General features: G+C 36.8%; 1 protein-coding gene across 1 annotated transcript; it reads right to left on the reverse strand.

The window, feature by feature from the left end:
* Positions 1–5523: 5523 nt before the first annotated feature.
* WDR36 (WD repeat domain 36) lies at positions 5524–54324 on the reverse strand. Its single transcript, XM_032403872.1, has 24 exons — positions 54194–54324; positions 40869–41292; positions 38473–38500; positions 36777–36877; positions 35223–35340; positions 33370–33502; positions 32520–32574; positions 30573–30705; positions 30116–30291; positions 29670–29790; positions 28898–28963; positions 27408–27494; positions 26173–26318; positions 22789–22903; positions 22150–22315; positions 21810–21918; positions 19713–19792; positions 13704–13811; positions 11751–11848; positions 11216–11361; positions 8717–8836; positions 8453–8534; positions 6867–7054; positions 5524–5711 (listed from the first exon to the last, which is right to left on the reverse strand). The coding sequence occupies exons 1-24, from the start codon at positions 54235–54237 to the stop codon at positions 5562–5564; spliced, it is 2994 nt and encodes a 997-aa protein (XP_032259763.1). The 5' UTR covers positions 54238–54324; the 3' UTR covers positions 5524–5561.
* Between the last annotated feature and the right edge of the window lie 17765 nt (positions 54325–72089).

Here is a 72089-nt window from a genome sequence, read left to right on the forward strand (position 1 = left end):
GGGGGGGAGGGGTACAAAATCAGCAAATAAGTCTCTGTCCCACCTTAGCTTAGGCTTTTCTGAACAGTGGTATTTTATGTTCAAATATTATTTGTTTCCTCTTAGTGCTTCAACCCACTCCCTTCTCCTTTCCAAGGTGGCATGTGGGTAAAGGGAAAGCCATCTGTGTTGCCAGATCCTCCCCTCCCCTTCTCTCCTCCCACCATCTTCACCCTACTTAGCCTGTGCCCTCAATCTCAGCCAGTCTTCCAACTGGGCCCTGAACTAGGATGGTGCTGCTACACTCTGCTATGGGGTCACAGCTTACTCTGTCACAGTGGCTCTACAGTGAGCCATGTGGCACCATACTCTCAACTCTGTGCCTCATTTCCCCTCAGGAAGCAGATGGAAACTTCCAGACCCTCCAGATGTCACCCAGTCATGGAAACCTGTGTGAGCTTTCACAAGTCTCTCCCTCTGCCTATGTCACTATACAGTCACCCCTTGACTATGGTTCAAAGTTTAAGTAGGCTATTTCAGGGTTCATATAATCACTTTAATTAGTTTAAGGGGAAAACATGTAAATTCACAGCTGTATTACCTCTAAGTTTTGATCACTTATATTCCTAGCACAAATAAAATTCTAGCACATAGTAGATCCTCAACAAGTATCTGATGAGTCAGGGGAATGAGTAGTGATCTTGACTATACAGTTGGCCAATAATGACAGCAAAATAGAGATCTAGAGAGACTGACCAATTCTTGAGAAATCTGTGGATATAGGAGTAGGTAAAGCCAATATTATCCCTGGACTTTGTAGACACTCATGTAGGAGTTGGATTTCTGTCATTTGCAACCAAACGATTAATAAAAAAGCATAACCCTAACATAACTTACACTAATAAATCTTAAAATATAGATTGAAGTCATGATTTGTAAGGAAAATATAATTTACCAATATTGGCTTGAGAAGAGATAGAAAATCTAATTAATTAATTCAGTAACCATAGAAAAAAACTAAATAGGAAAAAATCTCAATAAAGACTTTGTGCAAGACTTTTTTCTCCCTTCGATTAAGAAAGTTTTTGAAAAAATATCAAGGATAGAGGCACCTGGCTGGCTCAGTCAGTAGAGCATGCGACTCAATCTCGGGGTCATGAGTTTGAGCCTGATGGGTATAAAGACTAAAAAAAAAAAAAATATCAAGGATAGATAACTCTATGAAACAGAAAAAAATGCAGTTTCATCTTACTTATAAACAGTTCTATCCCAAGAATAAAAATGACTTAATATTACAAATCTTTGAATAAAATTCACTAAATTATACCAATTAAAGCAGATACCGATCCTCCAATATATGCTGAAAAATCACCTAATAAAATTTCATACTTTCTAGTTTAATTTTTCTAAGTATCTTTTTTTTTAAGATTTTATTTTTCAGAGAAAGAGAGAGCACAGCAGGGGAAGCAGTAGGCAGAGAAAGAAGCAGGCTCCCTGCTTAGCAAGGAGCCCAACGTGGGACCCGACCCCAGGACCCTGGGATCATGACCTGAGGTGAAGGCAAACGCTTAACTGACTGAGCCACCCAGGTGCCCCTCTAGTTTAATTTTTTTAAGTAGAAAATTAGTAAGATAGAATTTAACAAAGGATATCTACCAGAAATTCAGAGCATATGTTATCCTTAAAGGTGGAACATTAAAAGCATTTTCACTGAAGTCTGTAGCAAAGCAAATACTTGTTACACATTGCTAGTATTCAACATTCTGTGCCAGACCATAGCTAAAGCAGTCCTAAACAATTAAATAAAACATGAACATTGTATAGGAAATAAAGTCTCACCAACTGCCAAAGATGGGCTTCTTTTGGATTTTTTAAGTAAGAATATGTTAACAAACTTTTAAGTGTTCTACAGCATAACACATTAGCATATAAAAACCAAATTGCTTTTACCATGACAGCAATGACCAATTATAAAATACATTAGAAAAAAGGTATATTTCACTATATCAACAAAAATTAAATGCCCAGAAATAAATGTCAAAAAATGTATGATGATATAAAGAAATCTTATGAAACCAAGTCCACAAAAGCTCTGGTTTAATGAAGACATATATTGTTCTTGAAGAGAAATACCATTGTAAATCTCTCCAAATCCTATGAATTTAGCACAACCAAAAACATAACTTCAAGATATGTTCACCAATAGTCAAGAAATTTTGGGGGAAAACATTAGGAAGGCGTTACTTCCACCAAATCTGACAACACACCAGAAAACTAGAATCAAAGCAATATATTGTTTATTTGGGATATCAAATACCTCAATTAAAGAATTTAGCACGTAATAAAACAGCATTTCAAATCAGTGAGAAAAGAGTGGACTTCAATAAATGGTTTTTGAACTTTTCAATAAAAGTAGCTCTATACCTTACTCTTCACAAAAATCAATTCTCAATGAAGATCTGGCTGGATGCATACATGATAAATGTCTTAGAATAAGGAATATACTTCATATTTTGAAATGAGTCACAAAAATTTACCAACTTGAATACAGAAATATAAAATATTAAAAAAAAGACACCGTATGTCAAATTAAATACAAGTGACTGAGTAAACATTGGTAACAGACATAGAAGACTAGTATCTATATGAAAAACTCCTAACAAAAATGAAATAGACAAATCATTCAACAGAAAAATGAACCATTGGGAAAAGGCAATTCACACAAATATAAAAATGGTCTAAAATAAACATATGAAAAGATGCCCATTGTTACTAGTGCCAGTTTTTAATTAAAACAAAATAACATTTTTTCATTCATTAAAAAATCTAGTATCAAATGTCCTTAATGTTATGGGGAATGGGTACTCATTCATCACTGAGAAACTGTAAGTTGATAATAGCCATTTTGGAAGCCAACTGAACTATCTTTTTAAAACTGCCTAACTCTGGTCCAACAATTCAAAACCTAAGTATATACAACAGAGAAATCCTTATATGCACATAAAAAGAGTCATACAGGATGATGTTCTTTCAGCATTGTTTGTAATTGGGGGAAAAAAGGAAACTCCCTTAAGAGTCCATTTTAGGGTAAATGTTTAGATTATGGAATGATTTTTTTGTTTTGTTTTTTACAAAAGTAAAGAGATTAGGTGTAATTATACTGAAATAAGCCAAGTAGAAAAGCTGAGGAATGATATGCATATATTTATGTAAAAATTAGAACTATACATTTTATTTCCTCTGCTTATATATAATATGTATATGTATTCATGGACAAAGGTCTAGGTAGAAAGTTAACAATTGGTACTTATAGGGAGGGTATTAGGATTGAAGGTGATTGCCAAAAATAGGTTTATCTCTGATGTTTTTACAAGTAAAATGTAGTCATATACTAAATTTGTAATTTCAAATGTAAAGAAAAAGCAGTATGCAGAAAATGATACATTTTAAGAAAAATATACACACAAAATTATTCTTTGTATTTCTTTTTTTCTTCCTTCTGTGATGTAAACACACAGGAGAGGCTCTGGAAGATTACCTGCCAAATGATGCGAATACTATACAGGTATCTCCAATAGAAACAGTACATTCAACTCCTATATTCTCATCTGAGAGAGGAAAATTCAAGATTTATAAAAACAATACAGCATCAGTTTAGAGCTCTTATTATTTTGTTTAGTTATTTATTAACATTCACATGGTACATGATTAGATACTGAAATTTTGCCATATCTTTTTTTTTTTTTTTTTTTTTTTTTAAAGATTTTATTTATTTATTTGAGAGAGAGAGAATGAGAGGGAGGAGGGTCAGAGGGAGAAGCAGACTCCCCGCCGAGCAGGGAGCCCGATGCGGGACTCGATCCCGGGACTCCAGGATCATGACGTGAGCCGAAGGCAGTCGCTTAACCAACTGAGCCACCCAGGCGTCCCATTTTTGCCATATCTTTAGAATGTAGTATTTGGGGCAGAGGGGAATACAATTTTTAAAGTTAGACTTAAAGTCATTAGCATTTCAGTCAATAGTTAAGTTTATACACATTTCTAAAAGAAGACAAAACCAGATTGGCTATTTCTTTAGTAGTTTACTAATTCTACCTTACACCACTAAACAAAAATGCTTATTTAAAGTTATCTGAGGACTGTTCTTTCTGGAGATTATTCTGTAAAACCTTAATTCTAATGAGAATGATATTGGCATTCATACACAACCAGCTACATTTTATGAATAACACTACTTTTGAATGTATAAACTAAAAATTGTTTTTAGAGGACTGTGCTCTTAGAATTTTTTTTAACGTAGATTAAACTCTACAAATATTACCACACCCATTATCAATATGGCTTCCAATTATTAAATAAATTGCCTGTACCAATACAGTTTTTCACACCTCTACAGAGTAAAGAGAACACCAAAGCAGTCATATCACATTGTATCCTAAAGACCTATCACGTAAGTGACAATTATCCCCTTTTTTCTGCTCCTACTTAGGAAGGTATTTGCATTTGAGATAGCAGTAATCCCACCATAAAGTCCTCTATCAACCTCTCATATTGAGGGGTCTTCAGTTAACGCATACAAAGACTGGAAGTTCATTCACTCATTTGTGACCATAGCTACACCCTTGGAAGACTTTTTTTAGTAGCAAGGAAAGAGGACACAAACAGGAGGCAAAGTGGCTTCCATGATGACCTCCCAGCACTTTTCCAGGTAGCGGAATTGCTTACTTTGAATTCATGTATTGCTGAAGTCCCAAATCATGAAAACAATAAGAGAAACTGCCAGAGCTATCTGGTTTCACAGTGGTTAGGAGAGAAAAGTTTATAGGCAGTAGTTTCTTCCAAATAAAAAGGTCAGCAGTAACGAAGAAACACTTTGAAGGATATCTTCAATGGAATTTGGAATTTCCCTCCCCTATCCTAGGTACCTACTCAACTGTCTTCTATAGCAATTTGGCTTGTGAAAGTGCCTCTCACCTTCCTTATAAAAGAACAAGTTCCTTTAGAAAGGCTCCAACGGAGAGAACACTAGGGTGGTGTTATAAACCTCATCTGTCACTGAAATCCCAAAATGACCTTAGCAACTTACTCTTCTGCATTACAAGAGGGCTGCACTAATGTCTGAGTCAATGATCTAAGCTCTAAGAGTCAATGATCCATGTTTTCATCAGAGGCCACCAAGGAAGGAAACATACCTTTTTACTTCATATCATGAAGGCACTTTTATAATTCTATCACACATCAGTTTTGTCTTCAATTCAGCAATATTTTACATGAAACACCTAACATCTCTTACGTTTACAGGTATTCAAAAAATAGGAGCTGATGACAACAGTTCAATCATATACAAGTAACTGATGTGAAGAGACTCAGAAAATAAGTCATTTGAGTAGATTCTATAAATCTTTAAAACAAAAAGCAGGTATAATTTTATTTCAAGAAAATATTTAGCATTTAAAGTGAAGTATGACTACTAATTAGTAGCGCTGGCATTTATTTTCTTTTCACAGTGAAACTTGGAAAACAAGGTATGAGTTAAACTGAACCCATTTAATATAAAAGTCTTTAGTCACTTAAATTTATTTTTATAACAAAGCACTTTTTATATAATTTAAAATACATATGCTTTGATTGAAGAGTGACTGTAAATGGATCCAGTTTTCTTCCACCTGTGATGACAACTTTGTCATTTCTTCTAGAAGTACTGGCTCTGAAGGAAGCATTTTAAGGTGTAACTGAAAAGAAAAAATTATAATATTTAAGAAAATTAAAATTTTGTTTATTCTAGATTCAACCTTCTTACCAAGGGACATCATAAGATACTATTCTGAATATTTTTTCCTTAGATGCTGGTTTATTACCAGTTCCCATTTCCCTCTTCTCTATCAAACTTTCTTATGAGTTCCTTTATGGTACTGTCTGTCTCTCCCTTAGTAGAACTGAAGTTGTCATCACTCTCCTCCACCTAAGGATATCCCTGATACAAATCTCGAAACAAGGTCCTAGTTCTAACACTAACTCCATATTTCTGTGCTTTAGGTTTCTCCTTTCACTGGAACCCACTGGTAATGAATGACTGATGGCTCTCTGCTTTAACTCCTAAGGATTAAAGTAAATTTATATTCAGGAACTATAGTTGGTAAATTTGGGAAAGGATACAGAAAAAATTTGTAGCATTTCTATTTTTTTCATCCTACATGCTACCATCTAAATATCTACTTATAAAATAATTTTAAATAATTAGATCAAGTAAAAACTGATTGTATATATTAATGGGCTAGAGGAAATATCCTATCTGTTAACACTATAAGTCAGCATCATCTACTTCCTTCAATATAATATAATACTGAAATAAACATGAATTCTCCATTATGTTAGTCATAAAAACAACTGTTCTTGCTAAATCACTTGAAACCCCTTCAGCCAGAATAGAAGTATTTTGATTCCAGCAGCAGAAAAAAACAAAAGCAAAAAATAAACATGAAACCTAATTTTCTCTTCATGATCACTGCCAAAATATAATGACTTAAAAAAGTTAATAGTTTAGTATACTGAATCAAATGGATGATGCAGAAAAGTCAGGGGGATGAGTCAAAATTGTGCTGAGTAAAGGAAAAGACTACAAAGCTGTAGTGTTCAGCTGTCCAATACAATAATCACTAGGTAAAGAAGGCTATTTAAATTTAAATTAATTAAATTTCTGTAAAATAAGAAATCCAGTTTCTCAATCACATTAGCCACATTTCTCAGTGCTCAGTAGCCAAATGTTGTCAAGTGGCTACCACATTAGACAGTGCAGATAGAACACTGCCATCTTTGCAAAAATTCTATCAGACAGCACTACCCTAGGGGAAGGCAAGCTGAGAAGTATCATCTTACATTAGACTTACCTTTAGAAACAATGCAAGATATGCCTGGGCTAACTCAAAATCACGCTTCCTGTCCAACATCATCTCGATCATTTTTAAGAAGCTCTGCATAACTTCTACAGATCCACCACAATCAGGAGACAGGCTTTGCAGCTCTGTTTCAATTCCCGATGGGCCTAATTCTTTCAGAAGGTTAAGAGCAGCTTCATCTGCATTAAGTTTTAAGAAGAATCCAGTCATTACCTACAATCACTTCACTTAGGAAACTATAGTTTCATTTCATACCCAAGCAACATACATTTAAATTACACAGGAAATTCTTCCTGTGGCTTTATTTTTTCCTGTTAAGTAGTGAAATGAACCCAAATTAAGTAACAATCAGTACAAATTATGACAGCAATACAATAAAAAGTACTAAGAGCACTAAAATTTTTGCATTTAAGTTTTTTTTTTCCTGCTGCTGAAGCTGTTAAAATCTAATGCCTAGTGACAGACACTTCAAGATGGTCTTACATCAATCAGAACAAATCCAAATATAAGAAGGCTGTAAGGTACATAACAAATTATTAAGAGTAGTTGCATTGAGAACAGGATGAGGTGGAGGAATTTATTTTCCTTTCCTTTTTATTATAAAAATTTTTAAACTACCATATGATTATTAAGAAACACTAACAATACAGAAATATGTAAGAAGGGGAAAGATTCCACCTTATTCTTACCCATTCCAAATTTACTCCTTTTCTCTAGAAATAAGCATTTTTGTTTTATATGCATCCTACGAATACATATTCTATACACTTACAGCTATTCTATAACAAGTATTTGATATTACAGTGGTAATGACTATGCTTTTAGCTTTTAGAAAAGAAATAAGACCAATGACTAAACTCTAATAAATTTTCTTCTTTGTCCTTTAGTCTATACTAAATAAGAGTGCTTTTCTTCTTTGTCCCTCCAGAAATATAACAAGTTACTCCTTTATGATCTTGCTATTCTTTAGTCATCTACAATGGCCCGTCAGTACCATTATCTGACTTTTGCCAAGGTGGACTCAAGTGATGGCAGTATGAAAACAAAAGCATTTGGATCCAAAAAACAAGAGGATAAATCGAACAGGAGAGTGACTGTGATTTTATTAATTGCTTTTAGCTCTTATTGTTTATCATTATTAGCTGTAGACTGTAGCTTTCAAAATTTAAATCTATTAACAATAAATACATTTTAAAATTGCCTTAATGGGTAACTTGGGAATACCTAAAAATCACCAAAGACAAAAGTCTCTGCTCTATTATAAACTGTATATGTAAATAAAAACAAAAGAAAGGGATGGGGGGGGCGGGGCGGGACACACACTAATTTTCCATATAGAAAATGTGAAATGTTCTCAAAAGGTTATTATAATATTAATACTCATCCAAGTTCAGTGTCTCTCGTTTAACATAATACAAAAGCTAAAATTATTTCACATTAAAATCAAAATTTAATCCTAAAAGTTTTCTATCTTCTTTCAGCTACTGAAAAATCTGCTAATATTTCATTCAATTTCTCTTCATATAAAGTACAATATATTGATGATACTTGGTAAAAGATTTTATAATTTAACTTACACTTATTATTTACCAGTCCTTCTTCAAGTTTCAAGCAGAAATCTGATTTTTGAGCCAAAATTCCAAGATTTACCACTTTAGACTTAAACAAAAACAAATATACATTATTCTAAGAATACAAGTGTAACAAAAAAATTATAGCTTATAATTAAGAGCTGTCATTAATTTACTCTGTATCTGTAAAACTAGGTCTTGACAAAGAACTACAAATGCAGAACACAAAACACACCCTATATACTTAGAATGCTCCAATTTGATTTTTACCTGATGGGGATCATTATTTTGCTCAGGTGCAGCATATCTGGGTACAAGGCCAGGAACCGTTGGAATAAAAAATGGTGCTGATTTGGGTACTTTGGGTGGTTCCTTTGGTTTATTCTTTTTCTGATTAAGAGAAAATGAGAAAGGGAAAAAGACTAATAAGTAATTACCTTGCCAATAGCTTCTAATATTTAATTCCAAATCAATTTTAAAACAAAGTGCAAAAAGTAAAAAGGAACAAAACTCTCAAATTTGAATGCCAAAATAAAATGCCAACTGACGAATATTACAGTTATCTTTAAACTGGGCTTCTCAAGGCAGACCTCCAGTACCCTTGCTAATAAGGTAGAATAAAAATGACAAGGGTTCAGGAGAAGCTCTAAGAGCTGTCATTTTCCTCAAACATGATTTACATAATATTTAGGTAAAGAAGTAACAAGTAATTTTGAACTTTACAACCTTTTTCGCAAAATGGGCTAGAAAACAAAACTTATATAAATGCTCAACAGTTTCTTACATTTTTTTTTTTCCTCCAAAAAAAATTTGGAGCCAGAGGTAGACTTTGCCATTAGAAATAATTTGGTGAAATTTTCTTGTGAAGAATAGCCCTGATTCTTCTATTTCGTTGGAATTTCTATTGATTTTTCCTTAGTACTTTTTGTCTTTAAAAAGCAAGAGAACACTATTGCTCATTTATAAAATATTTCAAGGGTTAGTAAAATTCTATCAGGAAAACCTCCATTGGAATTCCTACTGACAGAATTTAGTTTTGGTGACCACAAGCTACATGTCACTACCTCAGGAGCATCTGATGAAAGAGCCTTTCTATGGTAAACTGCCTAATAAAGGAGTCTCACAATTTTACCTTACACTATTCCTCTTCCATTCTTTAGGAGCTATCCTACAAGAGAGATTCGTTTTTTGAAAGAAAACCAAGGATACTTGTGGCCTTGTGGAGGCACAGCAAAAAGAAAGTCCATGAAAGCAGGACAAGGCACTGCCAGCTGCAGCGTAGGCACAGCCCTTCGTGGGGAAGGGCGACTGCAGTAAGAGGCACAGTTACCCTTCTGACTCACTGTTCTTGAGTTAGAAGGGAGAGAGTCACTGGGTTGTAGATAAGGACAAAAGGCTTTTTGCAGGTGCTCCACAGGGCTCTGGAAATGGTCTAATCTCACAAGGAAAACCAAAAGGAGAAAAGTTACCCACAGGACAAATATAGAAATTCTAACTTCTCTCAGTAAGAAATAAAAATATTGGAGATGTTAGCATATTTCTTCCATAAAGATCATTCACTCAGGTTTCTAAATAAGTTTTCATGCAGAAGAAAACTGTATCTAAGCAAGGAATAGAGCAGTCCAAAACCTTAGCTCAATTAATTGGGCATTATTCTGACTGCTCCCTTCACACTGATCTACTTGGCCTTTTTAATGCATTGCTTTTAAAGCTATCCCATAAAGTATTGCCTTTATAGCTGACACACTGGACAACGTGATAGAGAGATTTCACAACTGTGTTCCTACACAACATACATTAAAGCTAACGTCTAATCTCTCAAAAAGTGAGCAAGTAAAAAGAAGCATATTTAACTTCTGAGAAGAAAATTAACACGTGAAAACTCTTTCCTTACCCAAGACACACGTATCTTTTCTGGTGCTAAGTAATCAGTTACAAAAACACCACATCTTGTCATAGTTATCTATGTCAATTCTTACACATTTTATGCCTGGCCTAGAATGTGACTTAGTATGCAAATAACCTTTAGTGAATGTGAATATACATATATCTAACCAATCAAGTTTCATAAAACAACACTTACCCTTATCATCAGAGGATAATCTTTGAAGTTTTCTACTCTATTCCTTTCAATTACTTTTGCTACTCACAAATGGGGGTCATAAAATATGCTTTGAAAAACACTAATTTATGCCATAAGTATCCATTTTTCATGTAAAATTGTAAATTCCTCAAGGACAAAGGAGCTAGTTTTTTTTTTCGCTGCTGTTGTCCTTGGGACATTACCTAGTACTTAGTTCATATTAATTTATGTGCCTGGACTCAGCACAGCAAGCGATAAAAATCTTCTTGGAGTTGACAAGAGTAAGGTATGGAATGGTAAAGGGTAGCTGAAGCTTAATTAAAAGACCAGAGAAAAGTCTTCTGGTCCCCAAATGCCTAGCAATAGAAATATCACACATCATGGCAGCAATTTTTTTCCCTCATTTTGTAAGTTAAAAAAAGTTTATTAGGTTAGATTTAAAACATCCAATTTTTAATGGTTCTGTAGTTGCAGGCGTACTGCTCAGTGCTCTCAAAGTCAATTTCTATAAAGAATATTGTGATAATCACACTGGATCAAACAGCCTTCAACTAATTGGTATTTTCTACTCCCTTGGCATCAACTGTTCCTTCTGAAACCCTCCAAGTAGAGGAAGCTACCTCTACTAAAGAAAATTCTTCTGGAATGTGTCTTTAGGGACCAATATTAAGTGACTACAGCATTACCTTAATAACATCAAGATTAAGAAGGTTTTTCCACCGTGATTCAGGGAGGAGTGATAGAGTCACCAATTGCTCATTCAACTGTTCTGGGGAATCATACTCTATCATTTCATCACTTGGTTCTATGGTTTCTTCCGATAATTCCACATCTTAAAACAAAAAATTTTCAGGTAAAACAAATTAATGCAGAATGATATTTTTATCATATAAAAAGGAACTTACTTTATTCCAAATCCATTAGTATTTTATAACATGTCCACTGAGTATTATAAATTCTATTGACTTTATTTCCTCATCTTCTCATATTGTCTACAACTCCCATCACCAGACCCAAAACATTTCTCCACTGGTATACTATTTAATTCCTTATCAATACAATATCAATTATATTTTTGCATTAATTCATGAAGTCGTTCAAAATATTTCCTATCAGTTAGAAAAATACTTTGATTGAATGCATTAAACTTTGCTTTCAGTAGTAATATCCCTCATGTTAGGTTTATGATATTACACTTCAAAACTACTATTTTATGCTTACCTTGGGTTTGACAAGTACCAGGAAGCGTCACTACTGAAGGAATATAATCTGTGGGAAGTGGCCGTAGTGAAACAACTGAATACAGGGAAATATTGGACCTGAGAAGTAAACATACAAACAATATTTTAAAACTTATAAAAACAGATTTTTTTCAGAGAAACTTCAATTACTGGTAATAATCACTACTATCTTGCACTCGGCTTCAGATTCCAGTCACTTATAAAAGTTAAAAAAAATCTCAAAGACAGTATTAACTTGAAAATGCCTTGATTCACGTCATAGGTGTCATCACAAGGAAGTTGTGCATAAACATTATAAATGGAGTCTTTATTTATTTATTTATTTTTTCCCAAAGATTCCATTTATTTATTTGAGAGAGAGAGAATGAGAGACAGAGAGCACGAGAGGGAGGAGGGTCAGAGGGAGAAGCAGACTCCCCGCCGAGCAGGGAGCCCGATGCGGAACTCGATCCCGGGACTCCAGGATCATGACCTGAGCTGAAGGCAGTTGCTTAACCAACTGAGCCACCCAGGTGCCCTGGAGTCTTTATTTTTAATGTAATACAAAAAAGTATTTATTTGAGAGATCAGTAGTGAATACTTTTATAAGATAACATAACCTCCATATATTTATATCATTTTGACAAATGGCAACCTCCATTTAAGGAAATCATAACTGAAGGGAAGATGGACTCAGAGAGTTAAGTCAGAGAGAGAATATGCTGATTAGATCCTTTGGGTTGCTGAAGTTATGGACTTTCCCTTCTCTAGAAGGGTCCTCTAAAGTAGTTATGTTTCTGCTACTTGACCCTGTACCATGGCCTTGGATGACTCATCAAGATGTAGATACCTCTCCCAAAGTGGGTTAATCAGATTCTCTTTCACATATATTATAAATCTGGAATGTAAAATAATAATTGGGAATATCTGGTTCTGAGTTATAGTAATAGTGGCACTATAAAATACTCCTTCTGAGGTCCCACAGGTACTCTACTATTCTTCTCTCGTCTGGATTGTTCAAGCTTCTTAAATTCCACGAGATACTCCATTTTGCATATTAAGGTGGCCAGAGTCTATTTCTATTATATATTTAATTTATTTTCCTATCCTAAAAATCTAATTATAAAATTTTAAAGGAATCAATTTTTTTCTCCTTAATAATAAGAGTTAAAGGAATTACACATGTGAACTCAGAAAATAGGTAAAATCTTTCTAGACCAAGATGATGGACCATTTATTTCGAACTCTTACATGTTCATCACCACCACCATTAATATCTTTACGTGGTTATGAAGAGTTATGTAACTAGAATGAATCTTAGAAAGCATTTTGCCCATACTTATAGCTTATTTTGTAGATAGACTAGGCTGAGTTGAAAAGTTGGCCAAAAGCATAAAGTGGTCCTGGAGCTGTGGCAGGAAGGCCAGGGCCTAGCTGGGGACTCCTCTTCCCTAACATTTCACAATTCAGTTAACCTTTCTGCAAATAAAAGCCAAATATGATAGGGGCGCCTGGGTAGCTCAGTTGGTTAAGTGGCCAGCTTTTGATTTTGACTCAAGTCATGATCTTGGGGTTCCTGGGATTAAGCTCTGCATCCAGATCTGTGCTCATCAGGCAGTCGGCATGAGAATTTTCTCTCACTACTCCTCCCCCCGCTTGCATTCTCTCTAAAATAAATAAATTTAAAAAAAAAAGCCAAATATGATAAATAAAAATCAGTCATGTGGTTTAGAATTTCACACTTGAGCAAAGATATCTAAATTATTAAGCAGATGCTGAATCAGTCATAAACTTATGGTGAATTAACTAACTATGGGAAATTGCTATTTTATAAATTTAAAAAAAAAACAAAACAAAAACAAAGCAACTAAATGGCAATGTTAGCAACTATAATTTTCTGACAATATCATCGTCCTCCTCCTTACCCAGAACAGAAATGTATGCAATAACTTACCAAAGATAAATTCCAAGGTGGTCCACGTGGGAAGTGGCTAGAAAGTCTCCAGTAGGGGACATAGTAACATTGAGAGGAGCAGAGTCCAACAAAAAGCTGTCTATAAGGCTATAAAATGAATTATAATGTTAAAGTATTTAAACTTGACCAAAAAAGGATATAACTCACAAAATATATTTTTGCTAAAAGAACAAGGGATGAGAGATGAAGAAAATACTCATTTTTGATTTTCACAAATCAACACGAGAAAGCCATCACTAACAAAGAGCTTTGTCAAGTAAGTTAATGTGTAAAAATAAGCTCTCTTAATGAGAAAGACTGAGAACACTAAATACTCCAATTAACTGAAGAAAGAGTTTCAACAGTAGGGAAAATACTAGAGGAAATGCTCTATTTTTCTGGAATGCCATTTTGGTAGACTGACTTGGGGACAAATTCTGAAGATGTAATACAGTTAAAATAAATTTGATTACCAGTACTCTCCTGTATTTTTGTTATTCCAGTGAAATTTTAAATAAGGCTTAGGCAACAAAAGTAATAAAATAAAATGACTGTAAATAAGAGTAAGAAAATAATGGAAAAAAATTTTGAGCACTTCTACCTATTTTTCAAATAGGTAACCATGCTATATGTGAAACATGAAAATTCAGTCTGTAGAGCATACCACAAAAAGCTTCTGGAAACAGTCTCACAACTTTAAAATGCTGGAGGAGTTGAAAAGTTGGGGAGGAAGGGGGAGGGATCACACCCAGGTAGGAGACACAAAAGAGAATTCTCAGAGAACAAAGTGATTGAGATAAGCCTTACAAAAGAACAGGATCTCAATGGATGTTGTTGGTAGAGAAAGTACTTCCTGGCTAAGGGAAATGTGGAGGGTAAAGTGAGGGGACAAGCGACTGGGTACAAGTGAGAAGTGGTTTGGTACATAAACAGGTGCATAAGCATAAGGTTGCATACAGCACCTTGAATACCAAACATTTGAGTTTGTTTTTATCTTTCAATCAGTAGAAAAGTCACTAAAGACTTCTGAGCAGATAGTAGTGTAATCTTCACTTTCATAAGGAAATCTGCCATCAGAATGTAAAATATATGTGAACAGAAGGTATAGTGAGATTATGGTAGTAGTCATCTAACCCAGCAATAAAGATCTGAACTAGAACGGTGGCGGCAGGAAGTGAAACAAGGTGGATTTAAAGAGCAAAAGAAAGGTCTAACCATTGGCATCTTGCAGAGGAGGCTTCTGACACTGCCTGAGTGAGGATACTTTGTATATTTTAAGAGAGGCATACTGGTTTTAATCACAGCAAACTAGGCATACTGGTTTTAATCACAGCAAACTAGGTTATTCGCTGAAGCCAATACATTATCCATAGGAAAGCACGGGAAAATGACTGAAGTTTAAAATCCACATTAAGGGGCACCTGGGTGGTTAAGCATCTGACTCTTGATTTGGCTCAGGTCATGATCTCAGGGTCGTGAGATGGAGTTCCGTGACAGGCTCCATGCTGATTCTCTCTCTCTCTCTCTCTCCCTCTCCCTCTGCCCCTCCCTCTGCTCTCCTTCTCTCAAATCTCTCTTAAAAAAAAAAAAAAAAATCCACATTAAATAAATTATTCCAAGAAAATAAAATAATAGCAGTTAACACTTTTTAGTGCTCCATGCTAGGAAGTACCCTGAGTACTTGAGTCTACTTAATTTAATCCTCGCAACCCTCTGAGGCAGATCTGTCCTTACTACACAGATCAGAAAAATGAGGTCCAGAAGATTTAAAAACTTGCTCAAGGTAAAAAGCAACTGAGCCAAGCATTGTCACCCAAGCAGTCTGAACTCTTAATCACTATAATTTCAGCAAAACCACTGCTGAAACTAAAGATACAATAAACAGCTCAATAGCATATACAGACCCAGAAGATGCCTACAGTGGTGATTCATGGAATACACTCTAAGCAGCTCAAATGTAAATGAAGACTGTCCAGTGGCAACATTAAGTGACTTGTTCATGATAAAATCTCTTTCTCAATTTGTTCAGAGTGATTAAAAATGTAACCTTTAAATAATGAATGCAAGATAAGAAAACAAGACTAAAATTAGAAGCACTGAAGAGACACAGCAAAGTGTGCTCAGAACAGTGACTGCTGTTTAATTCTTAGTTACAGGGAAACAAAGATGAATAATAACCTGTCTTATTTCTGCTCAACTTTGGAAGCTCACAAGAATGGCTTCTCTTAGGGATCAAGGGGATTTGGGAGGAAAGGAAACACTTGCCAAACACTTATTATATACCAAAGACAGTTAAATTATGTTAATTTACTTAATCCCATCAACCCAGAGCAGAAACATTATCTCAGCGTATACAGATGAAGATTAAACCTAAACACAACAATTTTAGATTTTACCATTTCTTGTGTCTTGATCAATATTCATTAAAAGTTATGTGAGGGTTGAAACTTCCTAACACATTTAGAATCTGTTAAAAAGAGAATCTAATGCCTGAGCAAATTTTTTTTACTTGATACTATAATTATTTTGTCAAATTCATTGTGCAACTTTATTTCCACAGCTGTTGTGTGTGGGCGGATTGGCTGTCCATTATGTAAAAGCATCAAACAGAGAAAGGTGGTTTCCACATTCACAGTGGATTTTACACTGCCACATTAGTTCATGAAGTGTAAGTGTACAGGCTTACTCCCAGACCTAACTACCACATAGTCTTTTGCCAATCCCACAAAATGAAAAGTCCTAGGTAAATTATATTTTTTTTGAGAGAACATTAATAAAATTCCCATTCTATGGGATCAGATTTTCAAGCACAGAGAACTGCATATACAGGTAACATTAAGTAATTTCTTTTTCTTTTTCTTTTTTTTAAAAAGATTTTTATTTATTTATTTGTCAGAGAAGAGAAAGCACAAAGCAGGGGTAGCAGCAGGCAGAGAGGGAGAAGCAGACTCCCCGCTGAGCAGGGAGCCCAACACAGGACTCGATCCCAGGACACTGGGATCGTGACCCGAGCCGAAGGCAGCCGCTTAACCGACTGAGCCACCCAGGCATCCCTCTTTTTCTTTTTAAAGATTTATTTTTAGAGAGAGAAAGAGAATGCGTACCCACGAGTACAGTGGGGGAGAGACAGAAGGTGAGAGATTCTTAAGCAGACTCTGCACTGCTCAATCTCATAACCCTGAGCCAAAACCAAGAGTCAGACGCTTAACTGAATGCACCACCCCAGGTACCCCTTAGTAATTTCTGACTATATTCTAAACAAATGCAGTGTCTAGATGTTCAATTTCGAAAGTGATAGAATTACCTTACATAGGTATCTTTAATGAAAAGAACAAAAGAGATGGCTTTGCCTCAGTGAGAAAGTCCAAAACAATGTTCTATTCCAACTATTTTCATGTAATGCTCCACAGAAAGCAGGGGTCAGAGGGTAAGAAAGAACAAAATGCAAAGTTCTACTAAACTATTTACTTTTCTATTTTTCTCACCCCAAAGGGGTTTAATTTGAACTTCTAATAGATTAAAAACAACCAGAAATAAGAGGTGGTAGTGGTAGGGGATGCCAGATAATTTCAGAGATAAAAATTTCAACTCTTGCTTCTCAGAGAATCCCACAAACACAAGAATATTTTCAGCACTTCAAAACACTTTACAGAAAACAGTTCAGAATCTACGCGATTTGTTTTAGATAGGTACTACAATAGATAGATAACACCTGTATGTTGCCACACTCAAAGGTTTGCTCAAAGATAGTTTCACTTTTCAGACTATGTAATAAGTAAATTCATTCTAAATATTTAACATGTTATGTAAATGATGAAACTGTTTACTGAAGAAAGAACTAGTACTATCCAAAGATTGCCCCAGTAATTATGTTTTTAAAAAGAGAGGGAATCAAAAAACCCAACAGTTACCTATGGTCATATGATGAAATACTAATCCTCACATCCTTATTATCCTCTACATCAACAAAATCAATTCATCCTTAGAATGTGACGTAACCAAGCAAAGTTGATTATTGCAACTATTGGGAAATCTGTTTCTTTCTCCTATGCTTATTACAGCAAAATTTCACTTACAAACTAAGCCACCTTGGGTAAATCGCTTCTCTCTGAGCCTCCATTTCCTCATTTGTAAAATAGGACTAGTAATAGTAGTAGTAACTACAGCTATTAGGATATGAAGAAAGATGAAAATAAAAGCATATAAAGTGCCTAGCACTCATGGTAAATGTAAGCTTAGTTGCAATTAGGCAGCAGCAGTTGTGTGATACTGCTTCCCAAGCTTTCTCATTCGCTCTGCCTCATGGCTGAACCAAATAAGCAATTATTTTCTTTATTAAAATATATTTTGGTTCAATCAATTGGTGTGGAAATTATTAATTTTCTTTTAACAATCCCTATGTGTCTCCCAGCATCCCTCTGTATTCACTTAATATTGTCTCAGTGCTCATCTAAAAATAAGATATTGGAGTAGAAAACCTGTCAGATTTAAATCTGTTCAACTTTTTATTGAAGTAAAAAATTTAGCAAAAAAGCTAAGGTTGAGTCAAAGACTGGTGGGCTTTGAATGCTACTTTCAGATCCTAATTCTTCCGTTCCAAAGATAAGTTTACCACTTTTAAAAAATATTTTACCAATTTAGTACTACTGAACATTAACTCATCTCTCCTATCTAATGTGAACTGAAACTAAAAAGGTAAGTGAAAATGGCATTATGCCAACTGTTACTTGTACAACTTCCCTACTGTAAAGAAATTCAATTATAATATTCATTTTTAGAATATAGTGAAAGTTCAAGAAGCAACAGACTACCAATATTTTCATGTAGCCTTCAAAAAAGTTTTTTTTTTTAAATTAAGGAAATACAAACTTTATGTGAAATTTTTAAAGCCAGAAGACACAGCCAACTAATTAGATTTTGTTTTACTATATTTTAAGTGAAAAAGAGATACACCTGTGGACAAAGGTCCCTAGTTATCAGAGCTGGACCCATTAGACACTGTTGCTGTGCATATTCCAAATCTTGCATGTATGCTGGATAGATAGCTGTGCCTCATTCCTATATGAAACTTAAAGGGAAATGAGTACATCAGGGTTTTTCCTTTCTAAAGGTCAAATTGCTTTCAGGTATGAACTTATCAATTCCTGAGAAAAGAGGAAGTACAATTGGACAGAGCTTAATTTAGGAATATTTCAGAGGCTTAAAAAGTGCCATCTTCCTTCTCATTTTCCCCACCTTTCTTTATAGTATGTACCTGTTAAAATGGACACTTCACTGTTCCCATTACTACTTTCATACCCATCTAAGAAATTCCGTTAAGTGATATGATTTTAAACTGTGTCTATTCCTACATAATTTTTAACAACACAGCTAGCTCCCTTGCTCTCTCTCTGTAGGTCTCCACTGTTCAAATTATTTAACAGAAGTAGATAATTTTTCTCTCTAAGTGCTGTTTTTATAACAAGTTCCACTATGAAACAGATTACTGAACACTGCTGAGTTTTACCCAAATCTTAAGAAACATATTTTCATTACTTTAAGGTATCTAAAACATCTTCTTTCAAGAATTATGTTAGACACAGAAAATACATAATATACACAAACGAAAGTTAAGAGTTTTCAGCCTTTTAACTAAATTCATATGAACAACAAAAAGACACTCAACAGAAGTTTGCAGTTCTAAAGTCTGAACTCTATTTTGTAGTATCAAAAACGTTAAATGAGCTTTCTTAAAGTTTACGCAACTCACTTCTTTATCTCAATTTTGCAGGAACAGAAAACCTAAGAGAGATTGGTTTTCCTTACTACTATCTTTTATAGCACGACTCCCTGCTGTTTAAGAGATCAAAAACACTCCAAGGACAAAATATAGTAAGGTCAGAAAAATCCCCAAATACATGCATATTCACAAGGCACACAACCATTAACTAACTGTAGGTAAAAGTTACAAGTAAAAACAATGACTGACAAATCATCTGACAGAGGTTAGGGATTTAAAAATAAACTCACCACCCAGATGGAAGGTCCCAAGTTCTAACAGAACAATCCATTGAAGCAGTTATTAACCAACGACCATCAGGACTAAAAGCCTTCAAATTAAAAAAAAAAAAAAAAAAAAGAATACATATATAATGTGTGTGTGCTTATTTACCTATATAAGCTTGTGTCTGTATATTTAACAGCTTAAAGAATTTAAGAAATGAAAATAAGATGCAAGCTTCATGAAAAATAAGTCTGAGTAAAATTTAGACTACCTTATGTTATAAAAAAGAAGGTATCACTTTTTACATACCACTGCTTGGATATAGATAAGAATTAAGTTTTTATACGAATTATAAAAAGCTCGAAAAGTTAACAGTATCATCCAATTTTCCATAGGAAAAGATTACTCCACAATCTTCTACACTTAAGAGACAGTTAACAAACTGTTTGACCATAAAACATTTTTAGCATAAAACTGCTATTCTGAGAACATTCCATTAGAAATATTTTGTTAGTCTAATTTCATTTATAAAGTTCTGTGAAAGAAACAAGTTATGTTTCACTGAAGAGTCTATATATTAAACTGACTTTCTAAGAATCCAAAATGATGTAAAGGAGAATGTAAATTCTCTTAAAATATTAAAGTTACTAAAGAATAACTTCTACTTTTACTTGTAGCTTCAGTTAAAAAAACTTTTATAATGATGTTTTATTTCCAAAATATAACTTAAAACTACAATAATCAGAATTTCAAAATAAATTTAAATAATAAACTACTATGCCACCTTAAAGAAGCTATATTTGTTGTCTTGATACAAATAGCTCTCACTTTCCTGTAGCACGTAAGTATTAGAGGCTTAGATCAGATCATATGTGAAAGAAGACCCAAAACAAAAAAATTTTAATTTTTATAATGGTAGATTATTTAGCCAGGAGTCTAAACACACCACAGGGATTATGACCATCCATATTAACAGACGATAATGGGATAAGTAGATTCCAATCTGTTCACTGGGTTGCAGTGATACAGGGGAAACTCAAATCTTATAGAGTGAATTCAATTTACAGAATAGTGCACAACTTTAACTAAGGATGGGGAAAAATGACTCTGATAGGTAAAGGCATGTTATAAATGCTCTAACTTTACTAAGTAGGAGATATTCCATACACACAAGGTCAAAGTCAGGTTTGAAAAGGAAAGAAATACAAAGAGCAAGCTGACATTGCTTTTAAGAACGCATCAAAAATTTCACCAAAACTACTCCACTCCTGCCCTCATTTCTATAGATGCTATCACAACAAATTCTGTCAACGGGTAGTTCTGTTAATCTCCTATCTGCAGAACAACACAATTTCCTGATCTTTTCCCATTTTTAAGGAAATGGGTAACCACTGCAAATTCTGATTTTTGGTATAAGAACAGATAAATAAATGTAGCTGTTGGAATTGCCAGTGAATAGCTCAGATTTTAATTTTTTCCTGTTTTCAAGTAAATCAAGGTTCTGTAATTGATGAAAAATAACAATATATACTTAATATAGTCCTTAATATACACTTTCCAAATGATCATATCCCACTATATCATATCACATCACATATCCCATTATAATAACACAATATTGTATTACACATCATATCACATATCCCACTATAAGAACATAATAGTAAGCTAAAATACATTTTTATTGATTAAACTCATTTAGAATTAAGAAATACAAACTAAAAATAACACTAAACTAGAATAAACCAGATACCAGATATACATGCAGAAAATCAGAAATGAGTTCTCTCAGCCTAGTTTAATATTAAGTTAAAAATGATACACTTATGTTTCAATAGGTCATTCATTCTCCAAAGTATACTTTAGCCTTATTTGGAGTTTAAGAGAAAAAGATGAACTCTGGGATTTATACTTTAACCTGATGGCAATAACTTCCTGAGAAATATGAAATTTCTTTAACTTCTAAATTTTCTTTAAAAATCTATTCTTTGAAAATTAGTTTCCAAATTATTTGAGTATCTCATATGATAAATTTAATGCTACTAAAAGATAACAGTTTTTTTAACCTAAAATAGAAACAGAAATTAGTCAAGTTTTATTTACACATCAAAAGTTCTTTTTACCAGGTCATTTATTTGGCCTTGGTGTCCAGAAAACTCTCTGACAATCTTCCTAGTTTCAATGTCCAGAACACTAATGGTGAAGTCATCCAAGGCAAGTCCCAGAATGCCACTAGTAAGATAAATACACCAGTTTTAATAAACCAACAAACCTTTAACTAAAATCTGAGTCATTTTAATTTTGCTAATAATCAAGTATACCTGTGGGGAAATTAAGCAAATTTCTGTTCTTTTACATTAAATATCTGATTTTCTCACTTGGTAAATTATGTACTACTCACATTAAGACTTTTACCAAAATCATCAAGAAGAAAATCCATAATCATTAAAGGAAAAACTTTACCTGTCTCTATGTAGCAGCATCATATTTGGAGGTGAATCAAGGCTCATAGAATGGATTAAAATTTTGTTTTTGAAGTTCCAAAACTTGAGTAATCCTTCACTACCAGTTGTAATCGTCAACTGGTTTAATCCATCCACTGCAACACCTCTAACAGATCCTTTATGAGCTTTGAAGCATATGTTAAAAGAAAAAAGAAATAAGAATTGGCACTGCCTCTTTGAACGCTACACAGAGTGATTCCTTTATTTAAATATCTAAGTTCCCACTCTTCAGTTCCCCTAAAATCTTGAAATTAAGCTGGATTCCTATATTGCTCTAGTTAAAAAAAACCCATCAGGTTGATGCCACAAAGGTTAAAATTTTGTTTAGTGCAAGGGGAAGAAAACAAAAATTTTAATTTGTATAATATCTACTTTTGCCTAATCTATCAATAATTTCATTCTCTTTAAGTATTTCAACATGGTGTTTATAGTAGTTGTAATGGCAGTAACTGCCAGATAGGGTTGACAATAACCCACCTACAACCTTAGCAAAAGGCCTGGCACTCAAGAATTTAATAAATGCCAGAGACAGTTATTAGCCTTGTATCTTTCTATATTATTATTTTTTAAGTAAGAAAAAGGAAAAAAAATTCAATACCTTGATCCTCGCCAAAACTTCCTCGATGTATACCAGACTGCATGTTATATACATCTACAGTTCCTGATGAGAGACCAATTACAGCAAAGTTTCCACAAGAAGTTATATCTACTGCCTTAGAAAAAAAAAATTTAAACACAATGATACAGAAAATAACAAGATTTTTACTGTACTTTAATGGTTTCCAAATACCTTTTATCTACTAATTATCTCATTAAAAATAAGAAGCATGCTAAATGAATTGCCTCGTTAATTTTCTTAAACACAATGTAATTATACTTGGGCGTATAAGAACTATCTGCTTGATTCTATTTCCATTCTCTAAGAAGTATAAAGAAATATTATCCAAGAAAATAAAACATTATCCAAAGTTAACTCAGTTGAAATGCACAAAGTTAGAAGAATTGTATCTCATCTGGCCTTCAATTTTTTAATTTATTCATAACAGTGCTGAAGTCAAAGTATTCCACTGCCTAATTTCTTTACCTTACCTTATATAATTGCTTCTACAGCTGATATAAAACTGAAAACATATGCATGTCCAAAGAAAAAGCCCAAAATATCTTGATTATACGTACTAGGAAGGGAATACATAAGATATTGCATAGAAAACATTTAGTCTGAAGGAGTTTCTGTAAAATAAACTCATATTTTAATATTAAAGTGTCAGTATTTTATTAAGATGTCTTTTTTCCTATGTTAAAAAGATGAGACTGGCTATGTACTGGGTGATGGCTAGAAAAATCCCTGACTGCAACTGTGTGTCAATCAGATGTCATTCCCTCAAGAGATAATAGAAAAGCCAGGTGAATTTATGCCTAAAGAAACAGATAACTTCTAACACTTGTAAGAAAATATTTAATAGAAGCTATTCAACTGTGCAAAGCAGCATACAACTGATACACCAAGTCAAGAGATATTAACATAGCATTCTCAGAAGTATGTTCCATCACATATATATTTTTCTAAGTAATTATAGCATATTCCTTAAAAAATAAAATATTTTAGGTAGGAAATTATGGACTAATCTTAAAAAGCATCTTATCTTCCTAAGTAGAACACATACACAATCTTACCTATTTTGAATAACTTATAAATATTTATGCTATGTTATGTAGCTATGCTCTCAGGAGCTAATGGAGATACTTGGCTGTACCCTTCAAAAAATAAAGGCCCCAAGAATTTGCATTTATTTTAATATGATTTATTATTGTTAATGGGCCTGCTTCTGGCTCCTTTTCTAATTTACTCATTATTACCAAAGATAGCTATTATCAAAAATGAGTAAGCTGAGATAATTACCTTGGAGTAACAAACTGTACTTTAATGCACAGATCTCCAATAAATACTTTTGTTTATTACTTATTGGTTACTGGCTTTGTTCCTAGTAGCTTTTGTTTGCCAAACGATTCGACACCAGTTAAGTATCACTGTATATACATACACTAGATGTTACATGAGTGATCACTATAAGCTGTGAGTTGTGTCCTAGAATGAGTGGTCGCAGGTTCAATTCCAGCTCTTCCATTTACTAGCTTTACTGACCTTAGGCATGTTCTCATTATTACATTAAGCCTCAATTTTATTGTCTATAAAAAGAGGCTAACAGACAATATCATAGGATTGTTGCAAGGATAATATAAAATAATACATGTGAGGCACAGAGCCTGGGAGAGAGTAAGCACACAAAACATGTTAGCTGTAATTATCATTACCACTAATATAATAGCTACTTAAAACTGTGCAGGTAAACTTAAGAAGCTTAAGATAAAATCTCTTACAATTTTGAAAATAGTACAAATGCTTAAAACTGGATTTTTGTACTGTGGAGAATAGAGCATACATACTTACAAAAAACTGTGTAAAAAATAGGATCAAATGTGGAATTATACTTTTAATAATGAGTTAACAGAGGTATTCACTAAGTAAGTATTAAAACTAGTAAGTTCAGCAAAGTTACATGATACAAGATAGGTCTGCAAAAATCAATTCTATTTCAATACGCTAGCAACGAACAATCCAAAACAAAATTAAGGAAAGTACTCCATTTACAATAGCATTAAAAAGAGTAAGATACCAGGAAAAACTTAACCAAAGAAGTATGAGACTTGTACACTGACAACTATAAAGTTATTATGGAATTTAAATTCTATAGAATTAAAGCTCTAAATGGAAAAACATCACAGAAATTAAAGCTCTAAATAAATGGAAAAACATCACATGTTCATTGATCAGAAGTAACATAAAGATGGTAACACTCCTCAAATTGATCTACAGAATCAACAAAACCTGTATCAAAATCCTAGCTGCTTTTATTTCAGAAATTGACAAGCAGATCCTAAAATTCGCATGGAAATGCAAGAGACCAGAATACTTAAAACAATCTTGAAAAAAGAACAAACTTGGGAGGATTCAATCTTTGATTTCAAAATTTAATACAAAGGTACCATAGTCAAGAATCAATGAACATGTGATGTTTTTCCAATTTTGCACATTGTAGTCACCTAGGTTAAGGAAATGGGAGAGGGGAACTGAGAGGATGGGGTTTCTTTTTGAGGTGGTAAGAATGTTTTAAAATTAGACTGATTAGATTTTAGTGTTGACTGCACAATCCTATGAATATATTAAAAATCACTGAACTGTACATTTTAAATGAGAGAATTTTATAGTGTGTGAATTATATCAATAAAACTGTGTTTAAAACAGGAGGAACAATTCTGCAAGCCAATTTTGACATTGCTACTTTACATCTTAAATCTGAACCCAAGAGAGGTACATTTACATATTTACAAAAGCAAACAAAAACAAAATTTCTTAACAGAAGTAAACTTTTAAGTAAATACTGGCATTTAAAAGCTGTATTTAAGAAAGGCTTAGAATTCAATCAGAATTTCTCTGTAAGGCACTTCTCAAGAGACAAACGTAAGAAAAGAAATAAAGGCTTTAAATAACTTCTAGAACATCTATAACTCATTAAAGAGTTAGCTAAATCTTATCCTGTAACAAAAGAAATCAAGAAAGAAAAAAAAAAGAAACCTTAAGATTCACATTCATTGAGTATAGTACTGAATACTCAACATAATTAAGGTAAGAAAGTTCATTGATACATGCTGAACTCATCTTCAAAGGGTATTATTCTGAGTAATCCTATATTAATTTGAAAACTAAAATAATATATACTACATCTGATTAAGCAAAGCTTAACTTATGCCTAAATTAATTCTCTACAGTTGCAAAACTTAACACTATTAGGGAATAATTTCAAAATGTTAAGTTATTTTCTTTCAACCAATATTATCATTAATAAACCTGAGTATAACAAGATTACCAGAGGACAGTTTTATAGAAGAAAATGCTCTTATCAACAAACTCAAGCTCACTTACTGTTGCAGTTATGTCATCCTTCTTCAGCTCTTTTGGCTTGAGAAAGTAAGCACCTATTGTAGATCTCTGATAGTTCCAGGTCGAACAAGATAATTTACCTTGATGGCAAGCAATGATACTATCCCAGTCACTTTCACGAGCTTCCTCTAAAATGTAATAAAAATCATGTATCAAATTATTTTTCATTCCTTCCTTCATTCATTCATTCACCTATTATTTATTAAGCATATAATATTCATGTTTTCATTAAGCACTTAGAGACATGACGGTTTACAGGTAATTCTGGATAGCACTGAGCTTCCAATCTAACAAGAGATTCTAATTAGAAAAAACTAAATAAAGAATACAGTGTCTTATAAAAGCAGTCAGGAAGAGTTTACTAAGAGATTTGAGGACAGAAATAACTGGCTCCCTGAAAGAAGCAGTAAAACAAATAGCAATTAATGGGGGGAGTGGGGAACAGGGGCATAAACAGGTCCAAGAGTAACTTGAACAAAATGAAGCACAGCAAGTATTTTCCTAAGAAAGCTGGGAAGCAGGCAAGGCACCTGGGGCCATATAGCACAAAGGATCTTGAAAGCCATGTTAAGGAGAGGAGATTGCATCCTGTAAGTAATAAGGGGCCTCTGAAAGATTTTTAAGCAGGTGAGTGACATGATTCAGATGTTTTAGGAAGATCACTCAGCTCTAAGATAAAAAATAGACAGGAGGGTAGTCAAAATTAAAGTTAAAAAAAAGGGGAAAAAAACATCATCTGGTTGATATAATAACCTTGAAATGGAAATGGTGCCTTATTTCTATGATAGCTTTCACACAACAATCCCATCACCTATCTACACTTTTCTTAAAATCACTTCTTTGAATCAAATACCACTCAAATGATGTAGCATACTAAGACCTCAGTGCATTTTGATTTTGATTAAATCCATTCTTACCCTTTTAACATTAGTGACTTTCATCATACCAGACATATAATAGAATAAGAAGGGTTACAAAATGAAATACCAAATACTGTTTATTAATAGGTCTTATAAAGACCAAACCCTGAAATTAAAAGGTAACAATTTCAAATTATAAGTAACTCTTTTTTAGTCTTCAATGAGATTTGCATGCACTTGGAGTTACTTCCAAATATTTGCAAAAACATTTTTTAAACTGAAAAAAAATTTAAAAATAGATATAGGAAAAATAAAAAACAAAGCAGAACTTCTCAAAACATGTATTAAGTTACTTACCAGCTGCAAACTTTGTGATGGGTGGAAGTCTTACTGACATGGCATTCTGAAGTCCTTTACGTTTGACTCTTTTTTTATTTATTAATCCTGGGGATGAGGGAGAGGGGAATACAGCTATGAACCTTTCTTAATGAAAAATGTACATAACAGAAAAGCTACTCCTCGTCACGTAACTATGAAGTTCAAGATATTCCTATTTAAGTCAGGAGCCAAATAAAGATGTTATTACAGTGGTAATTATTTGATCATTTATGAAACTTAATCTATATAATTACATAAAAAAACAAATAACTGAAAAATGAAGGTAAAAATAATCATTTTTTACAGATGATATGATGGTCATACAGTCATTTCAACCAAGAAAAACAATCATTATTCAAATAATCATTTATTGAACCAAATACAGAAACAAAAAAAAACCCGTGAGTTCCTATGATGCAGTAATACCTAGTATTATAATTATTTTGTAATTACAATATATTATGTATTCTTATATACTAATTATTAAATATTAAATATTGCAGAGTGGATATATAATGAACAAAGATCACATCCATAATACTAACAAAAAAATATTAGCAAATTATATTAAAATACATAAAATGCCACTGAATAATCTCAAATATGTAGGACCAACAGGAGGAAAGCTAAAAAAAACTTCACTAAGGAACATAAAACACAACTTGAATGAGGAATATAGTATCCCTAGATGTGAAGATAATCTTGAAGACACCAAATCTCTCCAATGAATTTCAAGTATCATTGATACTTGAATGGTGATACTTGGATGGTGATTAAAAAATGATCAAAAAAGGGGAACTTGGGTGGCTCAGTCGGTTAAGCCTTTGGCTGGGGTCATGATCCCAGTCCTGGGATCAAGCCCCACGTCGGGCTCCCTGCTCAGTGGGGAGCCTGCTTCTCCCTCTCCATCATGCTCTCTCTCTCTCTCAAATAAATAAAAATTAAAAAGATCCTAAAACTCATCTGGAAGTATATATATATATGCATGATTAGCCAGGAGAGTAGCTAAAAAGAAGAGTAATTATAAATAAAACTGAAAAACATTTTTGCTTAATATACAAAATGTTTCAAATGCTGGAAATGCTGGGCAAGGATAGAGAATAAAGCAAGCCCTTTTTCCAAAAAGATGGGACACTGCTAACTTTGATGCTTTCTCTAAGGTCCCTTCCATGTTTAAAGTCCTGCACTCTATACATGGCTCAAGTGAAATCATCAGTGTCTCCTGGGTGACAGCAGTATGTTTTTACCACCCAAGATGTCTAATTCCTTTCAATAACCTTATAGCAACACCTTATTCACTTCCATAGCAACACTGATCTTAAGAATCTTACTACACTCTACCATACAAGGGTTTTTTAATTTCATCCAAGAGGAAATTTATCAACAAAACTTCCTCTGGTTGTCTCACACTATCTTGAAATGTTTCTTTTGTGACCAGCAGCTTTATTTTCACCTTGCAAGTGACCTACCATGTCCCAAACTCTTGTTAAATTTTTCATGTATTGTGGAAAATGATTGAAGAGTTCCATCTTGACCTGTTGATATAGATAGAAAATACTCAACTTCATCACAACAGTGGAACATATGAATGACAGATCTTACAAAATTAAATTCTTAAAACCTGAAGTTACAATTTGGGACACTTTCAAAGGAGAGCTGAGGGGCACCTGGGTGGCTCAGTCGGTTAAGCAGCTGCCTTCAGTTCTGGTCATGATTGAGCCCCAGATCGGGCTCCTTGCTCAGCGGGGAGCCTGCTTCTCCCTCTGCCTGCCGCTCCCCCTGCTTGTGCTGGCTCTCTACCCCCACCCTCTATGTCAAATAAATAAATAAAATCTTTTAAAAAAAATTTAAAAAATAAAAAATAAATAAAAGGAGAGCTGGATTGCAACTACTTCATTACCATATTCACCTGCGCATAGAATGTCATTTAGTAAGAGCAAAGGATAAAATGAGGTACTAATAATCTTCAGCAGATTATTAGACTAGCCAAGGGCCACAATTTCAGAATCTGACCATCTGTCTCTGAGAATTAGTAAATAAAATAACACTCTAAATGAAAATAATATCATCTACAATGCTTCCTGAAGTATTCAAAAAGAATCCCTTCATTTCCCCAGATTTCTAAATCACTCTAAGGGATATCTGAATTCGAAAATTCATAAATACCAAACCTAATAAATATTAAACACCCTGCTCTCAATACTTGCTTGAATAAATGAAAAGTACAAAGCAGAAACTCACTTGCACTAAGAATTTGCTGTCCATTTTGTCCATAATATCTGATTTTGGTAAGAGGAGCGCTATGTCCCATTCTGAATCTCAAAAGCCGACCTTCACCCGTGGGACCATCAAATATCCATATCTGCCAAGAAATAAAAAGAGAAGGTTCTTTTGCAATGTGTTAAGTGATCTGCAAGCAGTCAGACCATCTTCTACATATATCAGGTGGCACCGGGTAGTGCTTGCCAGGCTGCTGACCCTAGAGAGGGGGCCGGGGGAGAGATAAACTGTAACTTTCTCACTTCACTGCAATCATGTAACTTGCTGTGTTCTTTGCTTCATCTATACGTTTACCTTATCCCATTTTTCCTTTCATCTTCTAGGTTCCAGGCTCATACATTAAAACAGGCTTGTAATAAACCCAAAGACAGAAGCCAGGAAAATGGTAACAACAATAATCATAATACCCTCAGAGCATTGTCAGCACCATTTGTGACAAGAAGTGGCTCTCTATGGAGAAACGTCAGCCCGGCAATTGCTGTAGAATGTGCATTTCTCATTTGATTGATTAATTTTTTGTCTTCCAGATCCCAGAGTCCAATATGGCCACATGGGCTTCCAGCTGCCATTATTGGATGACCATCTGTTATCAAAAATAAATTACATTTAAGAAAAACATGCACCATAAAACAACCAAACTTAACAATTCTTCTCTCTACCCTTTTAACCCATAAACATAAAGGTAGAAAAGACTATCCACCAATAATCTATTCATAATCCTTTGGCTATTTGCAATGCAGTATTTCACTCATTTTATTAACTACATTAAATTGTAAGAAAATATCCATTTGGAAAATTTCTGAGCTTCAAAGTAATGCATTTTAAATGTTCTTAACACTTTTCAATAAGTAAGTTAAAAGTTACCTGTGCGAAAAGAAATCGAAGTAATAGGTCCCCAGTCTTGACGAAATTTCATTAATGTTTCATCAAATTTAATGTTGTGAATGATAACCTGACCTGACATAAGACCAACAGCAACAACATCCACAGCTGGTGCCTGAAAATTAAATTATTCAGCTTTTTATTTTCTTAATCAAAATAGCTTTAATAATCCTGATGTTATGCATCATTAGTTATGTGTTATCAAAAAAATGGATTATCTTCCTGAGGATGGAAAAAAAACAGTAAGTATTTCCATTCTAGCATACTTTAATTGCTATTTCACGTGTAAGTATTTAGGAATGATGTTTTCAAGTTACTTCCCAGCTTCAAATGTGGTAGCCACCATCAACCTCCTCACCCCTAAAACATAGCTGACACGGTAAGAAAACAGCCATAAAAGGAAAGGAATCTGATATGTGAAGTCACTACAGATCACTGACTGGAAGGAAACAGAAAAGAGAGACAACACTCAGAAAACATAACATATGGGGGTGCCTGGGTGGCTCAGTCGTTAAGCGTCTGCCTTCCGCTCAGGTCATGATCCCAGGGTCCTGGGATGGAGCCCCGCATCGGGCTCCCTGCTCCGCGGGAAGCCTGCTTCTCCCTCTCCCACTCCCCCTGCTTGTGCTCCCTCTCTCGCTGGGTCTCTCTCTGTCAAAATAAAATAAAATAAAATCTTTAAAAAAAAAGAAAAAGAAAACATAACATATGAAGGCTTGCCATATGCATGGCAACATAAAAGGCCAACTACAAAGGAAGTGAAGAATTACTTAAACACGGAAAACAGGAAAAGCCTATAAAACATATTAAAAGGCGAAAAAGTTTTACAATTAGTCTGTTCCAGCTCTAATAATCTATGAATATAATCTTCATTTTATACAATGGTCTTACATATAGGCTCCATAATAAGTTTCTCTATTTTATTTTATTTTTTTATTTTTATTTTTTTTAAAATTTTTATTTATTTATTTGACAGAGAGAGACATAGCGAGAGAGGGAACACAAGGCAGGGGGAGTGGGAGAGGGAGAAGCAGGCTTCCTGTGGAGCAGGGAGCCCGATGTGGGGCTCGATCCCAGGACCCTGGGATCATGACCTGAGCCGAAGGCAGACGCTTAACGACTGAGCCACCCAGGCACCCAAGTTTCTCTATTTTAGAACAGATCAATGTCCTATACCATTACAGAATGGAATCAGGCTAAACATTTTATTAATTTATCATCAAGTGACTATTATGCATCAGACCCTGGGGAAACTAAAACAAGTATGATTCCTTGTCCTCAAGGGACCTAATCATCAGATACTAAGCATAGCAAAGTTAATGGTAGTGAGAGAGAATGAAAGACTGAATATAAATTGGGCAGGTATAAGCAATATTTAGAAGGACAAGGGTACACTGGAAGTATATGTGTCCAATATATGCATAAGATTCTCCGCAGACATACATTCATTCATTCATATCTGTTCTGCAGACTCATAAAAACAAAAGCAGGTATTTATGGAAGAGTCTAGTTAATGAAATATTAGGATTTGGGTCCCAATTATTCCAAGCTACAACTCTCAACATTCTGACAAATTTCTCTGTATGACCTGCAATCTCCTTTACTAACAACTAACTCATTTCCATCATCCCCACTCTGTACAAAGCACTGGGCTACATGCTTGCAAAATGATTGGTAAACATAATCCCATATTAACTAGATGTTTAGAGCCTAATTCCAGACAAAAAGATTTCCACAAATGTTTATAGGCAAAGGCATTATTATTTGTTTTCAGTTACATTTCCAAAACACTATTTTTTAGGGTAATATTTATAAAAATAAATTAGTTCTATATATTATTGTCTTCAGGCCTAAAAATATGGGTGACCCCTGAAACTGAAAGATCACACTAACTTCATTTCTTCTTTGACTTAATAGAAAAATACTAACCTGCTGAAGAGCTGTTACTCCCATTTTCCATCCCTGAAATGTATATAGTAGTTTACTACAAGAAGAAAAATAGTTGAAAGGTTTTATTTTTTAGGAAAACAAAATCAACTACATATTAAAAAGTGAAATAGTAACAGAAGACATTTAGGTTATAACTCTGCCCCACACTATTCTAAGTACATATATTAACTTATTTAATACTCAAAACAATCCCATGAGGTAGATATTATCACCATTTTTCAGAACCAAAAACTAAGAAACTTAATTACGTGAAACAATTAAGCTAAGGTTATATGGCTAATAATTCAGAGCCCAGACAGACCAATTCTAGATCCTATGCCCGATGCTGCTGGTAATTACTACGCCAACTCTTTAAGAAATTAAAAAAAAAAAAAAATACATGACTAAAAACCATTTTATATTACAGACTATAACAAAAAACCATCATAGAATGTAGGCAGATCTCTAGAAAAATATTACAGAAGGGAATATAACTATGATACTAATGTTATAGAACTATTGTATGACAATAGTGATGCTGCTCTAAATTTCAGAATCAAGCCACAAATGATAAATAAAAAGTCCTTGAAGAAACAGAGATTCTGAAATTGTTACAACGATATTCAATAAAATATTAAATCACATAGTAAATTCAGTAAGTGGGCACATTTATCATTTACTCAATGATTATCCAAGGGATACTTAATGTACAATAGTGTAAACATCACATAAAGAGCCTCAATAGATAACCTTAGGGGCAGAGAAAATACCTCTCAGTCATTATGCCTGAGCTGAGCACAGAGTGGAGAGTCAATGATATTTAAATTTATATTCTAAATAAAATGCTTACTTGGATTTTACATTCCACAACTGTAGGCTTCCTTGTTCACTGCCGAGAAGTATTTTATTCAAGTAGGTACTTGGGTGCAAAATTGCAGAAATTTTAAATACTGATTTATCAAAAGTCAATTGCAGGTATTCCTCTACAAAAGTCAAAGTTATAAATAACATGTATTTATTTTTCATATACCCATATATTTAGCCCTTTAAGGAAGTCTACCATATCAAAAATTTATGTCCTAATATAAACCAAAGACTTATATACTAACCTATACACATTCTTTGAAAAATTAAACAAAAGTGATGAGGGGCAACTTGTAAATAAAATTTAGACTGCCAAAATTTTCTAAAAGTTCTAATATCAATACTATTAAAAATTTCACTCATTGCTGAGCTGGTTTACAGGAATAAAAAATAGGGATTAAAAAAAAAAGTGTCTCTAGGGATCAGCCTTACTATTTTTATAATTTGACCAAGAGGCAGAGTGAATATTCCAAGTGAAGTGCTTGTACTGAGCTCTCAAATACCTACAGAGATTGATAGACCACTCAAAGATGTAAAAAGTTAAGAGGCAAACCTTGGTGAAACTAAGAATGGTGCTTCTCACACATTTCCACAGAACCTCTACTAGAGGAGAGAAAAAGAACTTACAGCCTTGTGGAGTAGAGAATAGCAAATCCAGCCATTTTTTGGAAATCTTTCCTATATTTAAAATTCTTGTGTGTAAATTTTCTTTTCTACTTCACGGTTCATGCATGATGAAAACAATTTTTCACTAAATTTTCCCCAAAATTTGAGTATCAAAGAAGGTAAATCTCACTTAATTTTTAGTCTCACATACTATGTGATACACTGCTACACATTCGCAGAGATATGTGTACCCACTTTAAAAAGCTAGAAAAAGGTGAAGATCATAAAAATCTTAAATCCTACTTTAAAATATCCTTGCCTCTATTTGTACCTAGAAATCTTAATTATAAGCAACATAAACAGCTCCCTGAAGACACTGGTTCAATGTGCTACTATAACAATAATAAAAAGCTGGCACCAGCAACAAGAGAAAGCCTGCTGAATTGTAAGAATCAGATTCTCTAACTTTATTAAAGCCTTTTAACACCCATCTGCACGAGGACTACTTGAGGAATTCTGTTCCCTTTACTTGGGCAAAGACAGAACAAAGAAGGTCTAACTTGAACAAGAACATGGATTAACTCCCAGGAGGGCAATTTTTACTAAAAATAAACATACCTCATAGAACAATGAGTTAATCAAGAGGTAATATAAGCTAAAAATGTAAACAGATTTAAAAAACATAAATGCTTGAATTCATGGGAGATCCACAGTCTTTTATTGAGGAAAGCTGGGGATATTCTGGGGATAAATTCCCAACCTTTGAGGATAACATAGTCATGGAGACATAGCTCAGTGCTACTGTATAAAAGTACCACAGTTAAAGGACACTGACTCATATTAGAAACAGGATGGATACTTTCCTTCACATTATAGGATCTTAGTTTACTACTATAATCTCCTTTACTGAAAGTTGAAAATACAAACCAAGAACATATACCAAAATTCACTCCACAAAGAAAATAATTAACATGTCATTAAACTTAGAGAACTGCAATGGAAAATATTATTAGCTAATAGAAACACATTAAATAGGTTATAAATAGATCAGCTAGCTGATTAAAATTGCTTATCCGTATCTTACTTAAAACCTTTTGCCTCATGCATGTTAAAGGGTCTAAAATTTTTTCTGACTACATGTGAAACCTGATATGGAAGTTGTGTTTATATAGGTTTTTAATTTTAGCTACATATATACTACCCCCCAAGATAATGCAATAAATTGGTTCTTACCTTCCAAATATATGTGCCAAATAATAAGAATGCTGTCAGTATCAACAGAAATAATGTGATCCCCAAAGGGTTGCAAAAGATGGATTTCTGCCTTATGACCCTTAAAGGTGTGTACTACCTACAATGTCAAAGTTCAAAAGAATTTCGTATCATTACTCATTCACCATGTAATATTCATATTAACCAAAAACATGCTAATCATAAAGATGCTCATATTGAGAAATGAGGTCCAGCTTTTGATTATACAAGGTTAGATTAACAACTATCAAGGAACCAGGCATTTTCACCTGCTCCCTCAGCCAGTCCAATAAGGAAACATGGACTAGAAACACAGAAATGAGACCTCTGGGACTCAGCCCCACAACTGAGCTCAGGGAGGACACATACACACAGCTGGGTCCTTCACCCAATCCAACCAGCACAACTCCATGCATCCAAAAAAAGTGGTTATGTTCTAGAAGGCTGACCTCTACAGACTCCATCACCAGCTAGCTTCCAGATGAGATGGGGGACATAGAGCACTTTTTCCTCATAGTTTTCTGTTTTGACAGACACCCTTATCCTTACAGTAGCTACATCCCTCAAGAACTATAGCCCCTTCCCCATGGTTTCAGTTCTCACCAGGCTCCAGAAACACTATTTCTTTTCTTTGGCCTTTTGACCCTAGATTCCTACAGTTAAGTCTCTGATGCCTTGCCACCCTTACTTTCTCTATATATGTATCTTCCAGGGAAAACTATAAACTCAAGTATTTTGCAAAAAAAAAAAAAAAAGGACATTTTTCCTGACTCTAAAAATCCAAACAAGTCCCATTAAAGAACTCCACAGGTAAACTGCCTTCCTCTGCCACAGAGAGTAATGACAGAGGACTCTGGGAACAAACGTCAGTCGAAGGCAGGCCTTCACAAGTACAGTGATTCAATTACTTGGCTATCCAGGCAGCCCCACTGCCACTTTCTTTTTCATTCTGGACCACTAGAGCCAGGTCATCTCCCAAATTAGTTGTTCCACAACAAATTTAGAAACCAAATGATAGATTAAGAAAAGAAAAGACCCTTCCTTAGCAGAGTAGAAAAGAAAGAATCTAGTTTTTTCTATATAGAAAACATGCATTTGGTTCTTAAAAAAAGGAGTCACGGGCTGAGTTGTTCATAGTGAAAAAGGGATCCACATAAAGCAGTGGTATAAATATGAATCTCCCAGGAAAGCATTTTCAAAGGCATTTTCTAAATCCTGCCCCAACCCAATATACAAAGTAGAGAGCTTAGGAGATGGGGCCCAACTGAGCAAGAAAATTTTGACCAGCTGCCCAAATAATTCTGATGTTCATCCATGACAAAGAAAACTGAACTAAAGTACCAGTTTTAACTAATTTTGAGAATTTGATGAAATCAATTTTTCCTCCTCCAGAAAACCACATAAATGTTTACAATAAAAAAAGTACATGTCCAGAGCGTCCCAGATGAAGAATGGCAACAATAAAGTTCCCTCCACTTTTGTGACAATCAACTACTGACTACGAAAGACAAATTAAAATAGTTCAGTGATACAAACCTCTTTATTACGGGCAAATGCAGAGAAAATATTCCCATAAGCAGCAAAGACTAGCCTCCCATCAGCTGCCATACAGCAGATATCCTGTGGAAGAGAGTTACCTAGGTAAAAGGAAATATAAAATTTTAAGATCTTGGCACAGATAGAAACCTCAACATACATGTAACATTTTCATGGCTATAATTTAAAAATATGTAGATATGTGTGTATATACATAAATAAAAGCTGAAAATCAGTATAAATTTAACTTCAATGTTATTTTATACATCTAATACTATCAGACTGAAACTATGAAATCACTTTGACCTTCCCTAAGAGAATTGATGTCTAGTATTTACAGCCATAAAAACATAATCCTAAAGAAATGAAAAGCTTTTTGAGGTTATCTGGAAAAAATCCTCACTTAATATAAAAAACTGGCAGATAGTCATCCACCCTTCATGCAAATGCCTTCAGGAATATCAAGTTCACTAACAACTCTAGCACAATTTTTAAAGTTAATCAAAACCTAGAACCCTTTTTAACTCTATCCTTTGGAAAAACCTCAGAAAAACTCAACATGATACTCTACATTCTGACCCCTACAATGAAAAATATGGTATCTGTTCAGTCTCCGAGGTAAATGTGCCTATCATCTCTAGCCATTTCTCATGTGATATGATTTCTTCACTCCTCTCTATCATGGTCACACTGGCATTTTCTTTTTATTCCATCTTGGGGGCAGGAGATTTAGAAGATAGAGGATTGTTTTAAGTATTTTTCACGCTACATATTCCATTTTAAGATTTCATTTCCCAAATACTATTTTTATAGGTTTATCATTCACTTTGTATTCAACTTACATTATAGTGCCCTTCTCTTGCCTTCTATAATCTTTAAAAAATTTTTTTATCAGACTAATGAAGTCCTCTGTTTCTGTTACAATGATCATATCTGATGGTAAAATTAGAATCTCTCAACCCTGGCAAGCCCTTTATTCTGTTAAACAGTTCCCCCCAAAATAAATATTCCTTCCATTGGAAAGAAATATCAAAATGGAGGAAAGGGAAAACTCTTCCTTATAGTAGAAGGAATGATGGAATCAGAAAATCACTATTTGGTAATCATTCTAATAACTGGTTCAGGCAAGAATCATCACTAAATGATAAAAACAACAGGTAAAACTTTGAAGAGTAATAGAATATTGACATAGTCTCAATGGATCTTACCACAAGATACTTATTAATTATAACAGGTAAAACTTTAAAATGGAGCCTCCTGACAAATGTCGCCTTAATAAAATGATCAAAGTTATCACTGCCAGGAACAGAACTAACCAATGGCATGTGCCTGCTAATATGATTCACTGAGAATTCTGCATTATTTCTTTTGTTATTCTTGCCACAGGGCATAACCTGAATCTAATCATGAGGAAACATTAGAAAAAGTCCAATTGAAGGACATTCTATAAAAGAACTAGCCTATACTCTTCAAAAGTGTCAATGCTGTGAAACACAAATTTAAAAAGACTCAAGAGACAGGACAACTAAATGTAACATATGATCCTAACCTGGACTCTTTTTTTAACTATGTAAGTTTATCAGAACTACACACTGGATTTCTTATATACTCTGTAAGTCTTAAATTAATGTTAGAATTTTTAAGATTTTTAAAAGACACTAAACATGCATAGATTCAGAATAAAGTTTACACTTACTTACTGCAACCAGACTAAGTTTCTGAACCTGTTTTAAAAAAGAAAAAAAAAATGGTTAGATTGTAATTGCTTTTGTTAATGAAAATTTAACACCTGAAAATTAAAATGTAATCTCATATGTAAGTTTGCTATGCCATCTTTCCTTAAAAAGACACTTACTGATCCCAATTTTTCATTATTAGGAAAGCTTATATTTTCAACTATTTCATCAGGAGTAGTGATGGAAGGGGTAGACAAACGTTTTCTATAATGAGTCATATAGTAAATATTTTAGGGCTTTGTAGGCTATGTGGTCTTTGCTGAACTGCTAATAAAACATGAAAACAACCACATATAATACATAAACAAATGTGTATGGCTCTATTCCAATAAATACGATTTATGGATACAGAAATTTGATTTTCATGTAATTTTCATATGCCATGACCTATTATCATTCTTTTGATTTTTTTCCTCAACCATTTAAAAATGTCAAAACCACCCACCTCTAAAGCACAGAGCTCAAAGAGGTATAAGTGGAAATTCAAATCCCAGAGATGCTAGAATCCTAAGATTGAAGGGCCCTTGGAGATCAAATTAAATATCCTATTTCTTTTTTTTTTTTTTAAGATTTTATTTATTTGACAGAGAGAGACAGAGCGAGAGAGGGAACACAAGCAGGGGGAGTGGCAGAGGCAGAAGCAGGCTTCCCGCCGAGCCATGCGGGGCTCGATCCCAGAACCCTGGGATCATGACCTGAGCCAAAGGCAGACACTTAACGATTGAGCCACCCAGGCGCCCCTAAATATCCTATTTCTTAAATGGAAGTAGACACAGGTCTCCATCACATGCCAAAATTTAATTATATTGCATCCTACCACTGTGCAAAATTTACTTGGGAGGTTGTTATATTAGAATAAACACACACACTAGCTGTAAAATAAATAAATAAAAATGTTACGAGTATACAAAAACAAATGGTGAGCAGGTTTGGCTTGCAGGCTGTAGTTAGTTGACCCCAATCCATGGTTACTGATCCAGCCTATGACCTTGACAAAGTTACCCCACCCCCATCCCCCCTTGCCTCAAGTTCCTCATCTATAAAATAATTATTAAAATAGATCCTGCTTGGGCGCCTGAGTGGCTCAGTTGGTTAAGCGACTGCCTTCGGCTCAGGTCATGATCCTGGAGTCCCCGGATCGAGACCCGCATCGGGCTCCCTGCTCAGCGGGGAGTCTGCGTCTCCCTTTGACCCTCCCCCCTCTAATGCTCTCTCGCTCTCATTCTCTCTCTCAAATAAATAAATAAAATCTTTGAAAAAAATAAAATAGGTCCTGCTTAATGGGATCATTATGAGTATTCAATATGTAAAATTTGTGTGTAAAACAGAACAGAACCAGTCACAGTTAATGCTCAATAAATGTTAGCTGCCATCACCACCACCATCTCCACCTTGAGAATGGCCCTCACTTTCCTCTCCCACTAACTCAACCAGCTACCAACAACTACCTCTTCTTGTTAATAACCCGTTTGATTTCCACAATCCCTCAAAGAATACAACTTTACAGCTCGGTTTCCAGAAAAAGTACTTAATTAACAGTGACTATTATAATCCTCCTCATCAAGAAAAGGTCCCTGCTTTCACAGAGCATACATTCATTTGGAGATAAAGGAAAAAAGTAAACAGCAATGAAAGACTATTAACAATGATTGATGAGAAATTAAAGGAGAAAAACCATCAACTAACAGGCAGGAAGACCTGGGGCAAATAACTTAACTTCTGGAATTGTTTTCTAGTTTACATAAGGGTGCTCCGGAAAAACCATACATATCTCGTAGGGAAAGAAATTGCTGCAAGGCTTAGACTAAGAGGCACGGTGCCAGACCCTCAATGTTGGTAGAAATAGATGCTCTGGGGAAGTTTTAAGGAAATTAGTTTACTACCAAATGTGGACAGTCCCCCAAATCATAATTAATCTCACCCCCTCCAGTTCTTCCCAATGTATTTTAGTCTAAATTTCTAATCCAGCGTGGGTCAGAAACTGCACAATAAAATGTCTTACAAGTCTTTCTCGTTAAGAATTCAGGGGGCTAGGACTTGTCTTAATCACATTTACATCTTCAAGGGAACGTCAATAGATATTTAGTGAATATGTTGCCACGGAACTTAAACGTACTCTGGTCCTTTCCCCTAGCGAGACTGCCTCCGAAAGTCGCCCCAAGCGTACTGCAAGGGCTAAATTAAGCAGCACGTGGATGTGAAGCGGCGGTGAAATAGAATAGGTTGGGGTTAAGGAAGAGACCCGCAGAAAGGGAAGCCCTGGATCGGCGGGGGAGGAGAGCTGGATTGCCCCCTGGAAAGTGCGGGGGCTCGGGAGAGTGATTCCTGGGAAGCGGGCGAAGGAAAAGTCACTCACGTCATAGGTGTGGAAGCTCTTGCCCACGCAGGTCGTCACGTAGAATCGGCGCTTCAGCGCACTGAACCGCACCACGTGTGGAATGTCGGTGCTAAAAAGCCCCAAGGCCCGGAACCCAGCGAAGAGCGCGCTGCCTGTGCGATCCCCCGCGCCCCGCTCCATCGCTACTGCGGTCCGGGTTCCTCTGCGCTCCAGTCCCGATGGAAACGACGGACCTTGCCCTTCACGGCCTCTCGTGGCACAGTACTCTGCCGGCTCTACACACTTATAAGCGCTTCCGGTGCCCGCTGCCAATGGCTTTAGGGAAGATTGCTCTAGTGCAATTGAAAAAGAATTCCCTCCGGAGCTCGCAGGGGAGGCGCGACTTCGGTTCCGCGGGCCACAGTCTCCAGTGCTCCAGCTATACTCTCCAGTTCTGGTGCAGCTGGAAGAAACCGGATACTTTTCAGTGGGACCTTGTAGGAGGGGAGCGACAGGGGAAGCGCTACGCCCAGAACGGTGAAGGGAGACCAGATGTAACCAGATCTTAACACAGATGGAGTCAAGTTAAACGTGTAATTATAAAAATGTATAAAACCATGAGACTATGGGGAAAATTTGAACCCTGGATATTTGATGATATTAAATTTAATAATTTATTAAATTATTATAATTTATATAAATTTAATATAAATTTATTATATTTATATATATTTATATATATAAATAATAAATTTAATAATTAAATTAAAACCCTGGATATTTGATGAGATTACCTAACTTGTGAAGGGTCACTTAATTAATGGTAGTATAGCAATTTGAATTTAGGCCTGACAATCAGGTTTATGTTCTTTAACCTACAACTGGACAGTGAGGCAAAAGTTTAAAAAAATTAGAACCATCATGGGAAATCCAGTATAGTAGCAGTAGATGCGCGTGCTAGCTATTGTGCTGTGATTTTTTAAAGGGCGGATGTTATGGGCTGATTGTGAGTTTTCCAGTTTAACAGTTGGCCAAATTTAATTCTTTCCACCAGTTGCCTCCCTGAGTTGCTTGTTATTCAGCCGCCAGCCAAGTGTGTGAATGTGTGATGGGAGAAAAAACTAGCTCTTACTCTTTTTGCCCCCCAAGGATACTAGTCACAAGTTAGAATAAAAGAAAATGTGGATATAGTAGATCATTGACAAATGATCATTTTCAATTTAATTCAACATACTAGGGCTTCACAATATTCAGGTAAATTAAATATACAGCTGTGCCATGTTGTCATTTCTAACTTTTTTTTTAAAAAGATTTTATTTATTTATTTGAGAGAGTGAGAGAGAGCATGAGCAGGGCGAAGGGCAGAGGGAGAAGCAGACTACCACCCCCAGCCCCACCCCACCCCCCCCTTTCACCTGCCCCCACTGAGCAGGGAGTCCGGGATCTTGACCTGAGCCCCAAGGCAGACGCTTAGCCAACTGAGCTACCCAGGCGCCCCTGTCATTTCTAACTTTTTAAAAAGGGTTAAATATGACTGTTTCTGAGTAGTTGGTGACTTCATGTATTGTGATCACCAGCCTCCAAGATGGCCTTCAGTGATTTTTACCTCCTGGTATTCAACACCCTTGTGTAGTTCCCTCTCACATTAAATAGGGTTGATTTGTATAACCAGGCTAGGTCATAAAAGACTTTGAAGATTTTGACTTGCTCCCTTTTGGGTCATTTGCTCTGCAGGAAGTCAACAGCCATGTTGAGAGGATACTCAAGGAGTCCTATAGAGCCTTTCATATGGCAAGGAATTGAGAGCCTCCTGCCACCCACCAGAATTACCTTGCTAGGTATGTGAGTAAAAGCACCTTGAATCCAGATCCTTCAGCCCTAGTCAAGCCTGCAGCCTTCAGATGACAGCAGCCTTGCTGACATCTTGACAGCAACCTCATGATACAGGAGAGGTATATCCAAATTTCAAAACTAAGAAACTGATTTTCCTAAGAAAACTCTCTTGTTTTACTCCTGTGTATCCTCCTCACTCTCCTAATATTCTTTATATCTGTCTTGGTTAGAAATGTTTGGGTCAGAAGCACAGAGAAACAAACTTTAAAACAAAATGATTCTGCCTAGTCAAGGAGGTGGGGGAGGGGCTGAGAATGTTTATAGAACAAAAGGAGCACTGGGTGTCAATTGCAACTAATGAATCCTTGAACACTACATCAAAAACTAATGTACTGTATGTTGGCTAACTTAACATTAAAAAAAAAAAGAACTAAAGGAAAAATTAGAGAACCATCTTCAGAAAGGACAAGAACTGGACCTACTCCTCCTAACCTTTTCTTTTACTCTCCTTACCCCTGCCGCTTTGAGTCTGCTCCTTTTGGATCAGGGAAAGGAAAATACAAGGTAAACATCATATTTAGAAGGTACTTCTGGTAGAACTCGCTTGAGTATCAGATGTCCTCGGTCTCATGCATCCTGACCAACTCTTGATCTCTCTCAAGATCCTAGTCATTGCAGTCTATTATGACCAGTTTCCCTCCCTAGAGTTCTCCCCAATGAGAACTTTTTATTTTTTTATGCACTCTGACTCATCTTCAAAGACACATATGAGGATCTTCCAAGTAGTATCTTGCATTTCATTTAGGTGGGCTTGGGGTGAGCCTACAAAATTCTGCAACTCAATAGAGTCACTTGCTTGTACATACTTCTAATCTCTATAATTTTTTGGAGGGGGCACAACATTTAGCTTAAGAATTACGGGTATTGAGCAACTCAGGTCCCCCCTTCTTAGTAAGGATTGGTGGGGAAACCACAGCTCTCTCTACATCTACAAATTCTCTTTAAAGAATCTTCTAATTACAACTGTCTTTCTCGGATTGTGATCTGGTTATAGTCACTGGATCAGTCTGGCCATCTCTTAAGCAAGTCCTAAATGAATTTGCAAGGTTTCTTTAGACATGGGGAGAGAATGGTTACTTGTTCTCAACTTTGAGACTTTAGAAGAAGTTTCATTCTGTAGCTGATTGTGTTTCCAAAAATGATTGCAAAAATATCACCCATCCTCATGCTCTTAATAAGATGTGATCTTGACACTACTACTACTACCGTCCAGTCTTGGGATCTTTATCTCCTCCCCTTTGAACCTGGGTGAATCTTTTTGACTGCTTCAGATAATAAAGTATGGTGAGCATGTGACTTTCAAGACTAGATCATAAAAACCCCTTGCATTCCCACTTTGCTCTCTTGCAATGCCCACTTTTGGAGTCAGCCTCCACGCAGAGAGAAAGCCCAAACTGGCTCATGTGGAGAAACCACGTAGAGAGGCCATGTGTAGGTATTACAACCTGTCACCCAGCTGTGGTCTCAGCTCACAACCAGCATTAACCACTAACATTTTTCTTGCCTGCAACTGGGTTAGGCAAAGGCTGGAGACCTAATTCTGGCCAATGAGATCTTAGAAGCTGTCTTTTGAGAGGCTTCTGGGAAAGGTCTGTCTAGTTTTTTTTGTTTGGTTTGGTTTGGTTTGAACAGCTGACTGCAGCTATTCCAAACATAACATGGAGAAACAAAATATCAAGTTAAGAATAAGAAAAGAAAGCATTTTCCAGAATTCCTTCAGCAGACTTACTTCAAGTCCTATCGGCCAAGGCTACACTGTGAGTTCATGTTTTAGTAATGAAAGAAACTGGGAAAACAACTTTTCATCATTTTTAACATCTCTAGAGGGAGGTGGTCTCTGTCACCAGCCACAGCAATAGCCTTAAAGCATAAATACAATTTTTTTCTTTGTATTCTGGGATAGCCCCAACTGGAGAGCCTAAAAATAATACCCAATTAGAGATGCCATTCGTAATAGGTAAAAATGGAAGTAGGGCTCTTTATTTTTTTACAGAAGAAGATCATAGGAGCAGAATTCTTTGTTCTATCTTTTCATACTATCTCATCTCAGGAAATTAAAACTCTTAATAGTTTTGAACTAAAATGACAAACCATAATGCTTTAATAACAATATTAATTAAAAATACCACTAAAGTTTCAATATCTTGTTCTATGAAAACTGTAATGTACATTTTTTTTACTTTCCTTCCTGATATCTCCCCTCCTACCCCCCCAGCGCCCACCCTTACCTCCCACCCCCACTATTTTTTGAAAATGGCGCCAATCAGAATTACAGGTTATAGAATTGACAACAATTTCTAAAATTTTCAGTCTTATAAGAGCTTTCCAACCAAAAACTACTTCCCCCAAAACCAGATTTATAGTAATAGAGGAAAAAAGAAGCTTATAAAATTTGTGATTATTTACCTGAGTCCAAATATTTCATAGGAAAACCAGATTATTCTTGTAAAAATTTACAATATGATGTTTTATCAAATCATATTCTTTGGAATAGTTAATGACAAAGAATGATCTCTCCTTCTCTGTGGGTGCAGGGGTGAGAGAGCTCCTTCATCTTTGTCTAAGCTTTCTTTTGATAATATAAAAAATATTCTGTATTATTGCATTTTAAGGCTAGATTCTGAGGTTTCATTAGTTAGCATTAGCAACACAGAGATGATCTATAGAGCTCAATTTAACTTGCAGAAATAGAGTAAGAGTTGAATATGATTTCTCTTTTCTCTTTCTAGTAAAAAATGTTATATATTTTTTAAAGATTTTATGTATGTATTTATTTATTTGAGAGAGAGAGAGACAGAAAGAGAAGGGAGCATGAGTGGGGGGAGGGACAGAGGGAGAGAGAATTTTAAGCAGTCTCTGCACTGAGCTTGGAGCCTGACACAGGACTTGATCTCACGACCCTGAGATCATGACCTGACGCAAAATCAAAAGTTGGACACCTAACTGACTGAGCCACCCAGGTGTCCCTAAAAGAATGTTAAAATTAATACTACTTAATGAAAAACTGGAAAATGCTTTTGCAGTAGGCATTCTTTTTCATACCAACCGGTTAAGAACAGTATACTACTTTATTTTGACAATGTGGTGTTGAGTTCTGACCCACAGTACCAGCAAGCATCATTACCTACTAAAGCAAAATTATTCATAACTCCAAATTTCACTTGCAATGTAAGTTTTCATTCTCTGGCACTAATAATCAATTTAATGTAGATGTGCTTAATATAGATATGTGTTGCACCAGCATAGCAGTGTGGCCTAAGTGTGTGCTAATGGTGTTGATATGGTAGTGATTCTTTACAAGGGAAGCCAGGGAGAACTCTATGGACTGACTTTGCCTTGTTCCAAGCTATATAGGAGATCTTTAGAAACACAGATGTAGCTATAAGAAGATGGACATCTGAATCAAAGTGTAATGTAATAGAATACTGAAGTAGGTGTTGTCCTTTTCTACCATTTGACCCACATCACTTAACTTCTCTAGGCCTGAGTTTCCTCTTTAACTGGTGCTCATGGTTTGGCTTCCTACAGAAGACAACAATGAGTATCCTTGGAGCAGTTTTTCATCATTGTGATAACAAATAAACTGAATGGACTTGATCAAGCATAGAGCAGAGAGATCAGTATGTTTGATTGCCCTGGGTGAAAGCTGCAATGGGACATTTCAAACTCAAGGGGAGCCCTTATAGACTCTGGTGAGTACAGCTATGACTTGAGTGAGGGAACTGATTACTTGGGCAACTTGGATGGGTGCAGATGCCCCCTGGGTGAAAACAGATACAATTTAAATGTTATCAGGAGACCTGGCTTGAAATAGTACTCTGAGGTCTGCTGTCAAAACCAGAGTGAGGGCTCTAACAAGGAACTAATCATAATGGGAAGGGGAGTCTGGGCAGATGATTATAACTTAGAAGTACCTTGGAATGCTGGAGATGGCTGATAGTGTAGCTCCATGTCTCTGGAGCCTGCTGCCCATCCAAGATGTAGGTTTGGGGAATAGACTCTGAGCATGTAAAAATGAACTAAGACAGTGGTGACCTAAGAACCAAGGACGAAAGTTCAACATACATAATAACCTCTTATCCTTATTGTTTTATTTCTTATGGTTTTCATTTATAAAAAAAAATCTTGGCATCTAATAAGATTTGGATCAAGTGACATATAAAAATAAAAATGCACATGACCATATTTGTAGACAATGATGAAGAGGTCTTACCAATTATATCTAATGAACAGAGGCCTAAGAAGATAATCTCTTAAATTTCTTTAGTTCTACAATGTTACATTTTATTTCAAAGATGAGAATAACATGTCAGCTAACTTAAACATCTGACTAGTACATTCTTAAACAAGAAAATCTTGATTTATAATATCTGGCACAAAAGGGTCTTGAACACTTGGGATGTTTGGGTAATTAAAGAGCAGATACTAACAGAATGATAGCTTGTTATCTGGTTCCTGACATGTTGTACTTACTTGAACTTTCATTTTTACCCTGGATTTCTCAATAGCAGTGCACATTTCTCGCCATGTTTGGGGTGTGCTTTGACAGTGATCAAGATGCTAATTACCTGCAAGTATTTATTCAAATTCAAAAAGAGAGAAGAGCTGCTTACTATACCATTAGCTTATCTAATAGGTTTATTTTATTTTATTTTATTTTAATATTTTAGTGGATAAGTTCAATGAAAGTAGAGATTTATTTTCTTTGTTTTGTTCATTGATACATAACAAGCACCCAGAACAGTGCCTGGAACAAAAGAGGTACTTAATAAACATTTGCTTCTGGAAAAAAAAACCTATATATAAAATGCTAAAAATGTGAAATGTTTTTTCTTTCCTATATCAGTCATATCCCCTCCCAGAGTAATGAGCTGTGTCTATTATTTTAGGATTCCCAATATTTATACTCCCTCCCTATAGGAAGATTTATATCCCTGTCTGTTGCCCCAGCCTTATAGCAAATCCTTTGTAGACAGGGTAGGGAACATTTGACTTGCTTTGGTCATTGCACAGGAGCATATATGATGTACACCATGTCCCAGCAGAAGCTTGAAGAGTTATTGCATGTTTCTGCCAAGTCACTTGCTCTTTTCCTCTGCCACAAGAGGAAGACATATTCCAGATAAGGCTGCTTTTTCAGCCTGGGTCCTGGAATGAGAATGTATGTGGACAAAACCTGGAGCTGATTTGCAGTTGCCAGTTGTAACATGAGTGACAACTAACTGTTGTTGTCACAAGCCAATGGGAATTAATGGTTATTATCTCAGTATAACCTGGCGAGAGCCTATAGGAATTCTGGAGAAATGTGTGAAAATTAGCATATAAAAATGATTTTTTTAAAGAAAAGTGTAGTATGTTTTTCTTTATAGAAGTATTAAGGCTGTGTTACAGGAGGTAAGGGACACAAGGTTCATAAATGATAAATATCCTTTGGTAGGATTTTAAGATTTTCAAGTTATCCATGTTCTCAGCTATGTGCCCAGGGATGACATAAAATAAAGGCTTAGTGGATGTTTAATGCATAAATGCTTTATTTTGCATTTTGGGGGGAAGGGGTTAGGTAGAAGAGGGTTGTTAAGAAGCCTATGGAGGGGGCGCCTGGGTGGCTCAGTCATTGAGCGTCTGCCTTCGGCTTGGGTCGTGATCTCAGGGTCCTGGGATCGAGCCCCACATCGGGCTCCCTGCTCAGCGGGAAGCCTGCTTCTCCCTCTCCCACTCCCCCTGCTTATGTTCCCTCTCTGTCAAATAAATAAAATATTAAAAAAAAAAAAGAAGCCTATGGAGAAGAGTGGCAGACTGCAACAACATTGATTCATTTTGGAATATGATAATTTCTTGCCTTTTAGATACCTAGAGAAGTAACGTTGGGGAGAAAGCAGGTGGCAGACACCAGATAGCTCATCTGATAGCTGCTGCTGCCAATTCCACTTCTGACTAATGAAAGCCTAAGGAACAGTTTATTCTTGGGAAACAGGTATTTAACTTTTAATTTCAGTTTAATTCATTTATTCATTTACTCAGCATATTTACTGAGAATCCACTATGTGTTAGACATTGTACCAGGATAAAGTAGGAGCCATTCTCATAAGATTTCACCAGGTTTTCCTCAAATTCCACATCCATGTGATCTATTTACCCCAAATTATTCCACAAATTTTCATATCCAAGATATCTGCTCCAAACACAGTCTAAATTCATCCTCAACACAATTTGAAATCCATTACCATCTCTTTCCCCATAAGAAGCATAAATAGTGGACAGGAGAGTAGAAGGGAAGGGAACAGGGTCATAAAAGCAGGGCATCCGTGAGCACATTCTAGAAAAGTAGCAGCTTAGCTATAATCTCCAAGGCAAGAAGAGACTTGTTTAGAGGAAGCAATATGAAATATGCTAAAGAGTGGTATTCCTTTTATATGCTAACTTCTCCAGTCCTGCCCCTTCCATCCCAGGTCACAACTTAGGCTTTGTTCCCCATTATATTAAGGCCTGGCTTCATCTTGCTCACCACCCCCCCCACACCAAACCCCACTTCAAATTATTCCTTAAATAAGAGCCTAACTTCTATCTCTTGTTGGCTTTCTAAATTGCACCTTTCAACAGTAAGTGACAATAATCACACAGACTCAAAACCAAAACCAAACCTTTACTCATCTCACTCACACAGTGGGAAATTAGGAGGGACTTCAAGTTTGGTCGATCCACCCATTCTCTTGTGCACTTAAAACCTCAGGTTCTTTCCATCTTATTTCTCTGCCATTCACAGCTTCATCTGAAAGATGATCTATGGTAACTGCCAACTGCAATGGCTGCTGCATGCTTCTTTGTTTCCATCTCATGAGATGGGAATATAGATGATGTAAATAGCCTAATTAACAAAGGAGCCCCAGTAAGTATATACGCTTAAACCAGAATTTGCAACTTTCTTTCCATTGACCATGGAACATTTATAAAACGGACTATAAATGAATCCACCCTGAAAACCTCAGTGCATTTCAAAAAGTAGACATATATAATCCACGTTTTCTTTACATTTGGAAAAGTTCTTACTAGATTAATATGTGCATCTTCTTGCACATTACTTTTATTGATAGTAAGTAATTCAAATGATTACTTTTATATTAAAACACCTATGGGGTACATAGAAAAATAAAATATATAAATTACACAAAATTTTAAAGATAAAGCAGGAAACTCAAAGAAACTGCTTTCAGTCAGATGACTTTGAGCTGCCTCTTCTATCTTCAGTTCTTCATTCCTCTCTGCTTACAGGGAAATTGGCAAACACCTTGAGAAAAATTGTGAAAATATTTCTTTGCACAGTTTAGTGTAATCTCGTCAGTTAACCTCTAGTAAAATGGAGTTAATGGGCTTAAACTGCCATCTCTTTCCCCACCTTTTGCATAGGAAATTAATGAATACTAGCCTGTGCTAGACCCAAAGGAGTTTCTCTTATGATGGTATTTTAGGGCCCTGGGCTGGGTCTTTCTTTAGAGGACTTTATTTTGGAAAGAGGGCAAAGGAAATTCCCTTAGGGCAAAGGAAACTGCCTATTCGGCAACACTCTGAGCTTCTCTGGGTAAAAGCTGTGTTTTATTTACTTTTGTATCCCTGGTACTTGGCTGAAGGCATGGCACACACTAGGTGCTCCATAAATGCTTTTTGGATATATAATGTAAGCTTCTTCTTACCTGTTGGCAGGTAAGATGGATTTAGGGACCTTGAACCTCTCTTCTTCTGTGAGAACCAGCCCTCAGAGCAGCGGTCAGGGGAAAGTTTCCACTCAAGGAAAAATCAACATACCGCTATCTGCTCTATTTTGGCCTGGGCTCTATAGCTAGGGTGGCCCCTCCCACTGAAAGGCGAGCGAGCGGGTACCTGCTGCTCTAAGCTGGCAGCAGGCATTCCGGGATAAGAGAATGGATTTGGCATTGTTTACCTCAGTCTCCATTGTCTCTTCCAGATGTGGGGGAAGTTAAACAGGGGAAGGGAGGACTAGAGGCACAACTTAGGAAAAAGATAATTGGAATGTATCTTGAAGCCACCTATCCTCAAATATTCTCTCCATAGGCAGGGCCAAGGCACAAAGCAAGAGGGGAGTAGCCAGTGGGCTTCAAGGATGAGGGGAGGTAACGAACTGAAGAAAAGTAGATCTTAAAAGTCTTCATCACAAAAAAATTAGTTTCATCACAGATACTAACCAGGCTTACTGGGTGTGACAATCATTTTCCAATATATGCAAATACTGAATCACTATGTTGTACACCTGAAACTAATATAATGTTATATGTCAATTATACCTCAGTAAAAACATTTTTAATTAAAATAAATAAAAATTAAGGCTAGACCTCAAAAGAAGAGCTGAAGAAAGGTGATGTCCCTCAGAAAGTTGTGTGTGAAACTACTACATCAAAAAGACCAGTCATAAGAAGCTAATTTGAGAATTGTTTTATTAAGAAATATATAGTGTCAATTACAAAGCAATATGTACATTTTTAAAAGTGCTTACAAATAAATTAAAAATATATTCCATAAATTTAAAAATATATATATTTTAGTTTTAACAAAGGCACTTCTTCAGAATCTACTTGCATATATATCACTCTTGTCAGATAATTCTTTTTTTTTTTTTAAGATTTTATTTATTTATTTGACAGAGAGAGACACAGCGAGAGAGGGAACACAAGCAGGGGAGTGAGAGAGGGAGAAGCAGGCTTCCCGCTGAGCAGGGAGCCCGATGTGGGGCTCGATCCCAGGACCCTGGGATCATGACCTGAGCCGAAGGCAGACGCTTAACGACTGAGCCACCCACCCAGGGGCCCCGTCAGATAATTCTTAAAACTTGATTTATAATACTTCCACAATATTTTGCTTGGAAATTCTTTCAAACTGCTTCATTAGATGTACAACTTTCTGTGCACCCCCTTTTGCTTTTATTTTCTTCTTTTGTATGTTTTTGGTATGAGAACATAAGAAGTATCAGTACATGTAGAAGAAATGCTTGCCTTTTAAACAGATGTTTCCATGTTACTGGGTTCAAGCTTTTCCTGCCTTAACCTTCTCCTTTCCCCTTCTACGTCGTGTTTAGATTCTTCGCCTGAAGTAAGGCTTATGTAGGTGCAGCCGAAAATTACCTGGGCCAGTGGCTCAGGCATCACCACGACATCCCCCTCCACTTGAGGGATAGTATTTCCCCTGTCTTATAAGTCCATATCAAACAATAGAAGCTTACAAAAATAAGTTAAGAAACCCCCTACCATAATTAAAAAATAACTATCGGCAGTCTTTTACATGTCACAGTTAGAGTTAACATTACATCTACCTAATAAAGATGATTTATTTGTTTGCTATGAAATACAGCCTTAAGGGAGGTGTATTTTGTCTCTACGAAATGCGACTGAAACGACGCCACAGTTCTATTAAGTATGCAACTTGTTCCCGGCATTTATTTGTTGTAACTTCTCTTTTCTTTCTTTTCTTCTTTGCCTGGGTATTATTTATCTGTGGAATAGGAGAGTCAATCATCAAGACTGTCACTATCTCTAACAACCATTGAATGGCAGGGTTTTCTTTAAGCAAATCCGTCTCTCAAGTGTGTCCCCAAAACACCTGCTCACTGGCTGCTCCTGTACACTTTCTCCAGAGGAATGCCCTTCCATCTCTCCACCCACCCACTCTGGGTTCAAGGCCAAGTGCCATCTCCATTACAAGGCCTCTGCTAATTGCTCAGACATTTCTTTTGGAAACTCTTCTAGTGCTTCAGAGTGTGTTTCATTTAACTTGGCTCTCACTTACGTGCTGTTTTTATTATTGCATCATGGGTATTCCCTGTAGTGCTGAGCACAATGTCTTTTATGTAGGAAACCTTGAATATTTATTGAATGACTAAGTAAATGACTCAGTTGATGGTTTCATGATCTGACAAGACCATAAGTTCCTCAAGAAGACGGTGTATGCCTCTTTATGGATATAATCCAGTAGACCTATTATTTGGACCCAAAGTGCTCCTCCTTTCTGTCCCCCCCACCACCTACCACCTACGTGTGCCACACACTAAAGAGGAGTTTAAACTTAAAAAAAGAAAGAAAAAAAAGATGTGATAATCTTCCCATGTATTCTTTCACCTGAATTACTCTTGGGTAGTGACAGACTGGGGCCTTCTAGACACATAGTAGTCAGATAAAGCAAATTCATCATGTTACTAAGCAAAAATCTTATAATCTAAAATCTGGTGAATCATAAATATTATTGGTCTTAGGCTCTCCCTTTGGGCTTGGGAGGGGACTGAAATAAATTACTCAGACTTTCCCTTTTTCAAAAGCTGTCCAGAATTTGATCTAGACTGTTTTCGATGCTCTTTATATGGATGAATGTCACTATGGCCATCTGTAGATTTGCCAGTCTCTTTCATAGAATGTATAGAGCCAAACAGGTTTTTCACATGGCTGTCTGGTATTGAGCGTTTAACTCAAGCCCAATCCAGATGGACCATATAGCTCAATCTTCAATCCCTAAAATAGTGACAGCCTTGGCCACACACTTAGTGTGCAGACTGAGAAAGGTCACCAGTTAAAAGGCAGGCAGTAGTCATACATATCCACACTTGTCTCTCTTTTGTCTTTTTAAAATTTGTCATCAGGGAGATAAATGCCCTATTTTACTTGCCTGCTGAAATAAATATTTATTGAAGACTTATTATGTGCCAGGCATTACTCTAAGTACTTTAACATCTATTGACTCATTTAATCCTCATAAACACTCTATATGGGACTTGCTAATATGAGCCTCATTTTGCATATGAAACGGAGCACACAGAGCCTAGAAGTTATGTCAATTTAGAAGTTTTGGGGCTAGGATTCAAAGTCAGGCAAGACCATCTCCACATTTCCTGCTCCTCACTCTGCACTACTGTTTCTATTTAGAGTTACACATCCATTCAAATGCATGTAACTGCATATACAAATATCCATTATGTAATGAGACAGCCATACAAGCAATTAAGCAAACGTGGGTAGAGATTTAATGTATAATTTAACATTTAAGAAAGAAGCACACATTATTAAGTGATAAGCCCAAGCAATGCTGTTCAAAGTTTGGAATGGGTAAAGATCTCATTAGGAGCCCATGCATGGGGATTGTGATTTTGAAGGTCTAGGTTGGGTCCTTGGGAATTACCATTTTGGATAATCACTCTCCCATGCTCGGGCAGCTAGGACGAAGGAGACTTACTGATCATACCTTGAAACACTGCCTAAGGTTCAGAACTACAGTTCTGCCAAAACAATCAGAACCCTAGAAATAGGTGGGTTGGGGTCTCTGCGTGAACGTGGGGCTGAATCTATAGCTTTTACCTGGCTCATTTGCTCTTGGAAAGATAGGTCCTGAATAAAAATCATAAAGACTTCTGCAACAAAGTCCCACTTTAAGCTTAATTCCAAGGCTTTAGAAAGCGAGAGTCCAATGTGTTGGCTTACCTGCATTCCGGAGTAGCCTGGGCACTGGAGAGTGAGCGCAGCATTAGTTCCTATTGCAAAGATTTCCTTGGCGAGAGACGTGCAGCCGTGGGTGGGATAGAAGGTAATGCGTTCGATTTTAGTGAGGCAATCTGGCTGCTCAGGGGAGGCAAGGTTTACGAGATAAGAGAAAAACGCCAGGAAAAACAAAAAACAGTAAAAACAAAAGATGCGGCGGGGGAGGTGCGGGACGGGGAGCGGGAGCCACCACTCGCTTCGAGCGGGAGGAAGAAGTCTCGGTTGAGGAGAAGGAGAAAGAACCCACGGAAGGAGGAGGAAGGAGGGCGTTTTGAGAGTGGCAGCGGCGCTGGAGGAGAAAGGACGCGCGCCGGTTCTCGCTCCGCCCCAGTCTCAGGGCCCAGGCGACTGCCAAGAGGCGGCGCCCAAAGCCGAGGCTCTGCACCCCGGGAGAGGTTCCCCTGACGTCGTTGCCGGTCCCGGTTCCCGATTTGCCTTTCCTCCCCCGGGCGGGGAGAGGGGGAGGGAGGACTCTCCCGGAATCCCGCTCCCTCCAGGGACAGAGACTTCCTTGTCCTAAATTGGAACATTAGTAGTATCCCAACCTGGGCACCGGCCCGGAGGTTTCCCGCAGCCCGGCGTCACTACGTAGTCTGCGTCGCCTGGGAGCCCAGCCACCGCCTGCGGATCTACGCACAGCGGGATACCCTCTCCCGGGAACGCCTGGTGTCTCTCTGGAGAAAGCCAGCAGTACTGACCACCCACTCACTCACCGGGTCTTCACAGTAGATGGGGTTGTTGAATTCGGTACTTTTAATCTGGAAGAAAGAAAGAAATATATGACAAGAAGGGTAAAAATTTAGTTCACAGGAGAAAACCAGGGAGCCGCCCGCTCCCAGGTTTCAAGGATGCTCTGAAAGCAGTTTCCACTTAGGCACTTGTTTCCTATGCATCTGTTCCTGTCATTGACAAGGTAATGAAACACTTTGAGTTCAGATAGTGCCTGCTAGTGTTTGAAACTGGGTATCAAAGGATCCTGGTCCTAGAGAGAGACCCTCCCACCACCACCAAACTGGGCACACTTGTACACTGGACTACACAAGTGAGTAATAATACCATCTTTCAAGGGCACCTGGGTGGCTCAGATGGTTGAGCGTCTGCCTTCAGCTCGGGTCATGGTCCCGGGGTGCTGGGATCAAGCCCCGCGTCGGGCTCCTGGCTCGGGGGGGGGGGGGGGAGCCTGCTTCTCACTCTGCCCCTCCTCCTGCTCATGCTCTCTCTCTCTCTCTCTCTCTCTCTCAAATGAATAAATAAAATTAAAAAAAAATACCATCTTTCAAATGCCCACAATCTGCCTTGTGGCCATTCATGCATTTCACACATGCATGCTCTATCCAGAAATTAGAATAATCAAGAAGGGGCGCCTGGGTGGCTCAGTAGGTTGAGCATCTGCCTTCGGCTCAGGTCATGATCCCAGAGTTCTGGGATCGAGCCCCACATCGGGCTCCTGGCTCAGCTGGGAGCCTGCTTCTCCCTCTCCCTCTGCCTCTCTCCCTGCTCATTCTCTCTCTCTCTCTCTCTCTCTCTCTCTCTCTGTGTGTGTCTCAAGTGAATAAATAAAATCTTAAAAAAAAAAAGAATAATCAAGAAAATGATTACTACTATATATTAAAACTCTGAAGTGCACCTTATCCCATAATGGCATTCTAAGGCTTCTGGAACACTAGAAAGACCTGAAGTGCACCTTTCCCAGGGCTATTATCTCTAGTTAGGACTCAGCTCACAAGAATTCCCTCTTTTTTACTCTCTTTTCTCTCTCAAGCCCTTTCCCACGGTCTTTCTACTGCACTTCCTAGCAGCGCTTTGGTAGAGAATAGACACCTTGATAGATATGTGTTATCTATCAATATCTGCTCCTCATCAGCATCTGCACACTTAATGTGTGCCTATTTCTAGGTAGTTGTTTAAGAGGCCAATATATTTAAATATCACTTGTAAAAATTTTTGACAAAACGCTGGGCCATGATTTTTTCCAAATTATTTTTCTTTCCTTAAAAATTAAATTGTAGTTTGTATGTGGGTATGCCTATTCTTTTGATGAAAACACATTTGTTTTTTAAAAGTGTTTCTTCACTTACCCCATTCATATATTTCTCCAGGGCTTGATAAATGACTTCCTGATACTTCTTTCTAATCTTCTCAAAGTCACAGTCAGTGAAATTGTAGGTTAGCACCAGCCCTACCAGTTGCAAGATGAAGATCTTCCTGAAAGAAACTGACAGAACAAATAATAAGGCATCAGGCAATGTACTTGGAAGCCCAATTCTACCCCAGTTTCTCACTAAACTCTTTCCATCCACACTGAATTGTCTCTAGATCTGCAAGGCCTGCCTTAGGGGCATTGTGCCCAGACACCACTCTTTGCCTCTCATTCCCAGTGCACATGAAGCCCATATTCACCCATGCTGTTGCCTTAAGTTGGAGTCTCCCTGATGCTCCAGAGCTTTCTGGCTCCACATATATAACCCCTAAACGCCTACGGGCTCTTTTCTTCTAGGCCAATGATTTTCCTTGATGTCATTCTCTTCCTTTATAGAATTCTGAATTGATCACATGAAAGAAAAACTAGAACTAGCCGAATCTATGGAATTTTCACATTGGTAAAATCATCAGGAATTTCCCTCACCTTCCTCCTTTTATCTTTGCCCTAAACCCTTGATATGTACCTGAAAGTGCTTTAAGAAACACATACCTGTATCTTTCTCCCACAGGGCCATTTCCATGGCTAAGCCCCTTTCTTGTTGGAAAAAACACTCCAAAACGGCAGCCACTCTAAAGACTATTTACCGATGCTCATGCATGCTGTACACCCTGAGTATTTCTTTTGGCCACTTTCAACTAGTTCTTTCCCTCTGTGGCAACTGAGAAAACACACGTGCTTACTTAATGGGATGCTTTGGCAGGGGGGTTGGGCTGCATTTCTGCGTGAAGGCATTAAAATGCAATAGTGCCCAGGGGCTGATACGAAGTTGAAATGAATGGGAAAAGATCTGATGGGGCTCGCCCACAAAACACTCACTTCTCCAAAGCACCCTGATCAATTTCAGGAAAGAAGCGCCTACTCTTGGGTGATTGGGGGCACCTCAGGGGCTGCGGTTTCTCTAGCATGTTCTATAGGTGTTCTATAGGTGTCAAGAAACCCTTAAAACCACAAAGCCCAACGCCCATCCACCTTCACTGCCCCACTCTAAAGGCCAGACGAGAAGCGGGGCCCCACGGCGCCGAGTGGTGCGAGGAGGTGCGCGCCCAGGGAGGGTGCTGTCCAGCGCGCGGCTCTTCCGGAGGCGCGCAGGATTCGTGCGCCCGTGCGTGCCAGGCGCTTAGCCCGCCGCTGCGCAGCCTAGACTACTTCGGTCGCCTCGGGCCTGAGCACCCGCGTGGGTTGCAGGGACAGGAGAAATAACGAGATGGCGGGCGCGGATTTGTACTTGCAAACCCTTGTTCATCCAGAAAAAGGCGTTGAAGCGCAGCGAAGTGAGTCAGGGAGAGAGCCAGAGAGGGTGTTTAGCCGCCGTCTGGGCTGTGGCAACGCCAACAGGGGGTTGAAGGGACGGAAGGCAGACACTGACTGGGCTTCTGGGGGATGAACCCCGCTCCGTCCGAGCTTGGCGCGCGCCGCTCGGGGCTCTCCAGACAACCAGCTCCCCTCTTCCTCCCCTCACCCCCACCCCTTGCGTGTCGGAGCCTGCAGAGCCCTGGTCCTTGGGAAGTTCCTAGGAATCATCACCGAAGCCGCTGAGGCAGGCGCCCCTAAGGTCACAGGCCACGCGGTGCCTGGGACCAACTGCAGGGGGTGGCCAGGGAAGCGGGAAAAGCACAGACTCAGGGGTGGGGGTGGAGTGGGGACTCGGGCCAGAAGTGAACTTTTTTTCATAGAAGGCGCTCAACAGCTGTACCAGTACAGCTGGACCCAGTTCGCTAGTTAAGGCCTGGGGATAAAGACTGTGGCGCTAACCCGAGTCATGGAAGGGCGCTGATTCACCGATGACTTCCAAATGGGCTTTTCTGGAATCCTCCAAGTTTAGGGTTTTTTTATCATGGCAGCATCATTTGGGAAAGAAATCTCGCTGCCGCTCTCCCCCATCACCAACTTTTCAGGGTGTTGTGGGATGATGCCAAAGCTTGATTCATCTGTTGTGACATCAGAGGCGTTTCTGGTCAGCAAGCAGGAGCTAGAGACAGATTTCTTCACTGGGTTGGGATATGCTGATGGGAATAGGGACAGAAGAAAGCAGCCCTCCGTGAGGTTCAACTTGCATTTTTCTAGGGTGTGACTGAGTTGCCTCCCTTCCCTTGCTTCGTCTTTTAAAACTGCATCTATGTGGGTCTTTGTAGAGATTATGCAGACAAGGTGCCTCCTCCTCAGGCATCCAGGAAGTCATCTCTTTGCCTGTTAAACATACTGCTAAACACTTATCCCCAGGGCCCCTAATTTCCTTATCTGTAACTATGTGACCTCTGAGATCACTTTGATCATATCACTTTTCTGTTTGATAGACTCCCAGTTGCCTTGACATATATAATCGCTTGGCTCCCAGCTGTCTTTCCAGCCTTATCTCCTTCATTCTCTTAGGCTTCTGCCAAATAGTATCTGCCTTTAAGATGCTCTAAATGTGTATATTTTCTTCTTCGCAAGAAGAAAGCTTATTTCCTCTTCCCAGCCTCACACCCTCAGGTGTTGATATTCTCTTGTAATTCAACACTCATTTCACCGGACATATTCAAAAGTGGTCTCCTACCTGGATGTGGTGTCACTCCTCTTTAAGACATTTATTTTGGGCTTCTCTTTTATGATCTCCATTCATGATGTAATATTTCAATAATATTTTTCAACTTTATCTTTTTATTAGACTGTGATGTCTTTAGAAGCAAGAAATGTTTTGTAATATTGATTTGTTCAACATCAATTTACTTTTTCCAAAAACATTTGAAGTGACTTGCAGTAAATGTATTGGTACCAGAAGGTAAGAAACCGTCAAGATAAGGCAAAAGAAAGAAACCAAGGAATTAAAGGAAGTGTGGATCAGGTACAAGAAGCCATAGAATAACATTATTAAGAACTAGAGAACTAAGGGTGAAGGGGAGTGGGAGATACAGGTGCCCGGTTATGGATATATACATCATGAGAATAAAACGTACAACACAGGGAATATAGTCAATGGTACTGAATTAGCATTGTATTGTGACAGATGGTAGCTACACTTGTGGTGAGCATAGCATAAGGGATAGATTGTCAAATCACTATGTCATATACCTGAAACTAATGCAACATTGTGTGTTGGCTATACTTTAATTTAAAAAGAAAACTGGGGAATTAAGACAAGCTCAAAAGTGGTTCTGATTTTCCAAGCAACCATTGCAAAGGAGAGAACGGGAAGGGTTCTGTTTGTTAGGGGAAGCCAATTTGTCTTATGCCTGTGATCATCATCATAACCACCACAGTTCGGTCTTATGTGCTGCATGTAATAGATATTCAGTAAACCCTCAATAGATTAAAATACATTAACCTTCTTTGAAGATCATTGTTAGGAAGCAAATTACTTAATATGAAGGAATTTCTCTAGAAAGATTCTTTTTTTCCTAGCTTTTTGCTGCCTTCCTGCTAGAATCCACTTACGGCTTGCCTGGGGCTACCACTCAGATAAGGGAATCTCTGAAAATTCCTGGTGGGCTGAATAACTTTCTGTTTTTTGTTTTTTTTTTTCTCTCTCTTTCTCTTTGTTCAAATGCTGAAGGTGTGAGCAGTATCTATATGTGTAGTTAGGGAAATACTAGGTTAGGTCAAGAATTGTGTCTTTCTTATGGTGGGAAACAGAAGCGAGATCATTTGCTGCACTCTGATTACTCAGAGAGCTTAGGGAATACTCTCACCCATGAACTGGGCCAGAAAATGACCCATAATACAGCTCTTGTCTCTTACCTTCACTAGAAAGATCTGCCATTCTTTTCTTTTCTTAGTATTTTTGTTACTGTTTTTAATAACAGTTCTCTTTCTTTTTCATTCTCTTACTCTGATTCTTTCCCTGACTCCTTTTAAATTTACTTTATCTTCTTCTTTTAACTAACCTGAATATTTAAGGTAGCCTAGTCCTCATGCAAAATTCAGTCTGTGTTTGAAGACATAGATCCAAGTTGTCAGGAAAAAGAGGTGCTATTTTTCAATTAAAAATTTTTACTTTATTAAAGCATACTGTCATTGGACTTAAAAAATGGAAAGGATGTCACATGGGTTACTGATGAAAGGGGAGAGGTTTTCTACTATGGAGTAAGAAAAGTGGATGACACACACCTTTGCTTGGTAATATTTTAGGAAGTATAAAAATGCACTTTCCCCAGTAGTTAGGCCTGGAAGTAAAGATATAATCACTCCACCTTTTGGTTCTCACTTATGAAGAAAGGATGGGCCACACTTTGCAGAAGTGAACATTCTTTCTTTATATTCTCCCTTCATTGGTCATAGTCAGGTGTAGTGTTTATGTAATGTGAAGTGGTCAGTGATGGTTTGTGATGACTGTGGTATGTGTCCATTTTGCCCACTAATTTTGCATTACGCATTTGTACTCAAGCAGCCTTGTTGTTGGTTTGAACCATTGATTGGTTTTACCAAACTCCATACTTCCTCTAAGATCCTTTGGGGACATTTCTAGACCAGAAAGTGGAGTGAGGGAGTTTCTTATGACACATGCAAAAAAAAAATCTCTTTTATTTTATTTTATTCCAAGGCTAATGATACCTACATAATCAGCCTAAGGCTGAGAAATGTTCCCAGATATTTTTGAATTAGGGAGTGAAAGAGGCCAAATAGATGCATGAAAACCTAGGGCCTGCACTCATTCCTGTGTAAAGAAACAGTCTTACCCTCAGCCAATTGGAGGTAAAAGATCTTGCTTACTTTATTCTTCTACAATCTAATAAGCAATGAACAGGGAGAAGATTGTTCAGGAAAAAGGTAGCCATTGAGCTTTCTTAGAATGCTTCAAAAGAGTTGGAGAAGAGGTCAGAGCTGAAGGATAGCTCCAATTTTAATACCTTTGCAAAGATATTTACCACACCAAATACCTCCAGATTTACTGTCCACCCTTTCCCTGCCCTGCTTTATACTCTAGGGAAGCTGGCTCATAAGAACTGCAGCAATAGGCTCTCTGGAGCTCCTTGACCTCCAGCTTCTAGTTGGGTTCAGCCAATGGGAGATTTTGGTAAGCAATCAGGGAGTAGAAGAACAGTGAATTTGGGATTTTAATTCACCCACTCCCTCCAGGTTGGCTCCTCCCAGACTGGATGCTTTCCTCTCCTGAGGGCCCTAGCTCCTATTGGTTGATTTTTTCATCTTGCTACCTTTCAGGTTTTGGTAACCATTCCCTTTCTTCATGTTTTTAGGTCTTAGGGTGATAATGGCCCCTTATTCTTGCTAGCCTAAGGATACAGCTCTATTCTGAGTGTTACAATTTGGCTGGGCCAGACCCAGTTCTATACCCATTGTCCTGGCATAATTTATTAATAAAGCTTCTTTTTATCCTTAAAAGTGGCACAATTTAAAGAATAAATTATATGATTATTGTTGATTTCCCTACTTATACCCTTTGTAAATAGTTCTTTTGTTAAATTCTTCTACAGTTACACAGTTTGAGTGTGCCATTGGTTTCCCATGGGGCCCCTGACTGATACAGTTACCTACAGGGGTCACCAGCATGTTATCACTTGAAATCATCAGCTTCATTGCCTTTTGTGTCTGCCTTGTGGCATCATACTAGTTCTATAACTTTTACATGGGAAATGTGGTTCTTGTATAATTAAATTCTAATTTTTAGAAAAAAGTTTCCCTACTCTTAGTTTAAGTGTGAAAGATGAGTTATAAGAAATTCTGCAATTTTCCCTTTTTTTTTTCAAATGACATCTCTTCCTAGTAATATCGTCAGCCGAGATTTGTAAGTAAGCTACATACACGCACACCTACTTGACTCTGTTGTGTAACTTGCTTCTTGGTTGAGCCCTCATTGTTTACATATAAAATGCTTTCAAGAAAAGTGACCATTATGTGAGTCAGGTGGTGGCCCCTAGCTTGTTTCTCGTCTGGTATGTCTGAGGGCCTCCAAGTGTTTCCCCTATCCTGAATCCCACTCTTATCAATAATGTATCTGGGTTAAACAATCACCCTAAGTATTTCCTCTCCAAAATGTAGTAAGTCTCTAATAACCATCTTATGGCGGTGCCTCACTAAGGCCTGTCTTCTTCCCATAGAGCCAGAGTTTCTGAGAAAGGGTTGCCTGAGAATTCCAGATTCAGGGTGGGGGTGGAGAGGGGAAGAAATAGGAAGAAGGAGGAGACCATGGACGGTTGAGGAGTATAAGTGGACAGCAAAGAAATATGGGGTCTAAGAGTTTGACCTGGGGCCTGTCCTCAGGTGAGACTATCATCTAGAACAGATGTTGGGAATTTAGAGCAGGAGGTCAGCAAACTCCAGCCTGTAGGCTGAATCATGTTCACCTGCCTGTTTTTGTAAATAAAACTTACTGAAATACAGACATGCCCATTTTTTCCACAGCATTCTCTGGCCCCTCTTGTGCTGCGAAGACAGAGTTGTGTAGTTGAGACAGAAACCGTCTGGCCTGCAAAGCTTAAAATATTTGGTATCTGGCCATTTACAGAAAAAGTTTACAGACCTCATTTCAAAAATGCATTTGAAAAGAAGAGATGGAATTTAAAAACAAAGATCTACAGTAAGTACTTCATACTTTGTTATTGTACAAAGCCAGGAATGAACCTCAATAACTCTGTATCTCAGAGAATATAGGCTTCTCTCACCTGTTTGTAAGAAGAGATTTATAGAATTACAATGTCAGTGCTATTCCTATTAGAAGAGTGTGCCAATGTATAACTTCATTGTAATTTAATTAAATGAGGATACTTGCATTCCCTCTAAACCCCCAAACTTCTCTGATACAATGAGCTGAATTACTTTTCCCATGTATACTTGAATTTTTGCAAAGTTGGAGGCTTTCTATTGGTGACTTAATTTTTTGAGGGATTTCTTCTAGAGGACAATAGTTTTTGAATAATTTTGATAATTTCAGACTTACGCATTTGAATTCAGATATGGTGCTTTTTTCTTTTTCTTTTTAGATTTTATTTATTTGACAGAAAGAGACACAGCGAGAGAGGGAACACAAGCAGGGGGAGTGGGAGAGGGAGAAGCAGGCTTCCCCCTGAGCAGGGAGCCTGATGCGGGGCTCGATCCCAGGACCCTGAGATCATGACCTGAGCTGAAGGCAGACGCTTAAGGACTGAGCCACCCAGGTGCCCCTCAGATATGGTGCTTATATCCGCATTCTGTTTAGGGCCTAGAACGTGGCCTCATTATATCTTAATGTAATTCTGTTCTAGTTAATGTTTATTAACTAGAGCAGACTATTTATTAGTTGCACAAAAGTAAATTCAAAGATTCAGTTAATGGCTTGTGGAATTTTATTTTGTAAATAAGTGATTTTTTAAAAAACACAGAGTTAATTAAAATTATTATTAAATACTATTTAATTATTAATAATTAAAATTTAAATGTAGTGGGTTAATGAGTAGTCAACTAGTACAGGAACCAGGAGATGAGGGCATATGGTCCTGTCTTTGCTCACACATTCTATTTTCTCTCTCTCTTTTTTTTACGATTTTATTCATTAGAGAGAGAGAGGGAGAGAGCATGAGGCAGGGGGGAGGTTGGTGGTAGGGGGAAGTGAGAGGGAGGTAAGGGGAGGGGCGGAGGGAGAGGAAGAAGCAGACTCCCCACTGAGCGGGAAGCCCCCTGTGGGGCCTGATCCCAGGACCCTGAGATCATGACCTGAGCAGAAGGCAGATGCTTAACCATTTGAGCCACCCAGGCGCCCCTCTGTTTTCTCTTTATGCCTCACTGGGGTGATGTAAAGAGAAGTTAATATATCAAAAGCCCTTTGGGGAGAGGCCCAACTGTGCATTTTATGAGTTAAAATGTAAAACACTGAGAGTACAGGTCTCCTTTCATCTTCAGATAAACTGCCCACCACTAGGTGTCTCAGTGAGGGTGTGCAGCATCACATGCACCTGAGAAACAGTGTTCCGGAGCAATTACGTCATGAACAGCCGTGCACGTTTTTATCTCCTTTTGCAAAGGGCTTGGAGTAACTATCTTCATGAGTCATTATTTTTCAGTTGCAGAGTGAGGCTAAGTGTGTTTTCCTCTGCTTGGGCTGCTGTAACAGAATACCATAAACCAGATGACTTAAACGGTTGTTAACATTTATTTCTCACAGTTCTAAAGGCTGGGGAGTCAATGACTAAGATGCTGGCTGCTTCGGTTTTTGGTTAGAGCTCTCTTCCTGGCTTGCACACAACTCTATTCACACGTGATGGAGAGAGAGATCATCCCTCTGGTGTCTCTTCTTATGACACTTATTAGGACACTAATTAGGATTAGGCCACTAATACCATCGTGAGAGTTCCACACTCATGACCTGCTTATCTCCCACATGCTCCATCTCCAAATACCTTCACGTCGTGGATTAGGGCTTCAACATTTGAATTTTGGGGGACACAACCATTCATTACATAGCATACATATCTATCTGACAAGTTGCAGGAAAAAAATTCTTGTAGTGAAAATTATATGTATATAATTATATTATTATTTTAAAATTTTCTGTTTTCATTTTTTCTGCCTTCTTTTGAATTAATTCAGTACTTTTTATTCCATTTTATTGCCTTATTTGCTTATTGGCCTTAGTTCTTTTGTGTGTGTGGCTGCTTTAGAATTTATAGTACATATCTTTAGATTATCACAGTGTAGCTTCAAGTAATATATCATTTTATGTGTAGTATAGTTGTGTTATTGAAGTATATTTCTATTTCCCCCCTCTTGACTTCTATCCAGTTGCTCATATTTTTATTTCTACATATTTTTTAAAATTGCACATTAATCGTATGTTTAAAAAGCAATTATCTTTCAAAGAGTTTTTAAAATAAGAAAGATTTACCTTATATATTTACCCATGTAGTTATTATTTCCTATGTCCTTCTTTATGTTGTATATTCATATTTCCCTCTTTAGTAAGGAACTTGCTTTAGCATTTTTTTGTAGTTCAGATATGCAGGTAAAACTATTTCAGACTTTGTATGTCTGAATCTCTCTGCCTTTTTTGCCTTCAATTTGCTAAGGTATTTTGCTGAAAATAGAAAGTTTTCCCTTTCATTATTTTAAAGATTTTCTCTAATGTCTAATGGTTTGCATTATCTCCAAAAAGAAATCCACTGTCATCTTTCTGATACAAGGATGAACATAAGATGTCTTTTTCATCTGGCTGCTTTTAAGATTTTCTCTTCCTCACTGGTTCTTCTTTTTTCCCCCTAGGTTTATCTATATGTGTACACACACACACACACACACACACACAATAATTGACATGTAACATTGTATAAGTTTAAGGTGTACAAAGTGTTGATTTGATACCCTAGCATATTGCAAAATGATTACCATCATAGTGTTAGCTAACACCTGAATCACTTCAAATAATTACCATTTCTTTTTTGTGATGAGAAGATTTAAGATTTAATCTTAGTAACTTTCAAGTATATAATAAAATGTTATTAACTATAATAACTATGCTGTACCTTAAATCTCCAAAAGAAAGCTGGAGGAGCTTTACTTAGACAAAGACTGTAAAATAAAAAAGACAAAGACTAATAAAGATAAATAATGTCATTATAAAATGATAAAGAGGTCAATTCATCAAGAGGATACAACAGTTGTAAATATTTATGCACCCAAGGTAGGAGCACCTTATTATATAAAGCAAATATTAACAAACTTGAAGGGAGAAATAGCAAGGTAATAATAGTAGGGGACTTCAGTACCCACTTTCAATAATGGTTAGATCATCCAAACAGAAAATCAATAAGGACACGTTGTGTTTATTTATTTATTTATTTATTTATTTATTTATTTATTTGAGATAGAGCAAGAGCCTGAGTGAGCAGGGCCGGGAGGGGCAGAGGGAGAGGGAGAGAGAATCTTAAGCAGGCTCCATGCCCAGTGTGAAGCCCAGTGAGGCTCCATCTTATGACCCTGAGGTCATGACCTGAGCTGAAGTCCAGAGTTGGAGGCTTAACCAACTGAGGCATCCAGGTGCCCCAGGAAACATTATATTTAAATGACATATTAGACCAGATGGACTTAGATATTTTCAGAACATTCCATCCAATAGCAGCAGAATACACATTCTTCTCAAGCACATATGAAACACTCTTCAGTTGGATGATGAAGATCAAGAAGATTGAAATCATGTTGAGAATCCTTTTCGACCACAATTTCTAGTATGAAACTAGAAATCAATTACAAGAAGTAAACTAGAAAATTCATAAGTATATGCACATTAAGCAACATGCTCTTGAATAACCAGAGGGTCAAAGACAAAATCAAAACGAGAAGTCAAAAGCTCTTGAGGAGAAAAAAAAAGTCTTGAGAAAAATGAAAAAGGAAACACGACATACCAAAACTTGTGGGGTGCAGCAAAAGTAGTCTAAGAGGGAAGTTTATAGTGATAAATGCCTACATTAATATAAAAGATCTCAAATAAAAAATTTTACTATGCACATTAAGGAATGAGAAAAAGAACAAACTAAGTGCAAAGTTAGCAGGAGGAAGGATATAACAAAGATCAAAGTGGAAATGTTTAAGTAGATATTAAAAAGACAATAGATAAGATCAATAAAACTAAGAGCTAGTTTATAGAAAATAAAAACAAAACAGGTCTTTAGCCAGACTGACCAAAAAAAAAAAGAAGACCCAAATAAATAAAATTCTAAATGAGACAGTAGGCATTACAATTGATTCCACACAAATACAAAGGATCATAAGAGACTACCATGAACAATTATACACTGGCAAATTGGACAACCTAAAAGAAATAGATAAATTCCTAGAAACATACAACCTACCAAGACTGAGTCATGAAGAAATAGAAAATCTGAACAGACCAATTACTAGTAAGGAGATTGAATCAGTAATTAACAGCCTTCTAACAAAGACCAGATGGCTTCACTGTGAATTCTACCAAACATTTAAAGAATAAATAATACCAATCCTTCTCCAAGTCTTCCAAACAATAGAAAAGAAGGGAGTACTTTCCAAGCTCATTTTACAAGGCCAGCGTTACCCTGATAACAACACCAGACAAAGGGACAACAAAAAAGGAAAATTATAGGCCAATATCCCTGATGAACATGGATGTAAAAATCTTCAATAAAATATTAACAAACTGAGTTCATCAGTTACATTAAAAAGATTGTACACCATAATCAAGTGGAATTTATTCCAGGGATGCAAGGTTGTTTCATCATCTCAAATCAATCAAAGTGATACACCACATTAACAAAATGAAGAGTAAAAATCATATGATCATCTCAATAGATGTAGAAAAAGCATTTGACAAAATTTAATATTCTTTCATGATAAAAACACTCAAAAAAATGGGCATAGAGGGAATGTAACTCAACATAATAAAGGCCATATATGAGAAGTCCACAGCTAACATATTCAGTGTTGAAAGCTGAAAGTTTTTCCTCTGAGATCAGGAATGAGACAAGGATGCCCACTCTCACCACATATATTCAGCTTAGTACTGGAATTCCTATCAGCTCAGTTAGGCAAGAAAAAGAAATAAAAGGCATCCAAATCAGAAAGGAAGAAGTAAAATTGTCATATTTGCAGATGACATGATATTATGTATAAAAAATCCAAAAGACTCCACCAAAAAAGAAAAAAAACCTGTTAGAACTAATAAATTCAGCAAAGCTGCAGGATATAAAATTAATATGCAAAAATCAGGTGCAGTTATGTACACTAACAATGAAAGAGAAATTAAGAAAGCAAATCTGATTTATAATAGCATCAGAAAGAATAAAATCTTCATCATTGGTTGTAAGCTATTTGATTATGATGTGCCGTAATGTAGTTTTCATCATGTTTCTTATGCTTAGGGTTTGCTGAATTTGCATCTGTGGGTTTATAGTTTTCATCAAATTTGGAAAATGGCCATTATTTCTTCAAATATTTTTTCTGTCCCCCACTCTTTGCAAACACCAATTACATATACATTGGGCCACTTAAAGTTGTCCTGAGGCACACTGATTCCTTAAACATTTTTTCCAACATTTTATTTGTGTTTCATTTTGGATTCTTTCTATTGTTATATCCTCAAGTTAACCATTTTTTTCTCCTGCTGAGTTCAATATGTTGTTAATGTCATCCGGTGTATTTTTAATTTCAGATTTGCATTTGTCATTTTTAGAAATTTTATTTGGGATTTCTAAAATATCTTTCATGTTTGTATTTAACAAGCTCAATCTTTTCTCTATCTTATTAAATATATGGAATATAGTTTTATTAACTATTTAGTGTTCTCTCTACTAATTCTTTTATTTGTCATTTCTGGATGTCCTTCTATTGATTGATTTCTTCTACTCATTATGAGTAGCATTTTTCTTCTTTCTTGCGCTCCTAGTAACTTTTGATTGGATGAGTGATAGTGTAGATTTGTACATTTTACCTTGTTAGGAGTTGAATATTTTGTACTTTATTCTGGGACATAGCTAAGAGGAAAGTTTAATTCAGGGCGCCTGGGTGGCTCAGTTGGTTAAGCAACTGCCTTTGGCTCAGGTCATGATCCTGGAGTCCCAGGATAGAGTCCTGTATTGGGCTCCCTGCTCAGCAGGGAGTCTTCTTCTCCCTCTGACCCTCCCCCCCTCTCATGTGCTCTCTCTCTCTCATTCTCTCTCTCTCAAATAAATAAATAAAATCTTAAAAAAAAAAAAAGAAAGTTTAATTCATTTGATTCCTGCGTTTAAGTTTTGCTAGGTGGAATCAGAGTCTATGGGTAATATTTCTCCAGAACAATGGCTATAACTTTCTGAGTAGTCTACCTGATGACCTATGAATTATGAGCTTTTCCACTTTGGTCACGTATTATTCCTAGCCTTGTGTGAGCAAGGGATTATTCTCGCTGCCCTTCTACATGATTCTTTTCCTGGCATCTGGTATTATCTTTATGTGCCAGTGCCAATCAGTATTCAGTTAAAGGCTCCAAGGGGACCCACACAGTACCATATAAAAAGAACATGCTTTGGAGTTACACACAACTTCACATTCTAATTCCAGTTCTGCCTGTTACTAGCTGTGTAATTTAGGTCAACACAAATTTCCTTGGCCTCAAGAAATCTCATTTCTCACTTGTAAAATGGAAATAATAATAATTTGTGTGAAAAAATGGGAATAATCACAGTAATAATGACTGTGAAGAATGGCTGCAAGGATAAATATTCCTTGGATCTAGCACAGTTCCTGGCATAGGGCAAGTTTTAAATGCCACTGTAAAATAAATGGAGGTAGTAAACAACACTAATAGAATGTAATTAAAATGAGCCACACAGTTCAAAATCTGGAAAGAAAATTAATCAGAAATGGATAATCTGTAGTTGATTATATAAATAGATTATAAACTTCCAATCCGGGGCGCCTGGGTGGCTCAGTCGTTAAGCGTCTGCCTTCGGCTCAGGTCATGATCCCAGGGTCCTGGGATCGAGCCCCGCATCGGGCTCCCTGCTCCGCGGGAAGCCTGCTTCTCCCTCTCCCACTCCCCCTGCTTGTGTTCCCTCTCTCGCTGTGTCTCTCTCTGTCAAATAAATAAATAAAATCTTTAAAAAAAAAAAAAATAAATAAACTTCCAATCCAACTTCCTGCTAAAGATGTACCAAAGAGATAGAAGCAAAAAGACAATCATTCTTTTACTTTGCAGATTCACTGAATCTTAATGCAATCTCTCATTTTACCTTGAGTAAATGTAATTTTTTCTAGTGTTTTTTTCAAAAAAATTCAATATTTTTAATATATATAAGGAAAGTTAAATTACTGTTGGCTATGAATTGTCAACGGCAGAACTAAAACTAGAACTCAGGTATCTTTCTGCATCTCCAGGCAGCCTGACTAAAGGAAGTGGAAATACTTTTTTGCTTAAAACTGTCCGAATAGGGGCACCTGGGTGGCTCAGTCAGTTAAACCTCTGCCTTTGGCTCAGGTCATGATCCCAGGGGCCTGGGATCAAGCTCCCGCAATGGGCTTCCTGCTCAGCGGGGAGCCTGTTTCTCCCTCTCCCTCTGCCCTTCCTCCTGCTCATGCGCTCTCTCTCTCTCTCTCTCTCTCTCGCTCTGTCTCTCTCTCTCAAATAAATAAATAAAATCTTAAAAAAAAACTGTCTGAATAATTTTTTCTTATTCATCTTAATTTTCCAAAAGCATTGGATTGGTTTTTTTTTTTTAGATTTATTTATTTATTTATTTATTTATTTATTTATTTATTTATTATTGTTTATTTTAAGAGAGAGAGCATGAGTGGGAGGGGAAGAGGGAGAGGGAAAGAGAATCCCAAGCAAACTCCTCACTGAGCACGGAGCCCCATGTGGGGCTTGATTCACTACCCCCAGATCCCAACCCCGAGATCTCCACCCCCGCCAAATCCAGGAGTCAGCCACTTAACCTACTGCATCACCCAGGTGCCCCTGGATTGGTTTTATGTTGCCTTGGTCATTGCAACTTTGCTTGGCATTTAAAATCAGAAATTTGATCTTGTTGCTGCTTTATTATCTTGTTTTATTTGGTTATAAAAGTTTCTTCTCCCAGTTCAGTTTGTTTTTCATTCCAACGTTGACTGGTTGAGCCATTATTTTGTTTTGTTCCCATGTTTCTGTTCTCTTGCTTTGCTTTATTTCACTTCACTTCAGTTCAAATGTTAGCTGATGTTTGTTTTCCCTGCATGCAATCACTGCTTCAGTGTTGCGTAGACAGTGATAGGACAGCCTTGTGTTTGAAGAGTATCTGTTGGGTTTGGTTTTCACTCTTTCACTTGCACTTATATCCGTTTATCACTTACCTCTTCCCTTTTGCCTTATCTGCCTTATCTCCCCATGTATGGTCACTTTATTATAGTCATCTTATTCCCTGTCTCCATCTACTGCTGTAAGATTCCAATGGCTATCTGCTGCCAAAAAATCAGCGTTGGTTGGAAGGGAGTATGGCAAATTTCTGTTAAAATTGATGATCTATCCAAAATATGCTATTCTTTTCTTGAAGTGCTTTGTCTTTTTGCAATTTGGTTTGCTTTAAGATTGATATGACCATTATTAATTTTGTATTATACAAAGTTCACACTGGGCTGAGCCATTTTGCTTTATCATTTGCTTTTTACTCTTTCAATTGCACATCTGCTTTCTTCTCTTCTTTGCTTTTGCTTGCTTTCTTTCTTTCTTTCTTTCTTTCTTTCTTTCCTTCTTTCTTTCTCTCTTTCTTTCATAGTGAATCCTGGGTTTGGCTGGAGTGGAGATCTCGGGGTTGGGATCTGGGGGTAGTGAGATCAAGCCCTGCATGGGGCTCCGTGCTTGTGAGGAGTTTGCTTGGGATTCTCTCTCCCTCTGCCCCTCCCACTCATGCTCTCTCTCTTAAAATAATAAATAAATAAATAAATAAATAAATAAATAAATAAATCTTAAAAAAAAAACCCAATCCAATGCTTTTGCTGTAATCAATTTGTAAGATTAGCTCATTTAATATCACAACAATACTAATGAAGTAGATACTATTATTTCTCCATTTTACAGGTGAGAACACTGAGGCATAGGAAGGTAAAGTAAATTTCTAAAAGTCACACAGCTAATACCTGGTGGATTGGAATTCAGTAAGTTAGGCTCCAGAGTTAGTGATCTTAAGCACAGTATTATATTCATAGGAAAATAAAAAAGGAAAAGAAAAATTCAAGAAGACTCCAGATGAT

The sequence above is a fragment of the Phoca vitulina genome, unplaced genomic scaffold, assembly GCF_004348235.1.
Source record: "Phoca vitulina isolate PV1807 unplaced genomic scaffold, GSC_HSeal_1.0 scaffold6, whole genome shotgun sequence".
Lineage (NCBI taxonomy): Eukaryota > Metazoa > Chordata > Mammalia > Carnivora > Phocidae > Phoca > Phoca vitulina.

Coding starts and splice junctions, on each gene's coding strand:
- WDR36 (XM_032403872.1), bottom strand. CDS start 54,237: ATGCTGCGCTCACTCTCCAGTGCCCAGGCTACTCCGGAATGCAG. Junction 38,501..40,868: donor AGAGCTTCCACACCTATGAC/GTGAGTGACTTT, acceptor TTTTTAAAACAG/GTTCAGAAACTTAGTCTGGT. Junction 11,362..11,750: donor TGGTACTTGTCAAACCCAAG/GTAAGCATAAAA, acceptor TTTTGTTTTAAG/ATGTGGAATTATCGGAAGAA.